The sequence below is a fragment of the Cricetulus griseus genome, chromosome 4, assembly GCF_003668045.3.
Source record: "Cricetulus griseus strain 17A/GY chromosome 4, alternate assembly CriGri-PICRH-1.0, whole genome shotgun sequence".
Lineage (NCBI taxonomy): Eukaryota > Metazoa > Chordata > Mammalia > Rodentia > Cricetidae > Cricetulus > Cricetulus griseus.
In genome coordinates, this window is record NC_048597.1 from 75,187,929 (window position 1) to 75,251,160 (window position 63,232).

General features: G+C 38.0%; 1 protein-coding gene across 1 annotated transcript; it reads right to left on the minus strand.

Annotated features, from left to right (window-relative positions):
- Positions 1-11,680: 11,680 nt before the first annotated feature.
- On the minus strand, positions 11,681-41,019 carry LOC100769409 (vomeronasal type-2 receptor 116). The gene is made up of 6 exons (XM_027413396.1): positions 40,814-41,019; positions 34,875-35,166; positions 33,721-34,524; positions 32,778-33,005; positions 30,059-30,182; positions 11,681-12,597 (listed from the first exon to the last, which is right to left on the minus strand). The coding sequence occupies exons 1-6, from the start codon at positions 41,017-41,019 to the stop codon at positions 11,681-11,683; spliced, it is 2,571 nt and encodes an 856-aa protein (XP_027269197.1).
- Between the last annotated feature and the right edge of the window lie 22,213 nt (positions 41,020-63,232).

A 63,232-nucleotide genomic window follows, 5' to 3' on the forward strand; every position in this document is an offset into this window, starting at 1 on the left:
GGAGGAATATTAATCTGAGTATTCCATTGCTGTAAGAGATCACGACCCCAGAGATTTATAGCTATATCTGCCACACATGGTTTCAGTATCCCTTTCTGTCCTTCCGGCCCAATGCAGACCACCGAGTTAACACTCTGTCAAACTCTAGATAGAGTCCCAGTTGCTAAAAAATTGTACATCTGCCTCTCTAAGAGGTCATTTCTGAGGCCAAGACTTTTGGGTAACAATAGTTACATCCGCCCCAGTGCCTACTAAGCCAGAAATAACTTTATTATTAATTTTCACTTTCAACTGAGGCCTTTTATCATTAATAGAAGCTTGCCAAAATATGTTTTTCTCATTTTGTCCAGTCACATTTGATTCTTCATCACTATTCAAACTACCATCTAGAGCAGTATCATTTTTCACAATAGGCAAAGAACTATCTATTCATCCTGTGAGAGACTGTCTCCCACTGCTACTGGAAATGACCGGACCTTTCTCGAAGTGGGGGCCTTCTTGAGGCCCCCCTCTGGGCTTCCCAGCCTTAACGGGTTTCCTTGCATGTCCCTGGTCGATCTATATTTATTGGTCCAGTGTCTGCCCTTGCCATATCTTCTACACAATCCAGAAGGCAATGGCCTTCCCTATGAGGCATTGTGAATTCGTTTGTCTACAATTTCTCTTAGTATGTCCCATTTTACCACAGTTGAAACATCTAGGTTCCTGGTGCCCTCGTGGTCTCCAGGGTAAGCCTCTTCCTACCCAAGGTTCATAGTAGTAGTAACCTCTAGCCTCTTGGTACCTACGTTGACCTCTGTAAGGTGCTTCTCCTTTCCAAGCCCTTGTGTTCTCACCTCTAGAACTTTTAATGTCCTGTTGCCTTTTTAACCCTTTCAAAATGGCTTCTCCTACCCAAGCTCCAGTGTCTTGAACATGATAGTCAATGTTGGCTGCATGCAAAACCCATTCTTCTAGCAGAGCTGATCTGATCTTAAAGGCAAAAGTATTCTTTTGCATATTGGGTTTGCATTTTCATAACCTATTGTATATATAATTGATTGCCTTGTTTCTGGATCTGTTACCTGTAAATTACTACCCTAGTTAACCTTTGTAAGAAGTCCTGGAACTTCTGTAGGTCCCTGTTCTATTCTGGTGTAAACTTCTAGGCGTTCTCCTAGCTCACAAACCTTATCCCAGGCATTTAATGCTGCTTTCCTGCATAGGGACAGTATATCCGTCATCATATTCAGCCTGAGCCTCTGGGTTAGCATAAATACCCTGACTAAGAAGCTTATCTAGAGGGGCTTCAAAACTTTCCTTTATGCCCTGACACTCAAGGAGCTTCACCTCTTGCCTGACCAATGTCTTCCACTGGATTTGGCATGAATCCTCAAGTACGGCTGCATTTGTGGAACATCTATCCAGGACCTTCTGGCTTTCCAAGTTTCCATTGAGAAGTCAGGTGTAATTCGGATAGGTCTGCCTTTATATGTACCTTGGCCTTTTTTCTTTTGCTGCTGTTAATATTTTTTCTTTGTTCTATAATTTTAGTGTTTTGATTATTATGTGTCAAACGGACTTCTTTTTGTGGTCCAGTCTATGTGATGTTCTTTAAGCTTGTTGTACTTTCTTAGGCATATCCATCTTTAGGTTGGGGACCTTTCTTCTATATTGTTGAATATGTTTTCTGTACCTTTGAGCTGTATTTCTTCACCTTCTTCTATACCTATTATTCTTAGGTTTGAACTTTTCATGGTGTCCAATATTTCCTGGATATATTGTGTTGGGGATTTGTTGTACTTAAGATTTTCTTTGGTTGATGACTGTATTTCCTCTAGTGAGTCTTCAACACCTGAGATTCTTTCTTCCATCTCTTGTTTTCTATCGATTATACTTACATCTGTAGTTCCTGGTCATTTACCCAGTTTTTCTATTTCTAGGATCCTCTCATTGTGTGTTTCCTTTATTGTTTCTATTTTAGCTTTCAAACCTTGAACTGTTTTAATTGTTTCCTTCAATTATTTGGTTGTTTTTTCTTGGCTTTCCTATATATTCTTTAAGAGACTTGTTGATTTTTTTAGTTTCTCTTTTCCTCCATTTGATGTATTTTCTTTCTGATTTTTTCATTTATTTCTATGAATTATTTTCTCATTTCCTCTTTAAGGTAGTCTATCAACTGCATAAAATAGTCTTTAAGGTCCTTTTCTTCTACTTCATCTGTTTAGAGTTTTCAGGTCTTGTGGTTATGGCATTCCTAGATTCTGGTGGTGTCATATTGGTCTTTCTGTTGTTGAGTATGTCCTTATACTGTTGTCTTCCCATCCCTTCTTCAAGTGGGTGCAGATGGGGTCTCTCTTCTCTAGTCTCCCAGTGTCATAGGTGGGCCAAGACTTCAGTGTCTGCAACCCTTGATGGTCCAGCCTCTCCTGGTGTTCTCCTCACTCTAGCACAAGCTGAGTATGGAGGATGAGCCAAGACTCAGGGTGGCCTGTCCTTTCAGGGTGGGTCCATTCTATGTATGGACCAGGCCCAAGAAGATCCAAGGAGGAGGGGATTGTGGGTGTTGGGACACAAGCAGAGCCCAAACTCACCTCAAGAACAGGGCAGAGGGAATACAGTCTCCTTTCTGGTCTTAACAAAATTATGTAGAACATGGGGACAATGATGCAGCCCAGGAGACCTTCACTTGAAGCCAATATAGCAAAGACTTCCATGGCCAACATGACCTTGTCCTTGGGCTGCGGTAGACAGGAAGTAAGGTGATCCACACATTGAAGAAAACCAACATACTGAAAGTCAAGAATTTTGCTTCATTGAATGTGTCAGGCAGGTTGCTGGGCAAGTAAGCCAAAGTGTACCTCCCAAGTGCAATGGAGCAGAGGAATCCCAGGACAGTGAAAGGCAATAGTGGAGCCCTTGTTGCATGTTATAATTATGTGGCCATGTTCACTGTAAGCATCTGAATACATGAAGAGTGGAGAGGTGCTCAGCCAAATTCCACAAAGCACAAGTAGGATAAGAGTACAGATGGAAGTGATGTAGTTAGGAGCCTTTGATATCATTATCGACCTCAGTATTCTCCCTGGAACTATAGCCTTGAAGGCCAGAACAAGAATAATAGTTTTGACCAAGACTGTGGAGAGAGACACCAGGAACAGAACTGCAAATATGCTCTGCTGAAGGATACAGGTAACTGTGTTGTGATGACCAGGGAACAGCAAGGACAGAGAAAGCAGGTCAGAGTGATGAGCATGATATAAGTGAGAGCCTGATTGTTGGCCTTAACAATGGGACTCTAGTGGTGCTTCATAAAAACACCTACTGTGAGAAGAGAGTACCCCAGGGGGAAGAATAGAGGAGAGCAGGATGACAGATACCATATCAGAGGGAGCCATTATAGGTCTGAGGAGAGATCTGGCACTAGGGAGATTTCCAAATATCTACAAGGGTGACATGAACTGACAATCTAGGCAATGGTGGAGAGGATAACATGAATGCCCTTCCCCTATAATGAGACTGATGACTACTTTTTATGCCATCCTAGAGCCCTCATCCAGTGGCTGATGGAAGCAGAGGCAGACATCCACAGATATACACTGAACTGAACTCTGGAACCTAGTTGCAGAGAGGGAGGAATGAAGATCAAAGGGGTCAGTACCAGACTGGTGAAACCCACAGAAACAGCTGGCCTGAACAAGGGGGAGCACCTGGACACCAGACTGCTACCTAGGAGGCCAGCACAGGACTGATCCAGACCTCTGAACATGGATATCAATTAGGAGGCCTCCACACTCTAGGGGGTCCCTGGTAGTGGATTAGTATTTTTCCTTGGTGTAAGAAGGGACTTTAAGAGCCCATCCCCCATGAAGGGATGGACTCTTGGCCTGGACACATGGGGGAGGGCCTAGGCCTGGCCCAGGATCCTGTGGTGGACTTTGGGGAGTCACTGTCAAGGGCTCTACCCTGCTGCGGAGTGGAGGTGGGTGGGATGAGGGACAGGTGGGAGATTAGAGGTAGGGTTGGGGGGAGGGGAGAGAGAGGGAGAAGATATTGACATGTGAAGCAAGCTTGTTCCTAATTTTAACTAATAAAAAATATGAAAAGTAAATAAAAATAAAAATGATTTGAATAAAGGAAAAAAAGTTTTAGAGAAAGTTAGTTAAGAGGTCCTCATTTGGAAATACATAGCTTGCTCACATAGAGAACGCTAATCTTGCTTTGTTTTGTTTTCTTTTGTTTTGTTTTTTTTGAGACAGGGTTTCTCTGTAGCTTTGAAAGCTGTCCTAGAACTCACTCAGTTGATCAGGCTGGCCTTGAACTCACAGAGATCCACCTGCCTTTGCCTCCTGAATGCTGGGACTAAAGGCATACACCACCACCATCCATCTGATAACACTAATCTTTAATATAAAATTTTTATTGCTTTTTGAGAATTTCAATTATTTACACAATGTATTTTAATCACATCTACCCCCTTACCCTCTCTCCAATGACACCCAAGTATCATATGTCAAATAATTAAATGAAGCTTTGCAAACATCACTTCAGTTGTTGTGATAAAAAATCCTCTGACAAAAAGCAACTTAGAGGATAACAGGGCTTCCTTAGCTTACAATTCCAGGTTGTAGTTCACTGTGGTGGGAAGTCTAAGCAGGAACTTCAAACAGATAGTCACATCACACCCAGGGTCAAGAACAAAAATGCATTCATGAATGCTTGCCTGCACACATCTTGATTTAACTTTTTTACAGGTCGTGTTTCCTACTTAGAGGAGAGTGCTTCACAGAATGGGCTGTTTCCTCCAATATGAATTAACTTAAGACAAGCCCCCACAGACCTGCCCTACAAGATAGCTCAAGGTAGTCAACCCCTCATTACAACTCTCCTTTCCAAAAGAGAAGGTGAATGGGGGTTTGGGGAAGGGGAGACTAGGAGAGGAGCATGAGGCAAGTGGCTCCAGCCAGGTTGTAAAATAAATAAATGAAATTTTAAAAAAGTTTTAGAAAATTGGGGTCACTATAAATTATAATAAACTAGGACAGTAATAATTGGAATAGCAGTTGAAATGTCACAATAGTGTGGACAGAGAAAACAGGAAGATTTGAGTTATTTTTGCACAAGATATACATATTTTCTTCCTTTCTATCACTCTTCTCTATTCTGACAGTATAAAATGTCCCATATGGCCATGTGTGATGACCATCCCCACAAGTTGCAGATAAATTTCAGTAAATAAGAGACAATATCAAGTTGCAGAAGCATCCATGAGATCTGTCTGTTAGAAATGAGAGAACAAGCTAGGAATTTAAGGGTAGTGCCAACAGACCCAAAGACAATATGAAGAGAAAATTAATTGACAAATTGATGATGAACATTGAAATCAAATAAATCTTATGCCTACAGCAAAAGTTTGAAAAGTGGTCAATAATCTGCTTATCCAGTTTTAAAGTACTCTCTCACTTCCTAATAGTTTTCAGAGAATAGATGATAATACTCAGAGCTTCAAATATACCTGTAAAAACTCCAGCCTCTTCCCATTCTGTGTCCCAAGCACAGCATGTGAGGTTACATCAGGAAATGCCTGACTACTTTCCTTTAAGAAAAGAAATACTCCATCTCTCTCCTTTTCATGTGCAGAAAACTGAAATACCACTGGAGGAAATCTCACAACCTCTTCCATTACCTGTAGGAATTATGGATTCAGTATGTACATATATGTGCATATGTTGTCCCTGAATAAAACATAAGCACCGAACTGTCTTGCTCTCAATTCTACAGGTGTTTGTGGAATTAAGATAACTAGTCTTGTGAGCAAATAAAAGTAGATAACATGAAGACCAAACAAAACTGGTCCTTTCTTGTCCTCAGTCCCAAGAAAGGAATTGTCACCAGTGATGAAGAGGACCCATGTCCAACATCTCTATGAATTTAATGAACAGAATTTTCTACTCTGAATACCCTGTTTTGACAAAACAATAATATATTGCCATGCCAGGTTTTGCCAGAAATAAAATTGTCATGATATATAATCCTGATTAAGTTAAATCATGAGGTGAAATAATGCTTTGTAAAAGCACCAAGAGACCTTGCTGTCTGTCTATCCCGTGTGTGGATGCACCACAACCTTCTGCCCATTAATCCAGAAACAGAATCTAAAAACCATAATCTCCTGGTACTTGTTCTTATTGTCTCTTTACTAATTAAAAACAAATAAATCTTTATAATCACTGCTGGGGACCATGCAAGGACCAAAACAGCATTGAACTCATGGAACACAGCTAGGCAGTCAGCAAATTCACATCTGAGTGAGACTTTGAAGGGTAAAGGTACAAGGACTGTGTCCTGACTTCATGCTGTTCTTGAGCATAGCTGATAGTTGCCTTCACAGTCACCACATCCCTCATAACCTATGTGTTGTATGAAAACTCTGTGGAGCTTTCTAGTCCTTCACTGGACAATGTTACTGATATTTACAATGATAGTGATTGAACTTTTCCAAACATTACTGTGGGAGCAGATTAATGATTCAACTACCATCCTTAACAAGATTCTAGAGGTCGTGTTGGATGGTTTGGGGATGCACCCAGGTCTCTGAGGATTCAGTGGGCAGAATGGGAAGTGAAATGCCCTGAATGAGAGTCTCCAGAAGTGGAATAGGGGGAAAACCAGGCACTCCCCTCTCCTGGTGGAGGAGGAGCCAAGGCTCTAATGGCAACAGATGCTGAGCTTGATAGTTTTATGCCACACCCAGGACTCTGGGATTTCTGTTGACAGGATGGGGGTTTGAAGTGCCCCAGTCAAGGGCCTCAGGCAGAAATGGGGGGGGTGTAAAGGCCAGGCACTCACCTCTCCCAGTTGGGACAGGACCAAAGATTGATGGTGGCAGATGCTGTGCTGGATGGTTTGGGGCAGCCCCCAGGTCTCTGGAGTGTCAGTGGGAGGGATGGGTGTATCATATGCCCTGAACTCATATTCTCTGAGGACGTGATGTGGAATGATATGGGGAGATGGTTGAGGGAGTGTTAGGATGGAGGGAGAAGGAACTGGGATTGGTACATAACATAAAATTGTTTAACTTTAAATGAAAAAATTAAAAAAGAATTTAGATATGTAGAGTATTAGTAAGGTTAGGTTAAGATGGTTTGTTATGTCTGTGAGGTAGAAAATCTCAGGTAATCATTGAAAATTTATAAAGTCACACTGTAATGGGTGAGTGAGGAACTTGTTGCGATCAGAGAACAAAAACAATGTCAGCTTAGCTATTGCTGGCTGATAAATATTTCTTGCTAGAGTGGATTGATGATCAAAAGTGAAGACTAATTCCTTGTACCCATTTGTGACCTCAGATCCCTGATATGATTTAATACAAAAACTGTTAGTGAGTGAGAATGCAACCTGAGGAATTAAGGTAGATATAACTCATTTTTCATGTGATTCTTTTAAGATTTATGTAGTATTACCCTTTGAGATAAATAATAAAATGATTGGTCCTTTCTCTGTAACTACACAAATGTATCCTAACAGTAAAAGAACTGTCTCAGAAACATACCTTGCTTGTTTGCAATTAGTTAATCTATAACCAGTTGTTCCTACCTGACTGCTTGTAGGTTCTTATGTATGATTTGTTTTCCACGTTTAATGCATAAAATATTTAATCATACAAGGGATCTGGAAAAATTACTGTTTTTACTTGTATTCATTTTAATCATTCACTTAAAATATAATGGAACAACATTGTAATTTTTATGTTGATTGAAATATTCAGCATGTGTATATAAGGTAGGCTGTACAAGACATAAGCAAATACTGTAGATGAGAGTCATCCAGAAAGAGAAAGTAGGGAAACATCAGAATATAAGAACAGAACAGAGTAGAACAGCAACAGAAAAAATGGTAAAATGAAGAGAAAGGCCAGGCGTTGGTGGCACATGCCTTTTGCCAGTACTTGGGAAGCAGAGGCAGGTGGGTCTCTGTGAGTTCAAGATCAGCCTGGTTTACAGAGCAAGATCCAGGACAGCCTCCAAAACAATACAGAGAAACCCTGTCTCAGAAAAAAAAAAATGAAGAGAAAGCATGTAAAGAAGCTTTACATGCTCAGAAAAGAAGCTTTCTTTATTCTCAATGAATCTGCATCTCAATTCTCAGTCTTTCTATCTTGCAAAAGGTTGGACCCTCTGCAAATTCTACACCATGCATAAATGAAAATTTAAACTTAAAAGGAACTCCCTGTAAAATCAAACTATGTGTGGTAATCGGTGAATATTTTAAATTATGATTTAAATAGCTGTGTGTATGTATATCATGAGCACATGGATATTGCTCTGTATTGGTGTGCATATGAACTAACAGTGAGTATGACAGCATATAAAACCTAGTAGTACAAGCAACATTGAGACCAAATTCCAGCATGGAGACAGAAGGTATCCATGAAGACCATTGCCTACATGAGATACAAATGCATCACTGTAGTAGAATAAATTTTCTTCAATAGTGATAGCCTGGAAACTCAAATATTTTCCTGGTGAAGGCCACATTTTCAGTAAAAAGTATGAACAAGACCCTTTTAACTATATGTTTAAAACAATATAGGAAGGTTCTGTGGATGTGATGTGTGTTACATCTAGAGTAATTTGAGGAATGAGGAAAAAATATACAAAATACACTATATATATAATTCATAAAGAACAAATGAAAACATATAAATAATTCCTTAATCCCAGAACAAACTTGTTGGTTGATGTTTCAGGAAAATTTGGGGATGAAACAACTGAAATTATAAAAGAGTTTATCACTGTTACACATAAAACTTATGCTACTTAGAAAAAACAATTTTCAGGGGCCACTCAGAATAAAACAGCACACAGAGAAGAATCAAATTGAGGAAATGACAAGTTCTTTGATATGTATCTGGTTGAGAAAGCTGATCAAATGGATCACTACTAAAGAGTTCTCAAATGCAGAAATCATCCCATGGGCCATCAACAAGAGGCCATTATAACTATACCCCATGGACCAGGCTACAATTTAAAATGGTGTCAGAATAGGGCTATATTATAAATGTTCTGTCATTTTGGAAGCAAAGCAAAATACAAACATGAAGGGTTCAAGGTAGCTCCCATATAGGTTTCTGCAGTATAAGGAAGACTCAGATTTTCAGCACATTATCCAGGAGAGTGCATACTTCTAGGATATCTTCTACTGAGGAAAACCATACACATGGTTTGGAGCTGAACAAGAACAGAGGAAATGTAGTTACTCAAGGAGATATGAAAGTAGGGATTGTGCTAGGGGGGACCAGATCATCCCAGTACTACTCTTTGATGTTGAATATCAATCTGAAATTCAGGGTGTTTGTAAAGTGATACTGTACTTTTTGCTCCAATTTTGTCTTTTGTGATACCCAGATTCTGGTGATAAGTGGAGGCTATAGGACTTTTAAGAGTCTGAGCCGATACATTGGAAGTAGGTTATTACTCCCAGACAAATGGAGGTTCTACCTTCCTAGGCTTTGGCCTTCAGTCTCATGTCCCTTCTTCTATACTGCAAGAGCTTGTACTTCAAACTTTCCCCACCTGTGGCTCAGCAGAATCCTGCCATGTCTACACTGCAATAATGACACAATGTCTTTTCTAAAAAGGAAGCAAGATAATCCTATCTTCCATTTCATTTTTCATTTGGGGTAGTTTTTGATCAGGGAAGAGGGGGGTAACCAATACAAATGATGAGCAATCATTCATGCATAAGTTCGTACAGAATTTGTGTGTGTGGACTGATGTAAACATTGAATTCTCTAAGGTAATTGGAATATGGGAACTGGAAAGGTGCATGTAAAGCAGCGCCTTAGCTTTAAGTTAGGACCTGAAGGTGAAAACATCTTTGTTGTAGCTGATGTTCCACCATAGCACTTGGATTTTTGTTCACAGAAGAATAAATTTGACATTGATTGTTTGCATAGATTTTACTTTTGTGTCAGTCTCCTTCCTAGCATATTATCTGTCCTGGTGTATTTTCCATCAACAGGTGTTTATTAAATATCAAAGTAAGAACAAGAGATAATTTTAAAAGTGAATTTTCATATCTCTTATGATCAGTGGTTTATAGCTCAGATGATTTGAGAACAAAGTTCCAACATCTTTGGTGAGCACTGCAGAGACAAAGACCTGCCATGAAATAAAAATAAATGATACTTCTCCATTTGTGTCTCACTGGATGAATTAACAGATTTCAGGGAAAGCCCCATGACCAAAAGTAGATGGTAACATAAAGAAATCAATGTGAATTGACATTTACTTTCTATTTCTTTGTTTCTTTAATTGTCCTATTATAAAATGATTTATTTTTTTCTTTAATCAATTTGTGCAGCTTAATCTCCATTTGAGACTGCAAACAGTGAGAGTGGGGGCTGATTCTGACACTTTTGCCTGCTTTTGAGACCCTGCTCCTCCTACTGGATTGGTACATTCAGCCTTAACATGAAAGGTCAAGACTTCTCCTACTGCAACTTAATATGCAATAGTTAGTCCTGCTCTTTTCTGAAGGGAAATGGAGGAGGAATGGATCTGGTGGGGAGGTGAGTTTGCCAGGAGGAGAGTAGAATGAGAGGAGTGAGGGGAAACTACATTTAGGATGTAAAATATTAGAGTAGTATAAGTAAATAAATAAATAAATAGATGAATAAATGCATACAGATATACAAAATATAGAATCTAGCCTTTTATTAATTTAAGTATACAGTTTGAAACAATTTATTCTTTACAATATTCTTTTAAGTTTACAGCATCTGTACTATTAAAACAATGATTAGTGAGAACTGATAATATTGATAACCTATAACAGAAAAACTTACATATTGATGCAAACTTCAGTATACAAGAAAGGAGAGGATCAAAAAGTGTTGTTCTCAGAGAATTGGAGAGCTTTAATGAAATGGTGATGAATTTTGAGAAATGGGTATTCATAAATGCACAGGAATCACACAAAAGATGTTCAGCTGGAAGAATGTATACAAATTAATAAAAAATGAAGAATTGTGTACAGAGGAATACACAAACCACTATTGAGACGCAGAAAGAGAAATATTCCAAGTTCTGATGATGTGGATACAGATGGGCACTTAACATTCTTCATAGATGTAATAGAAGCTTTCTATAATTATCTGTTACCTAGAGTATTCACCTTTCTGATATCTGAATTTAGGTTACAAGATAAAGATTTAAATTAGACTTCATTCTACTGTAGCATGCACCACATTAAGCAATCAGTTGGCAAAATACTTCTAACATGTCAAGATCTGATTTACTTTTTAAAATGTGTCTTTCTTCAGAGTGAGAGCATACAAGAAATGAAAGGAGGGTGTATTCATGTAACATATCAAGGAAATTCAAAGCATATCAATCCATATGGAAATATTTGTTACACCACAGGCAAAGTTATAAATTTTTGAAGAGGTAAAGAATAATATACAACTCATTCCTTTCCATTTTACTACCAATACATATAAAAATGAATTTATGGAAATTAAGCTTCTAATGTACAGAAAAATGTATATCATATTAGCAGATGAGAGCATAAAGCTGGATTTCATCAACGCATGAAACCAGTAAACATATAATCTACAACATTATTGCTGACATTTGAATGGTGTTTAACTGTTCTAAAGATTTTTATGTCATTAACAAACACATGAAAAAGCTGTATGTTAAAATTCTCTTCTAGAATGTGCTTTGCTCTTCATGCAATGCAGTGAGTTCCTTTCTGGTCTTAACAAAATTATGTAGCACTTGGGGGCAAAGATGCAGCCCAGAAGGCCTGCATTGGAAGCTAAGATAGCAAAGACTTCCATAGCCAACATGACCTTGCCCTTGGTGCTGTGGTAGACAGGAAGAAAGGTGACCCACACACTGAAGAACATCAGCATGCTGAATGTCAAGAACTTGGCTTCATTGAATGTGTCAGGTAGGTTCATGGAGAAGTAGGCCATAGTGTAGCTCCCAAGTGCCAAGGAGCACAGGTATCCCAGGACACAGTGGAAGGCAAGCTCTGAGCCCTTGTTGCACAGAATGATGACGTGACCATGTTCAGTATAAGCATCTGAGTCAACAAAGGGAGGAGAGATGCTCAGCCAAATTCCACAGAGCCCAAGCTGAATGATGGTACAGATGGGAATGATGAAGTTAGGGGCCCTTGATATCATTAGCCACCTCACCATTCTCCCTGGAACAGTAGCCTTGAAGGCCAGAACCACAGTAAGAGTTTTGGCCAAGACTGTGGAGAGAGCCACCGTGAACAAAACTGCAAATATGCTCTGCTGAAGGACACAGATGGCTGTGTTGGGATGACCAATGAAGAGCAAGGGACAGAGAAAACAGAAGGTCAGAGTGATGAGCAGGATGCAAGTGAGAGACCGATTGTTGGCCTTGACAATGGGAGTGTTATAGTGCTTCACAAAGACACCAAGAACACCCACTGTGAGAAGAGAGCACCCCAGGGACACACAGGAGAGTGCCTTCCCCAAGGGATCTTCATAGGACAAGAAAGTAACAGCTTTCTCAAGGCAGTGGTTCTGCTGTGCATTTGCATAGTGACTTTCTGGACACTTCACACAATTATCCATATCTGGTCAGGAAAAAAATTATCTTGAATACATGCTCAGGCATCCCTCCTACCCCAATCCACTTCCCATCACCAGTTGTCTAGCATGTTACATACAACTCTTGCCTTCGGTGTTTTATACTCAAGCAAATTAGTCCTCAAGAGTGAAAATTCCTAAATGGTCTGAAATCAATAATCCCATAATAATTCTGCACATTGTCTTTTGGGGGGACTTAATGTGAAGGATTCTATTCTCTTCATCTTTGTACATAAATATATCAGTATTTAAGTGGCAATTCTCACTTATTAATATATTCATAAATTACTGAATTGAGTTGCAAAAACCTAACTTTTCATAAGACTTCCTTCTGGTAAAACAACTCAAGTATGAATTGGTTATGTGATTTTAGTACCAGGTAAATGTGTTCTCAAATGTCTTCCTTGTGATGTTGTTCTCTGTCATTGGGCCAAAATTTACCTATTTTCATGGTGTTTATTGGAAATTGGTAAATTCTTGAAAGCAGGAAAACAACCCTCTGTGAAAATGTTTAGTATTCAGTCATTATCATGCAGGAAGTCTTATTTAACATACATGTATAGCAGTCCTTTATTTTTTTTAAGGTTTTTAACAGAGAATTTTTCTGTGTGGTATTGGCTGTCCTGCAACACACTCTCTAGATCAGGTTGGCCTTAAACTCATTCACAGATCTGTTTGCCTCTGTGTCTAGAATGATGGGATTAAGGCATGTGCCCCCATTGTCTGGCAATATAAAACATTTGCATTAGATATAGTTTGTGATGGAATAACTTTTTGGTAATTTCTCAATGATAATTTATGAGTTTTTTATAAAAATTAGCAGGATATTAATATCAATTTATTGCTTCCATATTTTCATTCTGATAAAATAGTCAATATTTTCCAACAGAATTTGGTTTTTCAAAACAGGGTTTCTCTGTAGCTTTGGAGTCTATCCTGGAACTCATTCTGTAGACCAAGCTGTCTTCAAACTCACAGAGATCCACCTGCCTGTATCTCCTGAGTGCTGGGATTAAAGTCATGTGCCACTACTACCAGGCTCAATTTTATAAATTTTGAAATCTTATTTACTAGTTATTGAATTCATAATGTTGCCAGTTCCAAGGTTATCTTTTTTAGTATTTATTACTGGTACCAAAAGCAGATTACACAAACATGCTCATATGTCAGATCTCACAAAATGAGAACAAAGCCCAAGACTGATGATTACCTTAAATGCCATCATAGAGTTCATCCAGTAGCTCATAGAAGCAGAAACAGAGATTCACAGCTAAGCACTGAGCTGAACTCTTAGAGTCCAGATGTAGAGACAGAACAGTAATGAACAAGGGTCATGACCATGTTGGGGAAACCCAGAGAAACAGCTGACCTGAGCAAATGGGAGCTCATGGATTCCAGACTGACAGCTGGGTAATATGCATAAGACTGAACTAGGCCACCTGTATATGGGTGTCAGTTCGGGGATTTGGGCAGTCTATGGGGCAGCTGGGAGTATTTATCCCTACTCCATGAACTGGCTTCTTGGAGTCCATTCCCAATGAATTAATGATATGCTCTCAACCTAGATACAACAGGGAGGGCCTCAATCCTGTACCAAATGATGTTACAGACTTTGATTTTACCCCCCCAAGAGGCCTCAACCTCTCTGAGGAGTGGATGGGGGTGGGATGGGGAGATGATGGGGGAAGTGGGAGGAAGGGAAAGGAAACTGGGATTGGTATGTAAAATAAGATTTATTTAATTTAAATAAAAAGAAAAATCACAAAATATATAGGAGAACAAGGTCCTTCTTACTCAGTGAACTTATCCTCTAATCAAGCAGATTTTTTAATTTTGTGTGAAATGAGAAATAAAAAGGTTACACTGGCTAATATTGATGTGATTTATAATTATCCAGAAGAATAACACCTGGATGAGTCTGTGAGGGCATTTTCAGTGGGGTATCTCATTCACCCACTCAGACTTTAGGTACCATTCCATAGCATGAAGTCTGAAACTAAATAAGAAGTAGCAAGGCAACTGGAGTTCAGAGTATACATCTCACTTGCTGCTTCCTGACTACAGTACTAACATTCCCAGCCCTCCTGTTCCTGTTTCATTGAGCACTGTAGTCACAAACTGAGATCCAACTTGTCAAGTATTTGGTCAAATCATCAAGAAAAGTAACTACTTAATGAATATGTATGCATACATATTCCATAAAGCAGAAGAGTTGTGTGCCTTTTACATGGCTGCACATGCTGCTATATTGAAACAGAAATGTTTAGGGATATTTCAAAATAAAGATGGACACATACATCTTATACTAGACATAACTGTATATAAAGATATACTGATTAACATGTGAATTTTACATGTTTAGTTACCACTTTCTGCAAAAATAATTGATATTAAAGTGGGGTAGGTGCGTGTCTGGGCCCCTGGCTGAATGGCACTGCTCTCTAGGCCCTAGCCCCGTGACACATCTTAAGACATACCCCCACCTGCTGAAGTCATAGAGACAATGGAGCAAATTCCACACACCCCAACCTTCCCCCACCACCTCAGCAACCACCATAGCAATGGCCCCAGTTGAACGGCCCGGCTCTTTAGACACTAGCTCTCCCTCAGCGGCATGTCCACAGTCCAATCCTCACTCACCAAAGCCCCAGAAACCTGGCAGCAGCCTCCCTACACCTTCAATCACCCCATACTACATTGGCAATTAAAACTGGGGTCATGCCTGCATCTGGAGGAGCAACCACTGGAGGCATGGCTCTGCCTGCATCTGGAGGTCAAATAACCAGAGTCACAGGCCCCAACTTCACCTGGAGTAAGTGTGACCACATAAGCCACAGGCCCCACCTGCACCAATTGGAAGAAAAGGAACCCTGGAAACACAAGCTCCAACTGAACCTATTAGAAGAGATGGGGAAATGACAGTATAAGAATATATTCAACTACACAAAGAATAATATAACGCCACCAGAAACTAGTGGTTCAAAACTGTCAAGACCTCCACATCCCATTGCATGTGAAGCAGAAGAAAATGACCTTAAAATAACTTTATGAGGATGATAGAGGCCTAAAAAGACTAAATGTTTATATCCTTTAAAGAAGCAGAGGAAAAGACAAACAAAAATTGGAAGAAATCAATTAAAGAAAGCCAAGAAAAAAAAACAACCAAACAGGTGAATGAAACTGTTAGAGACTTGAAAACTGAAATAGAGGCAATAAAGAAAACACAAACTAGGAGAATTCTGGCACTTGAAAATCAGGGTAATTGATTGGATGCAAGCATAACCAACAGAATTAAAGATGGAAGACAGAATCTTAGGCATTGAAGATATGATAGAGCAAACAGATTCATTGATCAAAGAAAATGTTAAATCCAACAAATTATTAACAAAAAATACCCAGGAAAATTGGGACACCATGAAAAGACCAAACTTAGGAACAATAGGGATAGAAAAATGACAAATCCAGCTCAAAGGCACAGAAAATACTTTCAACAAAATCATTGAAGAAAAATTTCCCAACCTAAAGAAGGATATGCCTATGAAAGTACAAGAAACATACAGAACATCAAATAAAGTAAGCCAACATAAGTTCTCTTGATACATAATAATCAAAACATTGAACATACAGAATAAAAAAAATAATATTAAGATATGCAAAGGAAAAGGACAAAGTAACAGATAAAGGTAAAACTACCCTAGTAACACCCAAATTCTAAATGGAAAATATGAAAGCATGAAGGTCCTAGACAGACATTTGGCAGACATTAAGAGACCAAGGACACCAGACCAGACTACTATACCCATCAAAGCTTTCAATCACAATAGATGGGAAAAGGAAGATATTCTATGACAAAATCAGTTTTAAGTAACTATCCACAAAACCAACCCTACAGAAAGTACTATAAGGAAAATCACTACTCAATTAAGTTAGTTGCATCACCAAAACCACAGGCAATAGATAATCCCAAATCAGCAAAACCCAAAGAAGTAAAACACATACACAATAGCACCACCACCAAAAACAAAAAATAACAGAAACTAACACTCAATGGTCATTAATATCTCTTAACGAAAATGGTCTCAATTTTACTATATAAGACAAAGGCTAACAGAATGAATTTAAAAAAAGAGGAGCCATCCTTCAGCTGCATACAAGAAACACACCTTAACTTCAAAGACAGACATTACCTCAGAGTAAAGGGTTGAGAATAGATTTTCCAATCAAATGAACCTAAGAAACAAGCCAGTTTAGCTATTCTAATATCTAACAAAATATACTTCAAAGTAAAATTAATCAAAAGAGATGAAGAAGGACATTTCATATTCATCACAGGAAAAATCTATCAGGATGAGACCGCAATTCTGAGCATCTGTGCCCCAAATATAATGGTACCCACTTTGTAAAAAGAAAAAAAATATTAAAGCTTAAATCTCTTAATAGTGAGAGACTTCACACCCCAGTCTCACCTCTGGACAAGACTGCCAGGCAGAAACTTAACAGAGAAATAAAGAAACTAACAGATGTTATGACTCATGAACTTAAGAGATATCTATAGAACATTTCACCCAAACAAAAAAGAATATACCTTCTTCTCAATACTTCATAGGACCTTCTCTAAAATTGACCACATAATCTGTAACAAAGTAAACCTCAACAGATACCAAAACAATGGAATAACCCCTGTATCTTATCAGATCACCATGACTTAAAATTAGAATTCATTCACAACACTAATTGAAGAAAGTTCACAAACTCATGGAAATTGAACCATGCTTAACTGTATCACCACTGGGTCAATGAATAAATAAAGAAAGAAATTTAAAACTTCGTAGAATTCAATGAAAATGAATGCACAGCATACCCAAAATTATGGGACACTCTGACAGCAGTTCTCACATTTTAAAAAATGGACAAATCTCACAATAGCAAATTAACAGCATACCTGAAAGTTCTAGAAAAAAGAGAAGCAAACTCACCCAGGAGGAGTAAACAGCTGGAAATCATCAAATTTAGAACTGAAATTAAAAAAAACAAAACAAAACAATAAAAAAGAATCAATGAGACAAAGAGTAGTGTCTTCAAGGAAAAAAACAAAATAAATAAACCTTTATCCAAACTAACCAAAAGGCAGAGAGAGAAATTCCAAATAAAACAGTTTCAGAAATAAAAAGGGGAATATAACAATAGACAATGCAGAAATTCTGAAAATACTCTCATACTTCAGAATCCTGTACTCCACAAATTTGGAAATTTTTAAGGAAATGGACAATTTTCTAATAGGTACCACATCCCAAAATTAAAGGAACACCAGTTAAAAGATTTTTAAAAACCTATACCCTCTAACAAAATAGAAGCAATCATGAAAATTCTCCCAACTTAAAAAAAAAAATCCCAGGACACAGGGCTAAAGCACAGAATTCTACCAGAATTTCAAAGAGCTCATACCAATACTCCTCAGTTTTTCTACCCAATACAGAGTGAACATTGCCAACCTCTTTTTATGAGGTTACAGTTACACTGAAACCCAAATAAGTCAAACACAACTAAAAAGAGAATTAAAGACCAATCTCCCTCAAGAAACATTGATGTAAAAATATTCAATAAAATACTGGCACACTGAATCCAAGAATAGATAAGAAAAATCATCCACCATGATAAAGTAGGCTTCATCACACAGATGTAGGGTTGGTTCAACATAAGAAAATTTGTCAATGTAATCCACAATATAAAGAAACTGAAAGAAAAAAAACCATCATGATCATCTCATTAAATGCTAAAAAGCCTTTGACAAAATTCCACCACCCATTCTTGCTACCAGTCTTGAAGAGATAAGGGACACAAAGAACCTACTTAAGCATAATAAAGGCAACATACACCAGTCCAATAGCCAACATAATAAATGGTGAAAAACTCAAAGCAATTCCCCCCAAAATAAGGAACAAGACAAGGTTGTCCACTCTACTGATATCAATTCAATATAATATTCAAAGTACTAGATAGAGCAATAAGACAAGTAAAAGATCAAGTGTATAAAATTGGAAAGGAAGAAGTCACATTTTTGCTATTTGTGAATGATATGACAGTATATATGAGTGACCTGAAATATTCTATCAAGGAACTGCTACAGCTGAGAAAAACCTTCAGATATGTGGTGGGATAATATATTATCTAAAAAAAAAAAAAAGTAGCCACCTTATATACAGATAACAAATGGCCTGAGAAAAAACTGAGAAACATCACACTTCACAGTAACCACAAACAACATAAAATACCTAGGGGTAACTCTAACCAAACAAGTGAAGAGTATATTAGAAAACGCAAAGATCTCCCATGCTCTTGAATAGATAGGATTGACACAGTAAAAATGGCAATCTAACCAAAAGTAATCTATCGGTTCAATGCAATACCCATCTCCCAGAACAATTCTTCACATATCTTTAAAGAACAATACTCAACTTCATGTGGAAAAAAAACAAGATAGCCAAAACAGTACTGTACAATAAAGGAACTTCCAGAGGCATCACCATCCCTGGCTCCAAGCTCTACTATAGAACTACAGTAAAGAAAACAGCGAGGTATTAACATAAAACCACACAGGTGTATCAAGGGAATTGAATCAAAGACCATGACATTAATCCACAAAATTATGAACAACTGACTTTTTACAAAGAAGATAAAATTATACAATGGGAAAAAAGCAGCTTCAACAAATGGCACTGGCATAACTGGAAGTCAAAATATAGAAGACTGCAGATAGATTTGTATCTATCCCCATGCGTAAAACCCAAGTCTAAATGTAACAAGGACTTCAACATAATTCCTGGTACACTGAGCCTTAAAGAAAAGAGAGTGGGGACCTTTCCGCCAACAGATCCACAATGAGGTGAGTGAGCCTATGCTCTTACCCAACTCCCATCCAAAACATCATTCACCCCGATCTCACCTGGCCTGCACCTGCTTGGGGTAGACACGCCCAGGCAGGGAGGAGCTACCTGAATCTGGAAACACCCCACTCTTCCTTACCTTTCCACCGAACAATCCACAACGAAGTGAGTGATCCTCTGCTCTTACCCAACTCCCATCCAAAGCCCCAATTACCCCAAACTCCCCGGGCCTGCGCCTGTTTGGGGTAGACCTGCCCAGGCAGAGAGGATCTCCCTGAGTCTGGAAACACCCCATGCTTCCTTCCCGTCTACCCGACCTGACCCCTAAGGAGGTCTAACTCCTTCAGAGTGAGGAGACTACCAGAAGAGGCAAGACCATCCAGAGCTATGGATATTGAATTCCTGGCTTACACACACCAATGGGTCACAAAAGGAGAGAGAGAAACCCCATCTGCACCACTGGAAGAAGATACGGGAAGAAGACAGAATAAGAACTCACTCAACAACAGAAAGACCAATATGACACCACCAGAATCTAGGGACTCCATTCCAGCAAGATCTGAAAAGCCCAACACAGTGCATGAAGAAGAGATGGACGTCAAAATTATCTCAGGAAGATGATAGAGACCTTTAAAGAGGAAACAAGAAAATCCGTTAAAGAAATAGAAGAAAAAGCAAGCAAAAAATTACACAAAATGGAGGAAAAGACAAACCGAAAAATTCAAGAAATAAACAAATCTCTTAAGGAATCTAAAGAAACCCAAGATAAAATAACCAAACAAGTGAAGGAAGCTCTTGAAACAGGTCAAAGCATGAAAGCTGAAATAGACACAATAAAGAAAACACAGATTGAGGCATTGGTGGAAATGGAAAGGCTGGATAAATGACCAGGAACTAAAGATGTGAGTATAACTACTAGAATACAAGAGATGGAAGAGAGAATCTCAGCTATTGAAGACTCTATAGAGGATATATATTCCTCAACCAAAGAAAACCTCAAGTCCAACAAATCCCTAACACAAAATGTCCAGGAAATATGGGATACCGTGAAAAGACCAAACCTAAGAATAATAGGTATAGAAAAAGGTGAAGAAACACTGCTCAAAGGTACAGAAAACATATTCAACAAAATCATAGAAGAAAACTTCCCCAAACTACAGAAGGATATGCCTAGGAAAGTACAAGAAGCTCACAGAACACCAAACAGACTGGACCACAAAAAGAAGTCCCCCTGACATATAATAATCAAAACACCAAATCTGCAAAATAAAGAGAAAATATTAAGAGCAGCAAAGGAAAAAGGCCAAGTAACATATAAAGGCAAACCAATCAGAATCACACCTGATTTCTCAATGGAAACTCTGAAGGCCAGAAGGTCTTGGATAGATATACTACAAGCACTAAGGGAGCATGGATGTCAACCCAGACTACTGTACCCAGCAAAGCTTTCAATTATTATAAATGGAGAAAACAAGATATTCCGTGACAAAAACAGATTTAAAAAATACATATCCACAAATCCAGCACTACAGAAGGTTCTGGAAGGAAAACTCCAACCCAACGAACATAACTATACTCACAAAAACACAGGCAATAAATAATCTAATTTTACCAAACACAAAAAGAAGCAGGAGGGTGAAATACATACAAAATGACACCATCAACAATAAATCCAAAACAAACAAGAACCAACAAACAATGGACAATAATATCCTTAAATGTCAGTGGTCTTAATTTACCCATAAAAAGATATAGGCTAACAGAATGGATGCTAAGACAGAGTCAATCTTCCTGCTGTTTACAACAAACACACCTCAACTTCAAAGTCAGGTGTTACCTCAGAGTAAGAGGATGGGAAAAGAGTTTCGAATCAAATGGGCTCAAGAAACAAGCTGGTACAGCAATCCTAACATTTAACAAATTGGACTTCATACTAAAATCAATAAAAAGAAATGAAGAAGGGCATTTCATACTCATCACAGGAAAAGTCCATCAAGATGAAGTCTCAATCCTGAACATCTATGCCCCAAATATGAAGGCACCCACATTTGTGAAAAAAGTATAACTAAAGCTCAAACCACACGTAAAACCACACACACTCATAGTAGGAGACTTTAACAGCCCCCTTACACCACTAGACAGACAGAACCTTAACAAACAAACAAAGGATCTAACAGAAGTTATGACCCAAATGGGTTTAACAGATATCTATAGAACATTCAATCCAAACACAAAAGAATATACGTTCTTCCTAGCACCACATGGAACCTTCTCTAAAATTGACCACATAGTTGGCAGCAAAGCAAACCTCCACAGTTACAAAAGAATTGAAATAAACCCCTGTATCTTATCAGATCACCAGGCATTAAAGCTAGAATTCAACAGCTATACAAAGTGCAGAAAACCTACATACTTGTGGAAAATAAATAACACCCAATTGCACCATTCCTGGGTTGAGGAAGAAATAAAAAAAGAAATTAAAGACTTACTAGAATTTAATGAGAATATAGACACAACATACCCAAACTTATGGGACCCTCTGAAAGCAGTGCTAAGAGGAAAATTCATAGCACTAAGTGCCCACATAAAGAAACTGGAGAAAAGTCACATTAGAGAATTTAGAGCAAACAGAAGCAAATTTACCAAGGAAGAGTAGACACCAGGAAATAATCAACCTGAGGGCCGAAATCAATAAAGTAGAATCTAGGAAAACAGTACAAAGAATCAATGAAAAAAAGAGTTTGTTCTTTGAGAAGATCAATAAGATAGACAAAGCTCTAGCCAAACTAACCAAAAGACAGAAAGAGAGCAGGCTAATTAATAAAATCAGAAACGAAAAGGGGGATATAACAATGGACACTGAGGAAACCCAGAGAATCTTCAGGTCATACTTTGAAAACCTGTACTCCACAAAATTGGAAAATCTAAAGGAAATGGACAGTTTTCTGGATAAATATCACTTACCAAAATTAAACCAAGATCAGATAAGCAGTTTAAATCGACCTATAACCCCTAATGAAATAGAAGCAGTCATCAAAAGCCTCCCAACCAAAAAAAGCCCAGGGCCAGATGGCTTCACTGCAGAATTCTACCAGAAATTCAAACAAGAGCTAATTCCAGTACTCCTCAAACTGTTCTGCACAATAGAAGCAGATGGGATATTGCCAAAATCTTTCTACGAGGCTACAATCACTTAGATACCCAAGCCACACAAAGATTTGACTAAGAAAGACAACTACAGACCGATATCCCTCATAGACATCGATGATGAAATACTCAATAAAATATTGGTGAATGGAATCTGATGGGGAATGTGCTTCTGTGTATGTTTATCTTATTGATTGTTGAATAAAATAATGTTTGGCCAATGAAACAGGAAGATAGGCAGGACCAGGAGTCAAAGGATTCTGGGAAATGTAGTAGAGAAGTGGTGATCCAGGCAGGAAGTGACATAGCAAGGAGACTCATATTTAAGCAAAGGAGAAACAGGAAGGGTCCCTTTTTTCCCCTTGCTCCTCCAGTAGCACAATGTGATCCACCAGCAAGAGGGACGCCAATAAGGCATCCAATAAGATAAATCTTATAAAATACATAATTTATGATAATTAAGACTGATCTAATAGATGAGGAATCCTAGTCATTGGCCAAGCAGCTTTGAACCTAATACAAGTTTCTGTGTACTCATTTGGGCCTAACTCGGGCGGGCGGCTGGTGTAAGGATTACACATGGTGGTGGGGCTCAGGCGGCTATTGGCAGAAAGATTTATCGTAACTCGAATCCAAGAACATATCTGAAAAATCATCCACCATGATCAAGTAGGCTTCATCCCAGGGATGCAAGGATGGTTCAACATACGAAAATACATCAATGTAATCCACCATATAAGCAAACTGAAAAAGAAAAACCACATGATCATCTCATTAGACACTGAAAAAGCCTTTGACAAAATCCAACATCCCTTCATGATAAAGATCTTGGAGAGAACAGGAATAACAGGAACATATCTAAACATGTTAAATGCAACAAACACCAAACCAACAGCCAACATCAAAGTAAATGGAGAGAAACTCAAAGCATTTCCTCTAAAATCAGGAACAAGACAAGGATGTCCACTCTCTCCATATCTCTTCAATATTGTACATAAAGTTCTAGCTAGAGTAATAAGAAAACAAAAGGGGATCAAAGGGATACAAATTGGAAAGGAAGAAGTCAAACTTTCACTATTTGCAGATGACATGATAGTCTACATTAGTGACCCGAAAAACTCTACCAGGGAACTCCTACAGCTGATGAACACCTTCAGCAAGGTAGCAGGATACAAAATTAACTCAAAAAAATCTGTAGCCCAAATATATACAGATGATAAATCCAATGAGAAAGAAATCAGGGAAACATCACCTTTCACAAACATCACCTTTCACAATATCCACAAGCAACATTAAATATCTTGGGATAACACTAACCAAAAAAGTGAAAGACCTGTACAATAAGAACCTGTACAATAAGTCTCTTTTGAGACTTTAAAGAAAGAAATTAAAGAAGATACTAGAAAATGGAAACATCTCCCATGCTCTTGGATAGGTAGAAATAACATAGTAAAAATGGCAAACCTGCCAAAAGCAATCTACAGATTCAATGAAATCCCCATCAAAATCCCAACACAGTTTTTCACAGGCATTGAAAGAACAATACTCAACTTTATATGGAAAAATAAAAAACCTAGGATAGCCAAAACAACTCTTTATAATAAAGGATCTTCTGGAGGCATCACCATCCCTGACTTCAAGTTCTACTATACAGCCAATGTTCTGAAAACAGCTTGGTACTGGCACAAAAATAGACAGATAGACCAATGGAATTGATTTGAAAACCCTGATATTAACCCACGCACCTACAAACACCTTATTTTTGACAAAGGTGCTAAATCTATACAATGGAAAAAAGATAGCATCTTCAACAAATGGTGCTGGCACAATTGGATTCAGACATGCAAAAGAGTGCAGATAAATGCATACCTGTCACCATGAACAAAACTTAAGTGCAAATGGATCAAAGATCTCAGCATAAATCCAGCCACACTGAATCTTCTAGAAGAGAAAGTGGGAATTACCCTTGAACAAATTGGCACAGGAGACCGCTTCCTGAACATCACACCAGTAGCACAGACATTGAGGTCTGCAGTTAATAAACGGGACATCCTGAAACTGAGAAGCTTCTGCAAGGCAAAGGACACAGTCAGTAAGACAAAATGACCACCCACAGAATGGGAAAAGATCTTCACCGATCCCACATCTGACAGAGGACTGATTTCCAAAATATATAAGGAGCTCAGGAAGCTAGCCACCAAAACACCAAACAATGAAATTAAAAAGTGGGGTGCAGAACTAAATAGAGTATTCTCAACATCAGAATCTGAAATGGCTGAAAGACACTTAAGAAAGTGCTCAAAATCCTTGGCCATCAGAGAATTGCAACTCAAAACAACTCTGAGATACCACTTCACACCTATCAGAATGGCTAAAATCAAAAATACCCATGACAATCTATGCTGGAGAGGATGTGGAGAAAAAGGAACACTCCTCCATTGCTGGTGGGAGTGCAAACTTGTAAGACCACTTACAAATCAGTATTGCGGTTGCTCAGAAAAATGGGAATCAGTCTACCTCAAGATCGAGACATTCCTCTCTTGGGTATATACCCAAATAATTCATGTTCATACAACAAGGACATATGTTCAACCGTGTTCATAGCAGCATTGTTTGTAATAGCCAGAACCTGGAAGCAACCTACATGCCCCTCAACTGAAGAATGGAAAGAGAAAATGTGGTACATTTATACAATGGAGTACTACTCAGCAGAAAAAAAGCAATGGAATCTTGAAATTCGAAGGCAAATGGATAGAACTAGAAGAAACCATCCTGAGTGAGGTAACCCAGTCACAAAAAGACAAACATGATATATGTACTCACTCATATATGAATTTTAGACATAGAGCAAAGGATTACCAGCCTATAATCCTCTTCACCAAAGGAACTAGGAAACATGAAGGACTCTAAGGGATAAATGGACCCCAGAAATGGGAAGTGGCATAAACTCCTGAGCTAATTGGGAGCATGAGGGTAGGAGAGAGGGAGCTGCCACAATAAGAGCAAGAGAGGAGGAGTAGAGAAGAGGAAATGGAGGAACAGAAACATTAAGTTGGGGTAAGAATAGAGGAAAGAGAGCAGGATGAGAGACACCATATTAGAGGGAGCCACTATAGGTCCGAGAAGAGATCTGGAACTAGGGAGATCTCCAGAGACCTACAAGGATGACACGATCTGACATCCAGGCAATGGTGGAGAGGATAGCCTAAAAACCCTTCCCCTAAAATGAGATTGATGACTACTCTTTATGCCATCCTAGAGCCCTCATCCAGTGGCTGATGGAAGCAGAGACAGACATCCACAGATATACACTGAGCTGAAATCTGGAATTTAGTTGAAGAGAGGGAGGAATGAAGAGCAAAGGGGTCTGTACCAGGTTAGAGAAACCCACAGAAACAGTTGGCCTGAACAACGGAGAGCACATCGACCCCAGATGCTGTCTGGGAGGCCAGTACAAGACTGATCCAGACCCCTGAACATGAATGTCAATAAGGAGGACTCTGCACTCCAGAGAGCCTCTGGTAGTGGATTAGTATTTTTCCCTGGTGTAAGAAGGGAATTTGAGTGCCCATCCCACATGAAGGGATACACTCTGGCCCTGGACACATGGGGAAGTGTCCAGGCCTAGCACAGGAAGATTTGGTGGACTTTGCAGAGCCCCCGTTGAGGGCCCTACCCTGCCTGGGGAGTGGTGGGTGGATGAGGTGGTAGGTAGGTTGGGGTGGGGGAAGAAGGATGGGGGCGAGGGGAGGTAGAGGGAGAAGGCACTTACATGTAAAACAAGCTTGTTTCCTAACTGGAACTAATAAAAAAAAGAGAGAGTGGGAAGTATCCTTGAACACATTGGCATAGGAGGCCATTTCCTAAATATAATACCAGTAGCACAGACATTGAGGGCAATGATTAATAAATGGAACCTCCTGACACTAAGGATGTTATGTGAGGCAAAGGATATGGTAAGACAGTATAATAAGACAGAAAAGCAGCCTACAGAATGGGAAAAGATCTTCACTAGATCCACATCTAGCAGATGACTTATCTCCAAAATATACAAAGAACTCAAGAAACTACGCCAAGTAATCCAATTTAAAATGTGTTACAGATCTAAACATAGAATTCTCAACAGGAAACTCAAATGACTGAAAGACACTTAAAGAATTGCTCAACATCCTTAGCCATCAGGGAAATGCAAATCAAAACAATTCTGAGATACTGTCTTACACCTGTCAGATGGCTAAGATCAATAATAAGAAACAGCTTATTCACAAAAAGAAAAACATGATATGTACTCACTCATATGTGGATTTTAGACATAGAGTAAAGGATTACCAGCCTACAATCCACACTGCCAGAGAAGCTAGTAAACAAGAGGACCCTAAGAGAGACATACATGGTCCCCTGGAGAAGGGGAAAGGGTCAAGAATCCATGAGCAAATTGAGAACACAGGAAGAGGGGGGAGGGAGCTAGCATAATGAGAATGGGAGAAGAGGAAAGATGCAGAGGACATGAGGGAGTAGAAAAGTTGAGTCAGGGGAAGAATAGAAGAAAGGATATGTGTTAGGTAGTGTTTTAGTTGGGGGGATGGTAAGGAAGGACGGAAGGGAGAAGGGAACTGGGATTGTCATGTAAAACAATCATGTTTCTAATTCAAATAAAAAATCTGGAAAGAAAAAAAAAGAAACAGCTTATACTGAAGATGATGTGGAGTAAGGAAAATACTCCTCCATTAATGGTGGGAGCAAACTTATACAGCAACTTTGAAAATCAGTTTGGCAGTTTCTCAGAAAAGTGGGAATTAATCTACTGCAAGACCAAGAAATACCACTCTTGGGCATATACACAAAGGATGTACACTCATACCAAAAGGACATTTGTTCAACTATGTTTGTAGCAACACTAGTCATAATAGCCAAAATTTGGAAACAACCTAGATGGCCCACTACCGAAGAGTGAATAAAGAAAATTGGTACAGTTGCACAATAGAGTACTACTCAGTGGGGAAAAGCAATGACATTTTGAAATTTGCAATCAAATGGATGGAACTAGAAAAAAATGAAAACATCCTGAGGGAGGTAACCCAGCATGCTCTTTGAAAGGATGGTGTAGGGCATCTGTCTGTGACACTTGTTACTCCATTAATAGCCAGTTTTGATGCAGCTGATATGGCAAGTTGGGTTGGAATTCCCTGCCTTCCTAAACATTCCCTGTGCATCCTTTTGGAAGTGATATAAAGGGAGACATTAGAGGTTTATGTAGACTGGAGAGCTACAAATATGTCCCCAACTAACAATTTAAGCAACAGAGGAGAGGCTACCTTAAATGCCTTCTCCTGATAATGAGATTGATGACTAATTAATATGGCATCATATAGCCTTCATCCAACAGCTGGTGGAAGCAGAAGACACCCACAGCTAAACCTTGAACTGAACTGGAATCCAGTTGCAGAGAAGGAGGAGTGATGAGCAAAGGGGTCCACACCAGGCTGGTGAAACCCAAAGAAACAGCTGACCTGAAGAAGGGAGAGCTCTTGGTTCCCAGACTGATAGCTGGGAAACCAGCATGGGATTGATCCAGACTCCCTGAATGTGGGTGTCAGTGAGGAGACCTTGGAAATCTATGGGTCTTCTTGTAGTAGATCACTACTTATCCCTAGCATAGTAATGTACTTTGGGAGCCCATCCCACAAAAAGGGATAATCCCTGAGCCTAGACACAAGGGGCTTGGCCTACACCCTATCCCAAAGAATAAGACAGTTTTTGAAGACCCCTATCGAAGGCCTCACCCTCCCTTCGAGCAGAAAGGGTATGGGATAGGTAAGGTGTTAGTTGGGGGGAGGGGAGGAGGGGAGGGAAAGAGACCTGGAATTGACATGTAAAATAATTTTCTTTCTCATTAAAATAAATAAAAATAAATAAATAAAAATGTGGAAAAAAAACTGACCCCCAAACTCATCTTACCTCAGAAATAAATAAATAAATAAATAAATAAATAAATAAATAAATAAACAAACAAATAAGGTTAATCCCCACAAAAAGAGAACAACATTCCCAGAACGGAGTGTGTTCTTTAGTCAAGGGTGTTCACTTAGCTGCACACCCCTGCTAGAATCTCCAAACAAGCTCTCACGAGTACCTTTTATTGTGTGCCTTCATGCAGCACCCTCACCCTCAAGGTGCTCCTTCTCTTCAGTCCCCATGTGTTTACATGCTACTGGATTCTAATGCAGCATGGATTCATCATAGCCATAACCACATGTCTTAGTAAAAAGCAAGAGGTATAAAATACCAAATATTTCAAGGAGAATTAAATATGTTGTTTTCAAAGATAGCTACAGCTCATTCTACATGAATTGAGGTATAAGATTCTCCATTTTGAAACATTTAATATCTGTTTTAGTGTCTTCTTCTGAAACTGCTTTGAAGTGTTTCCTTGAACTGCAACTGCTCAGGGTTTAGGATTGATATCTAAGTTTCCTCAAAGGTATGCATGTCACATGTGCATGAACTTACCATGCCACCAATGTGCATGCAGCATCTATATGCACAAATCTTTGATTGTTCGTAGAGACATTCCTAATAAACACATTTTGAAATAGTCACTTTTAAAGAAACCACAAAATTAAAAAATTTGCGTTTCCATGAAGTAACTTTTAAATCTCTGAATGTTTATGGAAATGATTATTGTTTCAAAATATTTAAATTAATAAATAAAGAATTGCATTAGACAGAAATCATAATTGTGGAAATTCTCTCTCCACTTTCAAAATTTGTGTCTGTGTGTGCTCCACACATTCACTCTTTTTAATTACCTCAAGCCTTTTTATGTTCTTTGGATGTATTTTGGCATAAGATTCTTCTATTGTGCACATATATGACCGGAGAAACAGATCCTTGCACTTCAGTCTTAAATTGTTCTGTGAGCAGGACTGTGTAACTTTGCCTGGATTAATCTCAACACTAACATCCGTTGAAGTGATGGTGCCATTTCAACTAGTTGTGACAAGACAGTATTCTATAATTAGCCTACTCTTAACTCAATAATTCTTTCATTTATATATTATACAAAATAGAATCATTGTATGCAATAATTAAGGAGTATTATCAGTATTTATAGGAAAGTTTATCATTTAAACTGTGTGTTACATGCTAATTTAAAATGAAGCAGACTACTCTGGGATGGAAAAGTGGTTTTCTACAAATACCAATGCCTAGGGAAAACAAACAACATTGATCAATTATGAGCTTCAATGGTCAGGATGCAAATTAAAATGATGATACAATGAATTCAAACATTGTTCCTTTTAAATGAATGAATAGTGCTTATCTCTGCCATTACTTCACAGAACTTTTCCATCTGCTTAGACATTGCAGAACACTGTGGAGAGTTGTGAAATACCCATGTGAGACTGACACTTACCTGTCTCATTGGAAATCTCATTTTCTGGACAAGGAGCACAATCATAGCAACAGGTAGGCTCCACCTCCTGGGAGGATTTTCGAAATCCAGGAACACAGCTCTCACTGCACATAGAACGAGGAAGCTGAGAATTAAATATATGAGAGAAAATACTCAGGAGAAGACAGTGTTAAAATAATAAAGATTATTTTCCAATTTTGAACAATGATATCACAAGCCCTTATGTTTATACCTGAAAATGATGGTACTGATGCATCTGTTTCAATATAGTATTCACTACAGTGTTCAATGTATTAAAACAATTATCTAATGACAACATATCTCAAGAGAGTTGCGTGATTGTAAGAGGTAAGACAAAATAATAGGAAGTTACATCATTGAATATGTGTTGTGAAGGGCAACTAGAATGCCATAGTGTTTCTTCTATGTGCTTTGTAATGGCCAGAGGGAGCAACTTATTTTATAATGGTGATTTTTAATATCTCTTTGGACACAAACTTGAAAGGATTCCAAATTATAATTCAAACCAGTATTTGGCCCTTTCTATGAGAGATCATTTACAATAGGGTACAGGAAGAAAGAAGACATACTCTAAAAGTATGTAACATCATCAATGACTATTGTCCTTGTAGCCATAAGGTAAATGCAAATCAAAACAACTCTGAGATATCATCTTACACATATCAGAATGCCTGAAATCAAAAACACCAACACCAGTTTATGCTGGAGAGGATGTGGAGTAAGGGGAACACTCCTTCACTGCCGGTGGGAGTGTAAACTTGGACAGCCACTTTGGAAATCAGTATGGTGGTTTCGCAAAAAAATTGGAACCAGTCTACCTCAAGATCCAGCAATTCCACTCTTAGGCATATACCCTAAGGATGCACATTCATACCACTAGGACATCTGTTCAATTATGTTCATAGCAGCCTTATTTGTAATAGCCAGAACCTGAAAGCAACCAAGATGCCCCTCAACCGAAGAAAAAGAAAATGTGGTACATTTACACAATGAAGTACTACTCAGCAGTAAAAAGAATGGAATCTTGAAATTTGCAGGCAAATAGATGGAACTAGAAGAAACCATCCTGAGTGAGGTAACACCGTCACAAAAAGACAAACATGGCATGTACACACTCATATATGGATATTAATTAGACATAGAGCAAAGATTACCAGCATACAACCACACCTCCAGAGAAGCTAGGAAACAAGCAGGACTCTAAGAGAGACACACATAGTCCCCTGGAGAAGGGGAAAGGGACAAGATCTCTTGAGCAAATTGGGAGCATGGGGGAGGGGAGAAGGAGTAAGGAGAAAGAGAAGGGGAGAAGAGTAGGTGAGAGGAAGTTACAATGGACCTGGAAGATTGAGTCAGGGGAAGAATAGAGAGAGCAATAAAAGAGATACCTTAACAGAGGGAGCCATTATAGGTTTAAAGAAAAATCTGGCACTAGGAAAATGTTCAGAGATATAAAAGGATGACCACAAGTAATATTCTACACAATAGCGAAGGGTATATCCCAAATGGCCTTTCCCTATAATGAAACTGATGACTACCTTATATGCTATCCTAGAGCCTTCATCCAGTGGCTGATGAAAGCAGAAGCAGACACCCACAGCTAAGTACTGACCTGAATTCCTGGAATCCAGTTGTAAAGTGGGAGGAGTGATGAGCAAAGGGGGAAAGAGCAGGCTGGGGAAACCAACAGAAACGCATAACCTGAACAAGGGGCAGCTCATGGACCCCAGACTGACTGCTGGGAAACCAGCATAGGACAGAATCAGGCCCCCTGAATGTGGGTATCAGTTAGCAGACCTAGGCAGTCTATAGAGCCTCTGGTAGTGGAACACTATTTATCCCTAGTGTACGACTGGACATTGGGAGCCCATTCCCTATAGAGTGATACTCTCTCAGCCTAGACACATGGGGGAGGGCCTAGGCCCTGCCCCAAAAGATATGGCCATACTTGGATGATCCCCCAAGGAAGGCCACACCCTGTCTATGGAGCAGAAGAGGGATGGTATGGGGGTCGGTGGGGGGCATGGGAGGATGGGAGGGAGAGGGAACTTGGATTGACATATAAAATAAGATTGTTTTAATTTAATTTAAATTTTAAAAAAGAAAGAATGAATAAAAATAAGAAGAAATGGGAAAGCAGTATTCACCTCTGCTTCCTTCCTGAAAATAATGTGAATAACTTTCTCAGGCTCCTGCAGCCATGACTACATAAATCTTGATCGACTATACTTGCTATCTGAGATTATTAAGTCTATGATCTTAAATTGCTTCTGTTAGATGTGTGTTTTTGAAAGCTTGATCAACTGCTTCATCTTTCAGCAGCAAAACAATTAGCCAATGGAAATGTGTCCTCCATACTAAAAAGGTTTTCCTACAGCCAGAAAGAAATAGGGCAAGTTGCCATGTCCTGATATTTCCTATTTTCTGAGTCAAATTAAACATGTCTGTGTAGATTCAGAACAGGGATGAAACTTAATAAATATACAATCCAATTTATCATTTGAAATTATTTGTCATTTAAGAAATGTAAGGAAAAATAAATAATCCATTGACCAGTTTAAGACACCAAAAAGTTCCTCATTAGACAGTTGTTTTCTATATATGGTTGAGTCATGTGTAAAGAACCAGAAATCATTAAATCAGGAATCAAATGTTTATTTACATAATGATCAATTCAATGACATAAGATTGAACAAACCTCTGTAAATCCTGTGGACCACTGTATCATATGATCAGACAAAAACAGTTGGTGACCATGTGGAGCTTTAAAAGAAAATGTTCCAACTTTCATATTTTGCCTGAGACCATTTGGAAAATTCCAGAAGTTGAGTATATCATACTCTTCGTCTAATTTCATTTGGGAATCCAATGCTACATGGTGCCCAGCACCATTTTTGAAATGGATTTTCTTGAGAAAGGGATGAAGCTGAAAAGGATGTAGAATCTTATGATAAATTTAGTCCCAGAAATATTTAAGAGAACTAAATAAAACAGCATCTCACACTGACTTTAATTACTGATGTGAAATACAAGTGACAAGTTATTAATGATTTTAATGATGAAAGCCTTATAATTACACAATCAATGTTTCTTTACTCTCAGTGGGTGTCAAAAGAAAGCGCTGGCACACATACACATGCAAAAACACAAAACAGAATTACCCAGGAATGGTGATTGAAGCACATTTCCAAAATTTGCAAATGCTAGCCACATCTAATTACTTAAGGAAAATGCTCAAATTTCCGTTTGTAAATTTTGATGTTGATTTCCAAAGTGTAATAAATGGACAGTTAGGTAGCATAGCCATTATTCAGCATTTGAACCTTAAGGGGCTAGTAGTATTTCACTACTTCTCTTATGTCTGTTCTGACAGGTACTTAGAGATAACAGGTTATCAAATAGAGCATGTCACCAGGAGAAGATTCTGAGGCTATATGTAACTCAAAGTTCATATTGACATACATGCATTTGATCCTTGTTATTGCTACCCATTCATCTTGGACAATGACACTTAGACAAGAAACTATGTGTGTCCTTTTTGGGTGAAATCAGCCACAAAATACAATAGAATATTGAGTGATTTTATAAAGTGTCCTGTATGTCACAGTGTTATTGTCAAAATAAATGGAAAGAGAAATTACCTCCCAGGGGTGGATAGTCCTCTCCCCATTTCTATGAGGTTGAGTTTGTAATTGTTTGAGAGTCATCTCATGGAGACTGTGAGCCACAGCATACACAGAATTATATATATTGTAACTTGCTTCAGTCATGTGCATTTCCCACATATGTGAAGGAAACATTTCCAATGAAGCATTTGGTAGACAGTTAACAGATACTTTACAATCAGGTAGAAAGAAAGAACAATTGAACAAAATTTTCCAGAAAATATCAATATATTGGTCATCAGGGTATTTAGATGGGGTGTATGCCTGAATAAACTTTCTAAAATCAGAAATCTCATCATGGTGATGCGTAAAAAGGAGAGACCCATGAAATGAATCAAAAATAAAAGGTTCATAAATGATATTGACATCAAATTTTGAATTCATGACCCAGACTTTCCATATTTTTTCAAAACGCAGTCTAACTAGCATTATGCAATGTAAAGATTCCCTGTCATCATAAATGATAACCACATTTGCAGATGATTCCATGATCACCTTGAGAGTCTTTTGAGATGAACTGTCAAAATAAAACAAGTTCTCTGGTACCATTTCTACAAAAGCTACACACACTCTCTTCCTGTACATTTCTCCTCTCATCTTTGATAGGATCTTGATTCCTTTAAGGTTATCTATGAGGACCAGCCCCACCCAGGTCCAGCTGAAATGAAGCAGCAAAGAGATAATGCCAAGTGACAGAGATGAGTCCTTTGCAGCTGTCTGATAGAGATAAGAGAACTGGCCTCTGTCACTCAGGATAGAGTCAAAATGTCCAAAACTGAGCTGAAAGGAATGAAATGAGAAACTAGAATGAAAACATTGATATAGGAAACAATCTTAGACATGAGACACCACTTGGGACTGATAATATCAAATTCTGTTCATGTTGTTTTAAAATCCTATCTCATTCCTGAAGACTTGTACTGAGAATTTCTGACAAGACACAGAGTTTTCTAAACATCCACTCTAGACTCTAATCTCTTCATCTTCTCTATCTCAGCAAAATATATGAGGCTGTAGCCTGACTTTCTTTTATAGATATCAGATTTACCTCTCTCCTTTACATGATAGACCACTAGAAACGTCTGCATTTCGATTCTGTTTGATTGCTCCCAAATAGTCACATCCCTCACCTGTGGATATTTGTAGAGATTCAGCAGTCTTCCAATACGTGCAGATGTTACCCACGATGCTCCTGTAAGTAGAGCAACAACTTTGTTTTCCCTTCTACATGTATAATTGGGAATGTTGGTTCCCATTCCTGTGAGCCAAAGAAAAGCTTCCCTGAGAAAATCCCATTCACTCCTCTGGATATCGTAGAGTTCAAATCCCAGAGATGTGTTGGGTAAGAGATGAGGGTTCCTGTTGATCTCCTCAGTGGCAAATATGAAAGCCAAGGAACACTGGTAGTTATTCAAATTGAACCTGCAGAAAGGTTTCATCAATATTTCTGAAGAAGACCCATATCATGCTGCTTAACAGGGTGATGCAAAGGCTTTTAGAATTTCAATGTCTTATTTCTACAACCAAAAAATTTATGTCATCCCTGAAATTGTAATTTGAATGTCCAGCATATAGAGTAAGTGATGGTTTCATTCCCTAAAAGCCATGGATCTACAAGTCATTGAGAGAAAAGCTGAGTTGAACTGATAGCACTGGTGATATCTTCCAATAAGAAGATCCGCCTAGCAGAACCACTAGTATTTTGTCACTGTCTGGAAATCATCAACAAATCGAATCTCCCATTTGTGGAACCAATTCTTGTTCTCCAACATGATCTCTATCCCTTATGATTACAAATTATCTTTAAAAGATTATTACTCCATGACTAGGAGATTTTTCTCATAATGAATATTTCCCTTTCTTTCCTCTAACAGCTGATGGAAACAGATACAGAAACCATCAGTCAAACATTAAGCTGATCTCAGGGAATTTGGCAAAAGAGGAGGATGAAGAATTGTGGGATACAGAGGGGTTGGGGACACTAAGGCACATGAGAAATGTGTCAGTTGACACACAGAATCAATTATGCATTTGTCATAGTGGCTCACAGAGACTGCAGGGGCAACCATGGAGCCTGTGTGAGTGTATGCTAGGTCCTCCACATACATGCTGTGGTTGTTATCTTCGGGTTTTGTTGGACTCCTAACAGTGGGAGTGTAGTGTCTCTGCATTTATTGCCAGTGCCAAAGATATTTTTCCTCCTACTGAGTTACCTCATATCGTCTTGATAGGAGGGATGAATTCTAAACTTACTTCATCTCCTTACACTGTGATATCAACTGGGAGGTGTGCTTTTTTCTTAAAGGAAAAAGAGGAGCAATGGATCTGGGAGGGGGAAGGGATGCCTGGTAGGAGTGGAGGCAGGGGAAGCTATATATGTGATGTATTATATGACAGAAGAATAAAGTCATTTTAAGAAAAAGATTAATTTAAACCTGTGCCTTTAAATCTAATGAATGTATATAGGAATGTATATACAAACAAATATCAAGTTCATTATTTTAAGGATATTTCTAACTATGGCAGACTCACTAAAAACAAATAAGTGAGTGTGTGAAGATCCTACACAGGGTTTCTGATTTATCTTTTAAGCTAAACAACAGTCATCCTCATACACTCAAGTCTAGTAGATTGAGCAACTACAACAGGATTAGTAAATATAATTATATCATTAAAAAGAAAGAATGTGACATGCCAGTAGTTTTAAATGTGGGAAGGAATATCTATATATGCAAAAAATGTCTTCATACATAATGAGTAAACAGTTTTCAGTGGGACAGATTCTAGGTCACAAAACTCGCAACAGAAACACCTTCCCAAGAGTTTGTAAATTAAATATTTCTTTTGTTCCTTAGTGTGAAAGGGTATGAATTTTAAATATTCTATCATTGAGAGATTAAATTCCTCAATAAATGTTCTCACAAAAGATTATAAATTTATATCTCTTAAGCTCATTATGTCTTATGGTGTTGAAATATAAAATGGTAGAATGATGTAATATTTGAACTCAGTTTTAAAATGAAAGATTTATACAAAAGATTAAGATATATGAATGTTTCCATAATGAGATTAAAAAGCTATAAAGTATTTGCAAGGTTCAACCTTATAAGTGGGTTTAGGTACATAGATTTTGAGATTCAAAGGTAATGTATATATATGACATTAAAGTCTGTGGAATAATATTAACAATTATGAAAAACTAGCTATAATATAAGTTGAATTCTTCACTGTGTCCAGTCCACAATGAGGAGAGTCTAAACACTGAAAATTCTCTTAGTGCTTGCAAGGGAAGGGACAGTTAGGACAAGCAAGCCTGTTGACTATGCTCGCTAAGAGGGACAATATGCAAATAAATGGCCTGAAGAATCAGAGATTCTTTACAAGCCAAAGAGAATACTTGGGCTGAATAGTAACAGGCCTCAATATAACAAAATCAGTACTTATTCTTTACTAAATATGTAGTCTTAAGCATGCATCCAGAAAAGGATGAGAACCTTTAAAATATTCAATGTGTCTCTTTGCAAATTACAGGATGGTAGTCCTCAAAAAATATGATTATTCATATGACATATTATTTAGACAACAATTTTTCACTCCTGATTATCTTTGTGATAAATGAATAGGGCTCAATATCCCCATTGAAGACAATACTTTAGCTTACTTCCTCACTGTCATGTCTGTCAACATCTGGAAAAAAAAGCAGCTAATCTTCTTAAATACTCAGGTCAAGTCTAAAAGCTGTTTTTACCAACTACGGAACATCCTCTCCTCCTCAAAAAGTACTTCTCACCTATAGAACATATTCCTTCAGTGCACTAACCATGCATGTTCCCTTATTTAAAGGGGCTACAGGACATGCTGTCCCCAAATTCACAAATTTGGGAAATTATTCAGGAATCCCACATGAGGTCATTGAACTTCAACTGGCTTCTCTTACAAAGTCATGGATACTTGCTCTTATGCAGTAGTCTAATCTAACAAACAGCTGATTCAATTTACCCTACTTTTGAAGGCTTTGGAACATGGTTCAGACCAGCATGGATTCACATTTCATCTTACTAAAACAATAAATCATTATAAGAATGATGCTTAAAACTTCCAAGTTGCTCAAATTTCTCCTCTTAAATGAACCCACAACACTGTATTAAAAGGCTGATAGTAGCTGATGCTAAACTTACACTAGCAACCTCAAAATATCTCAAGTGTTTCCACCAAACTACTGTATTTACAATAGTGACAAAAATCGTCAGTCTTTTAACACCCAGAACAAACACAGCCATTTGATTTTTGCATGGTTTTCTTACCTATTATCTTCCTAAAATAAGGGGAAACTTCCAAAATCATGTTCTTAACTACACCTTCAATAGGAATTGCAGTAATCCTAAGAGTTTGACTTCATGTGTTGCAGATGGGACTCCACTCACATGACACACATCTACCAGGAATGTTTTCATCAAATGTCTATATCATGATCAGAATCTTTTCATATGTTTAGTTTTATTTGGGCCACTTTGAGGGACCCTTCTCTAAGGCACCCTGACTGCTTCCCTTTCACAGCACCAATTTGTTCCTTTCAAAATGTTAAGAGAAATCTGTGTAAACACCTAAAAGATATTCAGGTGATGTCTCAAAGGGGTACTCAAGGTTCAGCCCATTCTTCATTTCTCCTTCTATATCATAACATATGTTGAATTCATGGAAAGAGAAGAACATCTGGGAGAAATATAAAAATCTGAAAAGGTTAAAAACAGGAATATGAGACACATACAATAAAAGTATTTTTAATTTTGAATGCCGAAATTTTAAAATTGAGTTAGGAAGGTGTTTCGAGTGTTTGTGTGGCCATGCAAATCAAAGGACCTGGGAGAATACATAGACCTTGGGAGAAACCCTGGTATGATGATCAGAACTGATATTCTCTGTTAGGTGCTTATTTATATGCAGGTCCATTGAGGATATTACCAATGAGAGACTCTGTCTCTATGCATCATTATCTGTGGCTATGATATATCTATTCCTGGGATTTACCTTGGTCTACAGACTATTTGAATACATCCAAACATGGGCACACACAAACACACACATAAGAGTTCCTGATCCATCAGGAATGAATTTCTATGCTCTGTCAGATGCTAAACGACTTTGCACTTAAATTGACTTGAGATGTTCTATGTCCCATGATTTCATACAATCTTTTCTCCCTTTGAATAAGTTAAGATTCCTAAATAATTTATAGAGTTATAGAATTTTGGTTTAAATCAGGATTGATATAAAATGTATTTAACACTATAATGCTTGGATATTTGAGAGAAAATATGATTTTATATACATACAGATGGAAGAAGAAGCCATAGATACTAAAGCCCGTAGAGCACTGGGAAAATCACTCAGAAGCTATTGGTGTGTATTCTGACACACACAATGGCTCAATGACAGGAGAAAGCCTGTATGAAGTCCTCAATATCTTTATTTATTGATACAGTTCTTAACGTTTTCTTTGCTCCAACTCTTGGATCCTAGGAATATGAGCATGGGTCCTAAGACTTACTTATACAGTGAATCAGGTCAGGAATTTAAATACACTCAACAGAAAATTTTAATTATCACTCCTATCAATGTATTTTAAACTAATTAAAATTGTAAAATAAAAAGGGAATGTATCCACTAAAGAGTAAAGCACCTAATAACAACTGCACTGGTAAAGTGATAATAAAACCTTGTACTGAGCATAACAATTAAAATGATAGCATAGTTAAACAGGAAAATTATACATATTCAGAGAACACAAACGCTGCTTCAAACGACCTGAAGTATTTATGCTACCCATATTACACACAATTCCAACACAAAATAACCAAGCATTTGAAGAGTTAGACAGAACATATAATATCCCCAACCAAAAGAAATGTTTCAAATTTTGCACAAAAGTGTACCTCATTATGTAAATACATTGAGATAAAGGTATATTTAATTGGAAAATATCATTGAAATTTTTTAAATGTTTTAAAATTGAAACAGAATGATAATAACTTTCTCCAAAACAATTAGAAAATATCCATGGCAGGATAAAGAATTAAGTAGGGATGGGGCCAGAAATGGAATAACCTAGTTATACACTATTATATTCATATTTTGAAGTTTGAGAATTCTCAAAAACAACTTCCATTAACAACTCTATAAGTTTTCCTGTGCATTAACATATTATAAGGATTGTTTGCTTATTATCATTTCAACTATTACATGAAAGATAACCAAAAAAGGGATTAAGCAACAAAAGTTACTGTAATGGAAAACATCACTGGCCCCCCATTTAATTACCATTTGTTAGCAGATCAGAATTAACAGACCTATGTCCAGCTAATAAAACTGTGAGGAAAATAAACTGAACAGCAAAACAGACAAAAATCTAGTTCCTGCATGTAATCACATGGGCATGAGACTATTGCTGGGTTTGTGTGCACACATTGGTCCATTTAGGCTTAAGTTACCAAGACATTATTAGTACTAACCAAAGTTTCTACTTGATCGTTTTTCCTTCTCTACTGTCCCTCCACTTGTTACTTAGAAATTTACCCAGGGTTCAGGAACAACAAAATTATCACCAGAACCTAAATTTATCTTCACTCCTAAATGTGTGTCAACTGACTCTCCACTTGGAACTTGCTTCTGCATTTCATTTTTCCAGGTTGTATTCTAAATTTAATGCAAGCCATCTTCCTTCACTTCAGATATTAATACATGGATACTACAGCTACAGAAATGTCTGCATGGAATGAAATAAACCTTGCATCCTTCACAAGAATCCTGCATAGGCTTTTCTCTCCAGCAGAGTCCACTCCATTCTACCAATTTGTCTGCCACTCTCTTAGCGTCAACTAACTAAGAAACATCCCTCGGTGACCACCATCAACATCAAAGAGACTTCCTGAACACATCTGTTTCAGTTTGTAAACACTTAAAAACAAGAATCAAATGGAGGAAATAAAAAGTTACATTGTTGTGCATCCAGATTACTTGAGGACAATGAAAACTGAATAGTGAAAATGAATAAATTTCTAAGAGCACTTACTGTTCGAAATATTTGTCTTTCACATGAAACTTAATGTTTTTGTTAAGGATATAGTAAATAGAAAGAGGAACAAAGGCAGAAATCACCACATTTCCATCACTGTATCGACTCAATTTTGTTTTCCAAGAGCACTGAGAATCATCAAAGGTGCACACAAGAACATGAGTCTGCAGAAGCCAGAAGATAAAAATCCATGAGAACATCATGAAATAGAAGTGCCTGCCACAGCATAAGCATGGGGGCATGGATCTAAAAGTGGCCATCAGATGTATACATAGCATCTGTGATTGTGAGCATACGCTTTTGTAATATAGTTGGTGAGTGAATTCATCACTCTAATCACATATCTTTTTGGCAGTCCTCTTCCTCCCGTTGGAGAATTCTGAACCATCTTCCCTGACTACTCCCATATGACACACTGCATGAGAAATTTAGAAAAACAAGTCTCAAAATACAGTTGGAGTTCTTTATCCTGGAGACTCATGATTACATCCACCAGTATAGTCACCAGACCCCAGGGAGAACTCTCTTGAGTATACTTGTGAAAAATGATCTTATATTATAGCTACATGCAAAGTGACTTGGATGATGCAAATGTCTTCCAACAGAGGAAACCAGAGCAAGTGAGAAGGAAAACAACCAGAAAATGTCAACCAGAAAGGGTCCACTGAAAATCATTGAACACCTGCTCTCTAGAGCTGATTATCACCTATGTCACTCTAAATTGTCAGTGGCCTCAAGGAGTCTTTAATCTCTTTCTGTATGAATCACTCATATCTGTAAACCAATATTCTATCAATGTTGCTCTACAATCAAAAATACTTTCTGTCTCATTCCAGAGAAACAAATAGGCAGAATTTATCAACTCCAAATCAGTGACTTAATATCAATGCTTAGATTAGGTTTCCAATGTACATTCTGAAAACTGACCTACTGTACCATGATGTCTTCTTTTCAATGGTAAAACATTCAATATAAAATCCTGATTCCCCTTTACATCCTTAGAGCAGCTCCACTGTCTCTCATACTTTCCTTTGAACAAGAACTATTAAAAGAAACACTTCAATTTATTTTTAAAAAAACATAAGAGCTTGTATAGTCCACCCACCATATGTTAGTTCACAATATTTTAAATGAAGTTAACCCAAAGAGGAGAAAGTGCTGTGGCTATAAATCTAAACTTTGAAGTTTTCACATGAATATGTATGCCTAACAGCTCAGTCATACATTCACATAGGCACTGTGGTGTATTTAAAAACTTTCCTCTACTTAATTACATATGAAAAGTGTGATAGGTACATAGAGTGGGTAGTTGCACTGCACTGAAACACCTGTCCAATATATTTGTTATGCATAGAGTGAAGAGATTTTCCCTTCTGAAAAGGCATTTACTGATCATCACAATCACCTGCACTTCATTCATCTTGAGGAAAATTATAAGTGGCTGTACACTTGTGTCATCCCAAAAGCTCTATTATCTTCAAAGTCCTGATAACTTGTGAATCCAGAATGGAAATGGGTTATTTCCTGAGGTGGTCAGTGTGGACAAGGTCAAGATCGGTAGATATTTGGATTGTTTTGAAGCTAGACTTGCAGGGTTATGTACACTTCTGCTTTATTTTTATGAGGATGGTTTTAATTTTTGATCATATTTTGTGTTAAATTATTGCTCCTCTTCAAATATACTGCAGGTTAGTACCGTGTCTGAATGAGAGCAGGAAAAAAATTTTTCTCATTGTGCAGAATATCACTCTGTTCAGTCAAGTCAGTTTGTCTTGCTATAGAAAAGCTGTGTAGCATCAGATGATGAAATTGTCAATTCTTGATTCTCCTTTTTGTTCTAGTATGGTTCTATAAAAAATTCACACAGATACCTACATCCAATAGTATTTTCCCTAAGCCTTTCTTCTTGATGTCAGGAACTTTACATTGTAATGACATTCTCAGAATAATTTGAATAGATTTTCAAGCAGGGTAAAGGTATAACATCTACTTTCATTCTTCTATGGGTGCATAGCCAGGTTTTAATGAATAGGCTACTGTTAATTACATTATTGGTTTATTAGACCTTTCTCTAAATTCAGAGAGCATTCACTTACTTTCAATTTGCAGTACAAAATAAATACTTATAAAAATGTTGGCATTTACCAGCCCTCTTCTGCCCTGCTCAGAGACACTTGAGGCCTAGGGACTGCTCACTAGGTGAATTCCATCCCAGCAGGAGCCAGCCCACCCAGAGACTACCCAGGCCCTGGTACCAGTCCTAACTTCATCCATGGGAAGAGGAGAGACATCAGAGTATTGGACCTGATTGCACCAACCAGAAAGAAACCTTGGTCCCTTACCCTCCAGGAGAAGAAGAGACTCCCTCTATACCCACCAGAAAAATGAATGGGAAGAAGATAATATAAAAACATACTTAACAACAGAAAAACCAATATGATACCACCAGAGTCTAGGGACTCTCCACCAGCAAGACCTAAACATCACAACGCAGATGAACCAGAAGAGAATGAACTTAAAAACATCTTCATGAAAATGATAGAGTTATTCAAAGAGGATATGAGCATATCCCTTAGAGAAATGGAAGAAAACAAAAAACAAAAAACGCAAGAATGCAACAAATCTCTTAAAGAAACTAAGGAAAGCCAAGAAAAAACAAAACAATCAAACAGATGAAGGAAACAATACAAGACCTGAAAACTGAAATAGAGAAAATTAAGAAAACACAAACTGAGGGAATGCTGGAAATAGAATAGCTGGGTAAACAATCAGGAACTGCAGATGCAAGCATAACAAACAGAATACAAGAGATGGAAGAGAGAATCTCAGGCATTGAAGATACACTAGGATAAACAGACTCATCCACCAAAGAAAATCTCAAGTCCAAAAAATCCCTAATGCAAAATATCCAGGAAATATGGGACACCGTGAAAAGACCAAACCTAAGAATAATTGATGTAGAAGAAGGTGAAGAAACCCAACTCAAAGGTGCAGAATACATATTCAACAAAATCATAGAAGAAAACTTTCCCAACCTAAAGACAGACATGCCAATCAAACTACAAGAAGGGTACAGAAAACCAGAGTGGACCACAAAAAAGTCTCATTGCCACATAATAATCAAAACCCCAAATATACAGAATAAAGAAAGGATATTAAGAGTAGCAAAGGAAAAAAAGGTTAAGTAACATATAAAGGCAAACCTATCAGAATTACACCTGACTTTTCCATGGAAACTGAAAGCCAGAAGGTCCTGAATAGATATTCTACCTTTACTAGAGACCATGAACACAGGAACAGACTGCTATACTCAATCAATATAGATGGGGAAAACAAGATATTCCATTACAAAATCAGAAAACATATCCACCAATCCAGTCCTACACAGTTATGGAAGGAAAACTCCAACCCAGGGAAGTTAACTACAACCAGAAAAAAGTAGGCAATAGATAATCCCACTTCACCAACAGCCAAAAGAAAAAAAGGGTAGAATGCCCGCACAATTCCACCACCACCAAATCCAAAACAAACAAGAATGAATAATCAATGGTAATTAATATCCTATAATATGAATTGTCTTAACACACATATAAAAAGACACAGGCTAGCAGAATGGATACTAAGAAAGAATCCATCCTTTTATTACATACAAGAAACACACTTCAACTTCTGTAGTGGACAACGTAACCACACCTGCTAGGGGCTTGCTACAGTTATGCCTGACCTTTGCTAATGTGGAGGCCTACTTGAGTCCCCACTCAGAGTTTCCTGCTTTAACTGGTTTCCTTGCATAACCCTGGTTAATCTACATTCATTGGTCCAGTGTCTGCCATTAACTCATCTTCTACACAATCCAGAATGCAGTGGCTTTCCTTATGAGGCATTTTTAGAATTCCCTTGTCTACAATTTCTCTTACTATGTCTCATTCTGCCACAGCTGAAACATCTAGGTTCCTGGTGCCTTCGTGGTCTCCTGGGGAAGGCTCTTCCTACCCAAGGTTTTAGTTGATAGTAGTGATAACCTCTGGTCTCTTGGTATCTATGTTGACCTCTCTAAGGTGCTTCTCCTTCCCAAGCCCAGTAGCAGTGGAAGACAATCTCTCATAGGACACATAGATAGAACTTTGCCTATTGTGAAAAATGATACTGCTCTAGATGGCAGTTTGGCTAACAATGAAGAATCAAATATGACTGGACAAGACGAGAAATGCATATTTTGGCAGACATCTATCAATGATAAAATTCCCCATTTGATGGTAAGAATTAATAATAAGGTTATTAATGGGATCCTAGACACTGGCAGGGACATAACTATTATTACACAAAAGTCCTGGCCTCAGAGATGACCTCTTAGAGAGGTGAATGTACAATTTTTAGGAATTGGAACTTTATCTAGAGTTTGACAGAGTGTTCACTCAGTGGTCTGCATTGGACTTGAGGGACAGAAAGGGAGACTGAAACCATATTTGGCAGATATAGCTATAAATCTCTGGGGTCATTATCTTTTACAGCAATAGAATACTCAGATTAATATTCCTCCAGTGTCATATACAAATTATGTACAATCTTTAGATAGTAGAAAAGATCTGGTAAGACACTATGGAAAACAGTTACCAACAATGAAGGTTGTACAGAAACTAGGTACAAATGATAGACCTTCAGGGGAGCCAAAGGCTCTACCATTGAAGTGGCTTACAGATGAACCTGTTTGGGTAGGACAATCGCCTATGACCTCTGAGAAGCTAAATAGAGGATTTAGAAAGACTAGTTCAAGAACAGCTAGATGCTGGACATATAGAGGAATCTACCAATCCTTGGAATTCTCCTGTATTTGTTATTAAAAAGAAATCAGGGACATGGATAATGCTTACGGATCTGAGAGCCATTAATAAAGTCATTCAACCTATGGGCTCTCTACAGCCTGGAATGCCATTGCGTCCTTTGATTCCTAAGGGATGGCTGATCATAGCCATCCATCTGAAAGACTGTTTTTTTCAAAATACAATTACAAGAAAATGATAGAGAAAAATTTGCATTTACTGTACCAACTCTTTTTTTGTGTGTGTTTGAAGGGTAAGAAATCTTTATTAAGACAAAAGTAATGGCTTTACTTATTTATTTATTACCCGGGGCTTTTTATAATTGGAAGACAATGACACTCTGAATGGGAGTGACAATGTAATCCTAAGTGAGGGAAAATGTGATTCGGGAAGCAAAGTCTGCCATTTGCTTAGCAATAACTGTCACTTTCTGAAGAACTTTCACCTTTGTAAGGCATCCATGGGAATTTTTTGGATAACTTTGAATGGACTGGCTAGCATTTTCAGCCCCAAAGCAACATTTTTGGATTCTGAATGACTCTCTTCATTAATGAAATTTCTTTTGCCCTTCTTATGTCACTTCCCTCCATCAGTTCACTTCCATTTTGTTTAAATGTGTAAGCCCTTAGCTGAGGTAAGGAAGGACCCATTTGTGAACAGAGTGTTTCTAATTATATATTGACAATAAATGCATATTAGGTTTCTTCAAAAAATAAACCAAGTATTGCACCACAAAAAAAGACACAAGTAATTTACTGAAAGGCTTTCATTATCAAAAATTTAAAAGCAATAATAATAATAATAAAGTTTTTACATTGAATTGCTGTTTGGTGGAACTCAATCAATTGTTCATTTTGCTCTTACAAAAACTAATGTTAAATTACCATGCTACCACCATCCCATCTCCCATAGATTAGCCTGCAGATACTACAAATAGCTGAGAAGCCTGTTCCTGGCTTTCTCCCTTTTACTGTCATTTTTGTAATAACAAAAACAAATAAACATAAAGGCAAGATGCAGGTTTAGGAAACCCATCTTTGGCAAATTCCTGTCCTTCGCCTATCATACTCTATCAACGGTAGGTCTTATCTTGGTATCATTAACTCCAAAATAATTTTCAAATATTTTCTTAACTTTTTACCCTAGCCATTATTCTCCCACTAAAGACCTCCACTGTATCCCTCCAGAATCTTAAGAGTTTCCTCCTTACTTTCACTAACTCCATGTTTCCTTCTAGAAAATTATTGTCAGGATAATCTAAGAATAAATAACATCATCATGAATCATTTTTTCACTTCAAAATAATAAATGCAGGCTCCTAAATGGGATTTATAAGGCCTTTTGTAAATTCTTCTAATCCTATGCTATGTTGTCCCTTCAATGGAAGAGACTCCATCAAGCTTATGACTCTGATAGTTCGTGAATTCTTAACTCTTTTTTTTCTTTTTTTAAATTTTATTAGTTCAAATTAGGAACAAGCTTGCTTCACCTGTCAATCCCTTCTCCTTCTCCCTCTTCCTCCCCTCCCCCCCAACATCCCACCTGCCCCTAGCCATCTGCCCTCCACTCCCCAGTCAGGGTAAGGCCCTCAAAAGGGGCTCCCCAAAGTCTACCACATCTTCCTGGGCCAAGCCTAGGCCCTTCCCCATGTGTCCAGGCCAAGAGAGGATCCCTTCACATGGGATGGGCTCTCAAAATCCCTTCTTTTTTTAAGACCTTACATATTTAAAACAGTGCATTACACCTGTACAAATGGAAAAAAATTAAGTTCAACATTTCTAGACCAATATGGCTGTTAATTTTTATACAATGTCAACTCAACACGGTAAACTGGGATACTTTTTTCCAAAGTTGACAGCACAGCTACAGTTTCCAAAAATTCAATATATATATATATATATATATATATATATATATATATAGAGAGAGAGAGAGAGAGAGAGAGACCAATAATGGCAGTATGTTATGCATCAATAGCAGCAACAGCTTTTCCAGGTTCTGCAGTCATTTGAACAAAATTGTAGAGACATCCAGCACTCTCCATTTAAAAAATAAAAATAAAAAAAAACCAGCACAGTTCTGTTACTCTTATGATAGCTGGCACCATTTTATTAAATTAGTTTCTCAATCATCATCTGGAAGGAAACCATTCTGACAAACATCATTAAAAAACAGCTCTGATAAAGCATGGTCACTACTATGTTTCATAAAACAGGTCCACATATGACTGAGTACATATGTTTGTCTTTTTGTGATTGGGTTACCTCACTCAGAATGGTTTCTTCGTGTTCCATCCATTTTCCTGCAAATTTCAAGATTCCATTGGTTTTTTGTTGTTGTTGTTGTTGTTGTTTGTTTTTGTTTTTGTTTTTGTTTTTTGCTTTTTTGCTGAGTAGTACTCCATTGTGTAAATGTACCACATTTTCTCTATCCATTCTTCAGTTGAGGGGCATCTAGGCTGCTTCCAGTTTCTGGCTATTACAAATAATGCTGCTGTGAACATGGTTGAACAGATGCCCTTGTTATATGAATGTGCTTCTTTTGGGTATATGCCTAGGAGTGGAATTGCTTACTCTACAAACTCTTAATATTTCACAGCCAGTTAGGAGATATCAGTGGAATGTTTTGCCACAAGGAATGCTAAATAGTCCTACTTTATGTCAGCAACCTTTGGAAATAATTCATAAGAAATTTTCACAATCTCTTGTTTACCAATATATGGATGATATTCTTTTATCAGATTCTAATACTGAAACTCTGGAATGTAGTTTGAACTGGTGAAGGAAGTTCTGCCTCATTGGGGGTTACAGATTGCCCCAGAAAAGATACAAAGAGGAGATTCTATTAACTATTTATGTTACAAGATAGACTTACAAAGAATCAGACCTCAAAAGGTACAAATTAGGAGAGATCATTATCAAACTCTTAATACTCTTCATAAATTATTAGAGGGAATATCTCAATTACAGATGATTATTGGAGTAGAAGGACATGACTTAAGGCATTTAAAAATGGCCCTTAAAGGTTATAAGGACCTAAACAGTCCGAGAATATTACCCACTGAGGCAGAAAAAGAATTATAATGGGTAGAAAACACAATATTGGATGCACATGCAGATCGCATAAACCGTAATTTAGACTATATTCTGGTTATCTTGCAATCCAGAGAATAACCTTTTGGGATTCTAATTCAGAGGGAAGACACATATTGGAGTGGATATTTCTGCCACATAAACAGAATAAAAATCTAAAGACATATATAGAAAAGATCTCAGATTTGATTCTAAAGGGCAAATTAAGACTTCGTCAAATGACTAGAAAAGATCCAGCAGATATTATAGTACCATTAACTAATGAGGAAATTTCCTCCTTGTGGAAGGATAATGAATATTGGCAGATAGCTCTTACTGAATTTTGGGAATGATTAGCAATTATCACAAGACTGACAGAATTAAATTCATAAAAAGACAGAATGGATTCTCCCATGTATTATAAGACAAACTCCCATTTCTGGAGTTCTTACCTTCTACACTGATACCAACAAATCAGGTAGGGCAAGTTATAAAGCAGGTGAGGTAAATAAAGTAGTTCAAAGTCTGTATACATCTTTATAGAAGGCAGAATTATATGCAATTCTCATGGTACTCATGGATTTTACAGGGCCTCTTAAGATAGTTACTGATTCTCAATATGCAGAGATTTTTTTTACACAATGAGACTCCAGAATTCATTCCTGATAATACAAAATTAACTTTGTTGTTTATATAATTACAGGAAACAATCAGAAACAGGATTAATCATATATATATATATATATATATATATATATATATATATATTACACATATCATATCCCATAAACTAGCACACAGGCCCACTAGCACAAGGCAATATAGTGGGAAATTACCAATATGGAGCCAAGTGGAAATATAAGGGTATTTAATAGGGAAAAGCCTTACTTACAGAGCAACCTAGCCAGCTAGCGTGGGAGTGGTCTGTACGCAAGCCCAAAAGTGAAACCGAAAGCGAGATGCAGTCCCCTTCAAGTCTCGCTCTACATCACCCTGACCACGCCCTCCCAAGCGTGGTCAGGCACACCTGTAGCCAGCCCCTAAGTAGGCATGGCTACAGCTTCCCCTACAATTCCCCTTTTAGTCTAAAAGAGGATTAAAACTTAACAGTTTAAAGTATCCAAAATTAACAATCATAAAGGAAAATATAAAAAGATACAACAATCTGCTTAAGTCACATCCTAACTATCTATGTTAAACTAACTAAACCCTAAAGTCATCTGAGAGAGGTATCCAAGCCTGAAGACCTCCTTCCAATCCCAACCATAAACAATAGGAAGCTATCCCTAACTAGGTATATACACTATCCTAAGTGACAGCAATTGGGGTAGGGGGCGTAGCATCCTCCAAGTTACTTCCTGCTGAAATGGGACGACAACAGCCTTGTGGGGTCCTGTAGGAAGAAAATGTTAGTATAGTGAAAGTCTTAAAAGGATTGTATCCAGTCCATGCTAGATGGGATTCTCTTGATAGAAGATCTCGCTTGAAATCCTCAACTTGATTAAAGTCAGTATCCGAAGCTTTGGCCAGAGCGTCAGTTGAAATGGAGCAAGTTAGATCCAATGCAGTTAAGGAGTTGTGGCCCATTTTCTTTCCAGGGTGTCCAGGGATTGCTGTCAGGCAGGTCTTCATTGTGTGGGACTCAAACATAAACAGTTAGCAGAGCAATGTTTGCTTGTGTATGTACACATGCTGGGGAATGCAACCATGAGAGCATAACAATTATAAGAGGGTGTACACCTTGAAAAAAAAGATCCAAGAAAAGACAAAGACAGTCCCTAAATTCTTCTTTTATTCTGTATTACATCAACTGGCTTCTTGATACAACACAGAAACAATAAAGTTTAGTTAAATAACATGCTTGGATTTTAGAGGAGGAAAGCCAAATCCACCTCTAAGTCCAGCATTGGTTTAATTGAATAGGGACTAGGAAATAAGGAGAAATAGAGTTCTCTGAGAGACAGCTGTAAGTTTACAATATGGCACATTCCTTTTGTTTGATGGTTATAGGTACCTTTTCTTCTTAAGCATCTGCCCATGCAGTGTCCTCTGCCTTCTGGAGATGAGTTTTCCTGTGAAGATAAAAGCAAAACACTTCCCTTTCCTTTGGGAGGTTTCTATTTAGTTTATAAGATATACCTTAGTAGAATACCTGTCATTTGTCCTCATCGAGAGGTTTTTCCTTTTCCACTCGAATCTTGATCAACTTTGATGGTATCCAAAGTTTTTCTTCTCCTGTAGAAACCAATGCAAAACCCCTACCCCAACGTAAGACATGTCCTGGTTTCCATACAGAGGTTAGTACATCTTTGAAGTATACCGGCTGATTGAGTTCAGCAGTTTTTTTCGTAGTCCAGTGTCTTTCTGCAGCTGTTTGTCCTTTTTCATTGGCATTAAGAAAGCATTATGCAACCTGTGTTTGGGGGGTTTAGTCTTCCAAGCTTGTTTGTTGAGCATCTCCTTAAGTGTTCTATTAGATCTCTCAACCACTGCTTGTCCTATAGGATTGTGTGGTATACCAATAACATGCTTTATGTTATAATATTTGAAAAATTGTTCCAATTTTGTAGAGACATATGCTGGAGCATTGTCAGTTTTTATTTGTGCAGGTATACCCATAACTGCCATCACCTCTAGCAGGTGTGTAATAACAGAATCGGTCTTTTCGGAGTTAGGAGCAGTAGCCCATTAGAACCCTGAGAATGTGTCTATAGTATGATGCACAGATTTTAAATTTCCAAACTCTGCAAAGTGAAAGACATCCATCTGCCAAACCTCATTTCTCTGAATGCCCTTAGGATTACAACCTGCTGGCAATGGAGTTTGATTATAAAAGGAACAAGTAGGACAGTTTTCACTATCTCCTTGGCTTGTTGCCAAGTGATGGAGAAGTTCTTTTTCAAACCTTTGCTATTTACATGATGTTTCTTATGAAATTCTGAGGCTTCTAGCACACTTCCAATTAATAAACGATCAATCTCATCATTGCCTTGTGCTAGTGGGCCTGGCAGACCCGTATGGGATCTGATATGTGTAATGTATATAGGATTACTTCTGTTTCTGATAGTTTCTGTAATTGTAAAAACAGAGAAGTTAATTCTGTATTATCAGGAATTAATTCTGCAGTCTCAATGTGAAACACGACTCTCTCTGCATATTGAGAATGAGTAACTATATTAAGAGGTTCTGTAAAATCCATAAGCACCGTGAGAATTGCGTATAATTCTGTCTTCTGTGCAGTTGTATATGGACTTTGAACTACTTTACTTACCTCACATGCTTTATAACATTCCTTACCTGATTTGTTGGCATCCGTGTAGAAGGTAATAACTCCAGAAATGGGAGTTTGTCTTACAATACGTGGAAGAATACAGACTGTCTTTTTATGAATTTAATTCTGTCAGTTTTGGGATAGTTGTTGCTAATTGTTCCCAAAAAGTCAGTAAGAGCTATTTGCCAATATTCATTATCCTTCCATAAGGAGGAAATTTCTTCATTAGTTAAAGGTACTATAATTTCTAATGGAACTTTTCCAGTCAGCTAAGTCTTAATTTACCCTTTAAAATCAAATCTTTTCTATATATGTATTTAACTTTTTATTCTGTTTATGTGGCAGAAATATCCATTCCAATATAGTGTCTTCCCTTTGCATCAGAATTCCAGAAGGGTATTCTCTGGATGGCAAGATAACCAGAATATAGTCTAAATCAAGGTTTATCTGATCTACATGTGCATCCAATATTCTGTTTTCTACCCATTTTAACTCTTTTTCTGCCTCAGCAGATAATATTCTCAGACTGTTTAGGTCCTTATAACCTTTAAGGGCCATTTTTAAACGCTTTAAGTCATGTCCTTCTATATCAATAATCGTCTGTAATTGAGAAATTACCCCTAATAATTTCTGAAAAGAATTAAGAGTTTGATAATGATCTCTCCTAATTTGTACCTTTTGAGGTCAGATTCTTTGTAAGTCTCTCTTGTAACATAAATAGTTAATAGAATCTCCTCTTTGTATCTTTTCTGGGGCAATCTGTAACCCCCAATGAGGCAGGACTTCCTTCACCATTTCAAACATACGTTCCAAGGTTTCCTTATTAGAATCTGATAAAAGAATGTCATCCATGTAATGATAAACAAGAGATTGTGATAATTTCTTACAAATTATTTCCAAAGGTTGCTGTACAAAGTGCTGATACAAAGTAGGGCTATTTAGCATTTCTTGTGACAAAACTCTCCACTGATACCTCCTAACTGACTGTGAATTATTAAGAGTTGGTGCAGTAAATGCAAATTTTCCCTATCATTTTCCTGTAACGGTATTGTGAAGAAACAGTCTTTTAGATCAATGACTATGATAGGCCATCCTTTAGGTATTAAGGAAGGCAATGGCATTCCAGGTTGCAGAGAGCCCATTGGTTGAATTACCTTATTTATGGTTCTCATGTCTGTCAGCATTCTCCACTTACCTGACTTCTTTTTGATGACAAATCCAGGAGAATTCCAAGGACTGGTAGATTCCTCTATATGTCCACCATCTAGCTGTTCCTGTACTAACTTTTCTAAAGCCTCTAGCTTCTCAGAGGTCATAGGCCATTGTCCTACCCAAACTGGTTCATCTGTAAGCCACTTCAATGGCAGGGCCTTTGGTTCCTCTGAAGGTCCATCATTTGTACCTGGTTTCTGTACAGCATGGATGGTTGGTAAACATTTTCCATAGTGTCTTACCAAATACTTTCTACTCTCTAAAGATTGTACATAATTTGTATCTGACACTGGAGGGAGGAATATTAATCTGAGTATTCCATTGCTGTAAGAGATCACGACCCCAGAGATTTATAGCTATATCTGCCACATATGGTTTCAGTCTCCTTTTCTGCCCTTCTGGTCCAATGCAGACCACTGAGTTAACACTCTGTTGAACTCTAGATAGAGTTCCAATTCCTAAAAATTGTACATTTGCTGCTCTAAGAGGCCATTTCTGACGCCAAGATTTTTGGGTAATAATAGTTACATCTGCCCCAGTGTCTACTAAGCCAGAAATAGCTTTAGTATTAATTTTCACTTTCAACTGAGGCCTTTAATCATTAATAGATGCTTGCCAAAATATGCATTTCTCATTTTGTCCATTCACACTTGATTCTTCATCACTATTCAAACTACCATCTAGAACAGTATAGTTTTTCACAATAGGCAAAGAACTCTCTATTGGTCCTGTGAGAGATTGTCTCCCACTGCTACTGGGAATGACCAGACCTTTCTCGATGTGGGGGACTTCTTGAGGCCCCCCCCTTGGGGTTTCCCGACCTTAATGGGTTTCCTTGTATGTCCCTGGTCGATCTACATTCATTGGTCCAGTGTCTGCCCTTACCACATCTTCTACACTATCCAGAAGGCAGTGGCCTTCCATATGAGGCATTGTTAGAATTCGTTTGTCTACAACTCTTAGTAGGTCCCATTTTACCACAGTTGAAACATCTAGGTTCCTGGTGCCTTTGGGGTCTCCAGAGGAAGTCTCTTCCTACCCAAGGTTCTGCTTCATAGTAGTAGTAACCTCTAGCCTCTTGGTACCTATGTTGACCTCTGTAAGGTGCTTCTCCTTGCCAAGCCCTTACATCCTCACCTCTAGAACTTTTAATTTTCTGTTTCTGCCTTTTTAAACCTTTTGAAATGGCTTCTCCTACCCAAGCTCCAGTATCTTGTACATTATAATCAATGTTGGCTGCATACATAGAGGAGCTGATCTGATCTTTAAAGGCAAAAGTATTCTTTTGCATATTGGGTTTGCATTTTCATAAGGTATTGTATATATAATTGATTGTCTTGTTTCTGGATCTGTTACCTGTAATTCTACTGCCCTAGTTAACCTTTGTAAGAAGTCCTGGAACTGTTCTGTAGGTCCCTGTTCTATTCTGGTATAAGCTTCTAGGCGTTCTCCTGGCTCACGAACCTTATCCCAGGCATTTAATGCTGCTTTACTGCATAGAGACAGTATATCGTCATCATATTCAGCCTGAACCTGTGGGTCAGCATAAATATCCTGACCAAGAAGCTTATTTAGAGGGCCTTCAAAACTTTCCTTTATGCCCTGACCCACAAGGAGCTTTGCCTCTTTCCTTACTAATGCCTTCCACTGTATTTGGCATGAATTCTCAAGTACAGTTGCTACCAATCTTTCCCAATCTGTGGGTGTCACCCTCTTAAAGGTTGCCCATGAATGTAATAGCTGTTTTACGTATGGGCTATGGAGACCATATGAGATAACTGATTCTTTAATATTCTTAAGATCCTTCAGCTGTATAGGTTGCCATTCATAAGCCATCCGTCCATGAGGGTGTTTCTTAGAAGCTGGCTTTTCTACCATGGTAGCTGGGTACACTAATGGTGTACTAGTAACAACCTTAGAAGAATAGTCATGATATCTGGGTGGAGTAGGTGCCTGGGATTGGAGTGATTCTGCTTCTGAGGCATCCCAATGATCTTTAAGCCTAGTAATGATATCCTTTTGAAAAGTTTCAATCTCCTTAATCATAAAAGATTCCAAGCATGTTAGTGAATCTGTAAATTGTTCTAACTGCTCATTTACATGTTTTTTCTAGGTCTTTAATATGATCATCCTTAGGCAGCATCTGGATGGCATGGAAACTGCCTTCTAGGTATTGGAGTCTAGATTCAAGGTCATGATTTGCTGATTTTGAGTCCTCAGCAATCAACCGTATGGACCTATGTAATCTGTCAGCCCTGTACTGTAAATTATCTTCCAAATATTCAAATCTAGACTCAAATTTGTGATCTGCTACCTTGGATGCTTCAATAATTGATTGAATGGCATTGTCCAATTCTTCAACCCTATCCTGGGTATTTTGCACCATTGTATCTAGTTGCTGGGTAACCTTGCCTATCTGAGTTTCTAGCTGGCTACAGATATTCTTTAGCTTGTCAACTCCAGAACTTGAACTACTCTCTCATTTGTTGCAGTAGAAGATAGGATATCTGATAATGGTAACATTGAAGGAGTCTATCTCCCCCAATATATGCAATATATGCACTAAGCAAGCTGCTATATATGAATCAATTACCTCCAAGAGAAAAACACAATACAGATTATAGACTTACACACTGTGTCAGAACAGTAATCTTCATGCACCTGATTAAGAAACCCAAGGCACATTCAGGAATGAACTCTACTATGCATTATATTTGGAAAGCAATCCTAGAATTCCTCTCCCTCAAGAGAAAATTACCATGGTTCTCCCTCAAACCCCTCCTGTAGCCCCCTTCAAATCATCTATGCCCTTGTCTCCCCCCAGCCCACAACCAGTGTACTTCTTCTCTAGGGTGAGGGCTCCCTTGAGGAGTCAACATAGTCAGGCACAGGCCAAGTGCCTATCCCATGCATTATGACTGAGCATGGCATACCACCATAGGAAGTGGGTTCCAAAATTCTAGCTCATGTACTGGGATTATATGGTGGCCCATCTGCCACTGAGTATGGCATCCTATCCTAAGGAATAGGCTCCCATAAGCTAATTCATGTACCATGTTTGTATTGTAGACACCTAACAGGATGCCCTCAGATAGTCTAAGCTTCACAACTGTCTCCCACATTCAAAGGTCCAAGTTCAGTACTCTGTAACTTCCACTGTTGTAGGTCTAGAGTTCATGAGTTTCCATGTGGGCACTTAGCGCTATGAACTTTTCTCTTAGCACTGCTTTCCAAGTGTCTCATAAGTTTAAGTATGTTGTGTCCACATCCTCATTAAATTCTAGGAATCTTTAAATTCTTTTTTTATTTCTCCCCTGACCCAAGAATTCTGCAATAGGGCATTATTTAATTTCCAAGAGTTTGTAGGTTTTCTGCAATTTGTGTTGTTGAATTCTAACTTTAAAGCATGGTGGTCTGATAAGACACAGGGGGTTATTTTATCTTTTGTACCTGTTGAGGTTTGCTGTGTTGTAGAGTATGTGGTCGATTTGAGAAAAGGTTCCATGTGGTGCTAAAAAGAAGGTATATTCTTTTGTGTTTGGATAGAATGTTCTATAGATGTATGATAATCCCATACTAACTTCTCTTAGTTCCTTTGTCTCTTTAAGATTCTGTCTAGTGGTCCTGTCCAGTGGTGAGAGTGGGGTGTTGAGGACTCCCACTATAACTGTGTGAGGTCTTATTTGTGATGTGAGTTTTAATAATATTTCTTTTATGAATGTTGGTGCCTTTATATTTGGGGCATAGATGTTTAGAATTGAGACTTCTTCCTGATGGATTTTTCCTGTGATGAATATGAAATTACCTTCTTAATCTCTTTTGATTGATTTTAGTCTGAAGTCTAATTTGTTAGATACTAGGATATCTACCCCAGCTTGTTTCTTGGGTCCATTTGATTAGAATATCGTATCCCAACCCTTTACACTGAGGTGATGTCTGTCTTTGAAGTTGAGGTGTGTTTCTTGTATGAAGCAGCAGGATGGATTCTGTCTTCATATCCATTCTGTTAGCCAGTGTCTTTATATAGGCGAGTTAAGCCCATTAATATTGAGGGAAATTAAGGACCATTGAGTGCTTCTTCTTGTTTAGTTTTGATTTGTTATTGGTAGTGGTATTGTATGTGGATTTACTCTGCTTTTTCTTTTGGGTTTTCGTAAAGTGGGATTATCTATTGCCTATGTTTTTGTGAGTGTACTTAACTTCCTTAGGTTGGAGTTTTCCTTCCTGTACTTTCTGTAGGGCTGGATTAGTGGTTATGTATTGTTTGAATCACCATATATAGTGATTGAAAGCTTTGCTGGGTATACTAGTCTGGGGTGTCATCATGTTCTCTTAGAGTTGGTAGAATATCTATCCAGGTCCTTCTGGCTTTCAGAGTTTCCATGGAGAAGTTAGGTGTAATTCTGATATATTTGCCTTTATATGCTACTTGGCCCCTTTCCTTTGCTGCTCTTAATATTCTTTCTTTATTCTCTACATTTTTGTGGTGCAATCTATTTGGTGTTCTGTAGGCTTCTTGTACTTTCATTGGCATTTCTTTCTTTAGGTTGGGAAAGTTTTCTTCTATGGTTTTGTTGAATATGTTTTCTGCACCTTTGAGTTGGATTTCTTCACCTTCTTCTACACCTATTATCCTTAGGTTTGGTCTTTTCACGGTGTCCCATATTTCCTGGATATTTTGCATTAGGGATTTATTGGACTTGAGATTTTCTTTGGTGGATGAGTCTATTTATCCTAGTGTATCTTCAATGCCTGAGATTCTCTCTTCCATGTCTTGTATTCTGTTAGTTATACTTGCATCTGTGGTTCCTGATTGTTTACTCAGCTTTTCTATTTCCAGCATTCCTTCAGTTTGTGTTTTCTTTATTGTCTCCATTTCAGTTTTCAGATCCTGAACTGTTTCCTTTGGCTGTTTAATTGTGTTTCCTTGGCTTTCCTTAATTTCTTGCATTTTTGGTTTGTCTGTTCTTAATTTCTCTGAAGGATTTTCTCATTTCCTCTTAGAGTCTCTATCATCTGCATGAAGGTATTTTTAAGGTTGCTCTCTTCTGCTTCATCTGTGTTGGGATGTTCAGGTCTTGCTAGTGTAGATTCTCTAGACTCCAGTGACTTCATATTGTTTTTCCTGTTGTTGAATATGTTCTTATATTTTCATCTTCCAATCTCTTTTTCCAGTGGGTGCAGGTGGTGTCTCTTCCTTTCCTGCTGTGTAGGGGTCCAAGGTTCTCTTCCAGGGTTCAAGAGAGTCTGATACTCTGACGGGTCTCAAGGTGGATACAGGTGGGTCTGAGGCACTCGCTGTCCAGCTAGGTGGAAGCAGGACTAGCACAGAGATGTCACCAGACTCACTGTTTCTTGGCCCTCAGGGGCCAAGTCTACCTGCCTCCAGACCCTAGGACAGGAGTTCCCAGAGTGGGCAGGCAGAAGTTGGGCCCAAGGCAGGAGCCAAAGCAGCTCACCTCTGCCCTGAGTGGGGGCAGAAGTATCCAAGTGATCTCAGCAGACTCGGGTTGCTTGGTAGGCATACAGGGTTTCAAAGTATGAGTGGAGGATTCTCTGGATTTCCTGTCTGTTGTTATATTCCCCTTTTCATTTCTGATTTTGTTAGTTTGGATAAAGGTTTGTCTCCCTTGTCGATTTTCTCAAAGAACCTACCCTTTGTTTTATTGATTCTTTCTATTGTTTTCTTTGTTTCTATTTTATTGATTTCAGCCTTTAATTTGATTATTTCCTATCAACAAGTTTGTTTCTTTTTGTTCTAGAGCTTTCAGCTGCTTTTAAATTTCTTGGTGTGCTATTAACTTTCCTCTCATCACTGTTTTCATAGTGTCCCATAAGTATAGATATGTTGTATATTCATTTTCTCTGAATTCTAAGAAATTTTTATTTTCTTTCTTTTCTGATCCAGGGGTTATTAAGTTACACATTATTCAGTTTCTATGAGTTTGTAGGCTTTGTAGATTTTCTGTTGTTGAATTCTATCTTTAAGGCATCGTGATCCCATAAGATACATGGGGCTATTCCAATTTTTCTGTATCTGTTGAGATTTGCTTTGTAACCGAGTTTGTGTTCAATTTTAGAGAAGGTTCCATGGGGTGCTGAGAAGAAGGTGTATTCTTTTGTGTCTGGGTAGAATGTCCTATAGATGTCTGTTAAACGCATTTGAGTCATAACATCTGTTAGATCCCTTATTTATTTGTGTATTATCTGTCTGGCACACCTGTCCAGTGTCAAGAGTAAGGTGCTAAAGTTTCCCACTATTAGTATGTGGGGTTTGATGTGTGAGTTAAACTTTATTAATATTTGTTGTATGAATGTGGTTGCCCTCGTATTGGGGGACATATATATTGAGACTTCTTGCAGGAGTATTTCCTGTGATGAATATGAAATATCCTTCATTGTCTCTCTTGATTGCCTTTAGTTCAAAGTCTATTTTGTTAGATATTAGGATAGGTATACCAGTTTGCTTCTTAGGCCCATTTGATTCAAAAGTCTTTTCCCATCCCTTTACTCTGAGGCAATGTCTGTGTTTGAAGTTAAGGTGAGTTTCTTGTATGCAGCCAAGGATGAATTTTGTCTTCGTGTCCATTCAGTTAGTCTGTGTCTTTTTAAAGGTGAGTTGAGTCCATTGATATTAAGAGATATCAATGACCAGTGCTTGTTGATTCCTGTTTTTTTTTGTGGTGATAGTTTGTGTGGGTGTTTCCTTTCTTTAAGATTTGCAGGTGTGGTCCCCTGAACTGGTCCATAACGAGGTGAGTGACCCTCTGTCTTACCCAAATACTGTCCAAAGCCCCATTCACCACGATCTCTCTGGGTCTGCACCTGCTTGGGGTAGACATGTCCAGGCAGGGAGGAACTCCCTGAATCTGGAAACACACAACACTTCCTTCACGATCTGCCAACCTGACCCCTATGGAGGCCTAACTCCTTCAGAGTGAGGAGACTACCAGGAGAGGCAAGACCATCCAGAACTTCAGAAATAGAATCCCTAGTCCACACACACCACTGGGTCACAAGAGAAGATAGAGAGACCCCCAACTGCACCCACTGGAGGAAGATATGGGAAGAAGACAGAATAAGAATTCACACAACAGAAAGAACAATATGATACCACCAGAATTGAGGGACTCCACACCAGCAAGATCTGAAAAGCACAACACAGAGCATGAAGAAGGGATGGACCTCAAAAATTATCTCGGCAACATGATACAGACCTTTAAAGAGGAAACAAGAAAATAACTTAAAGAAATAGAAGTAAAAGCAAGCAAAAAATTACATGAAAAGGAGGAAAAGACAAACCGAAAAATTCAAGAAATAAACATATCTCTTAAAGAACCTAAATAAACCCAAGAAAAAACAACCAAAAAAGTGAAGGAAGCTTTGAAACAGTTCAAAGCATGAAAGCTGAAATAGACACAATAAAGAAAACACAGAATGAGGCGATGCTGGAAATGGAAAGGCTGGATAAACGAGCAGGAACTAAAGATGTGAGTATAACTAATAGAATTCAAGAGATGGAAGAGAGAATCTCAGGTATTGAAGACTCTCTAGAGGATATATATCCCTCAACCAAAGAAAACCTCAAGTCCAACAAATCCCTAACACAAAATATCCAGGAAATATGGGACACGGTGAAAAGACCAAACCTAAGAATAATAGGTATAGAAGAAGGTGAAGAAACACTGCTCAAAGGTACAGAAAACATATTCAACAAAATCATAGAAGAAAACTTCCCCAACCTACAGAAGGATATGCCTAGGAAAGTACAAGAAGCTTACAGAACACCAAACAGACTGGACCACAAAAAGAAGTCATCCCCACCCAACACATAATAATCAAAACACCAAATCTACAGAATAAAGAGAAAATATTCAGCAAAGGAAAAAGGCCAAGTAACATATAAAGGCAGACCTATCAGAATCACATCCGACTTCTCAATGGAAACTCTGAAAGCCAGAAGGTCTTGGATAGATATACTACAAGCACTAAGGGAGCATGGATGTCAACCCAGACTACTGTACCCAGCAAAAATTTCAATCAGTATAGATGGAGAAAACAAGATATTCCATGACAAAAACAGATTTAAAAAATACATATCCACAAATCCAGCACTACAGAAGGTTCTGGAAGGAAAACTCCAACCCAACGAACAAAACTACACTCACAAAAACACAGGCAATAAATAATCTAATTTTACCACACACAAAAAGAGACAGGAGAGCAAAATTCACACACAATGACACCACCAACATAAATCCCAAACAAACAAGAACCAACAAACAATGGACATTAATATCCCTAACTGTCAATGGTCTTAACTTACCCATAAAAAGATATAGGCTAACAGAATGGATATGAAGACAGAATCCATCCTTCTGCTGTTTACAAGAAACACACCTCAACTTCAAAGACAGGCGTTACCTCAGAGTAAAAGGATGAGAAAAGATTTTCCAATCAAATGGGCCAAAGAAACAAGCTGGTGTAGCAATCCTAATATCTAACAAATTAGACTTCAAACTAAAATCAACCAAAAGAGATGAAGAAGGGCATTTCATACTCATCACAGGAAAAGACCATCAAGATGAAGTCTCAATCCTGAACATGCCCCAAATACAAAGGCAGTCACATTTGTAAAAGAAACATTACTAAAGCTCAAACCACACATAAAACCACACACACTTATAGTAGGAGACTTCAACAGCCCCCTTACACCACTAGACAGGACTGCCAGACAGAAATTTAACAAAGAAACAAAGGATCTGACAGAAGTTATGACCCAACTGGGTTGAACAGATATCTATAGAACATTCCATGCAAACATGAAAGAATATACCTTCTTCTCAGCACCACATGGAACCTTCTCTAAAATTGACCACATAGTTGGCAGCAAAGCAAACCTCCACAGTTACAAAAGAATTGAAATAAACCCCTGTATCTTATCAGATCACCAGGCATTAAAGATAGAATTCAACAGCAATATGAATTGCAGAAAACCTACATATTCGTGGAAAATAAATAACACCCAATGGCACCATTCCTGGGTTGAAGAAGAAATAAAAAAGAAATTAAGACTTCCTGGAATTTAATGAGAATGTAGACACAACATACCCAAACTTATGGGACACTTTGAAAGCAGTGCTAAAAGGGAAGTTCATAGCACTAAGTGCCCACATGAAGAAACTGGAGAAAAGTCACATTAGAGAATTGACAGAACTGAAAGATTTAGAGCAAAAAGAAGCAAACACACCAATGAGGAGTAGATGCCAGCAAATAATCAGCCTGATGGCTGAAATCAATAAAGTAGAAACTAGGAAAACAGTACAAAGAATCAATGAAACAAAGAGTATGTTCTTTGAGAAGATCAACAAGATAGACAAACCTCTAGCCAAACTAACCAAAAGGCAGAGAGAGAGGATGCTAATCAACAAAATCAGAAACAAAAAGGGGGATATAACAATGGACACTGAGGAAACCCAGAGAATCTTCAGGTCATACTTTGAAAACCTGTACTCCACAAAATTCAAATATCTAAAGGAAATGGACAGTTTTCTGGATAGATATCTCTTACCAAAATTAAACTAAGAACAGATAACCAGTTTAAATCTACCTATAACCCCTAATGAAATAGAAGCAGTCATCAAAAGGCTCCCAACCAAAAAAAGCCTAGAGCCAGATGGCTTCACTGCAGAATTCTACCAGAAATTCAAACAAATCCAATACTCCTCAAACTGTTCGGCACAATAGAAGCAGATGGGATATTGCCAAACTCTTTCTATGAGGCTACAATCACTTTGATACCCAAGCCACACAAAGATATGACTAAGAAAGAGAACTACAGACCGATATCCCTCATGAACATCGATGCTGAAATACTCAATAAAATATTGGCGAATCAAATCCAAGAACCTATCAGAAAAATCATCCACCATGATCAAGTAGGCTTCATCCCAGGGATGCAAGGATGGTTCAACATATGAAAATCCATCAATGTAATCCACCATATAAACAAACTGAAAAAGAAAAACCACATGATCATCTC

Bases quoted from the DNA above. Each gene is read 5' to 3' on its own strand.
- LOC100769409 (XM_027413396.1), bottom strand. From the start codon at position 41,019: ATGATGTTCTCATGGATTTTTATCTTCTGGCTTCTGCAGACTCATGTT. The intron at 35,167-40,813 runs GTAAGTGCTCTT...ACCTTTCTGCAG, and splicing joins AAAGACAAATATTTCGAACA to GTTCAATTTGAATAACTACC. The intron at 33,006-33,720 runs GTAATTTCTCTT...CATCCTTTTCAG, and splicing joins GGACTATCCACCCCTGGGAG to CTTCATCCCTTTCTCAAGAA.